This window comes from Gossypium hirsutum, chromosome A10 (genome assembly GCF_007990345.1).
Source record: "Gossypium hirsutum isolate 1008001.06 chromosome A10, Gossypium_hirsutum_v2.1, whole genome shotgun sequence".
Classification (NCBI taxonomy): domain Eukaryota; kingdom Viridiplantae; phylum Streptophyta; class Magnoliopsida; order Malvales; family Malvaceae; genus Gossypium; species Gossypium hirsutum.
In genome coordinates, this window is record NC_053433.1 from 21469355 (window position 1) to 21541443 (window position 72089).

Sequence of the window (72089 nt, forward strand, 5' to 3'; positions counted from 1 at the left end):
CCTTCCAACAAATATATAATGAACATAAGTGGCTTGATTTAGCTACATACAAATAAGAGCTGTGAAGCTCATATTTTAAACCAAGTCCGACTTAAATAACCATAAATAATATCAATATTATACATAAGCCTGACCCAATCTATAATACCTTATCTCTCGCGCATATAACATCCACAATAATAAACAGACCAAAAGTAGGACAGCTTACACGGCATAAAGATACAAAATTTTCACCATCCATGTAAAAAGGAGACCCATGTTATCCGGGTTCTTTATTATTATTATTTTAGATATACTTATTTGACATAAGTGAGGACATCAAATATAAAATCCCTTTTTAAAGGAAAAATGAAGATGCATTGATGCATGTTTATATCCTACAGCCACCCCCGACTCTAGCTAACATATAGCTGGAGACTACAAAATGTACCAGTTTCATAAAAATGTACATCCAATTGATTCCAAAGTGCTTCTGGCATTTGAAAAATAGGTTCAACATTCAGTTTGTGGTTTATGCCTTGTCATGCGCCATAAAAAATGTCTTCAAATGTTGGAAATTACCTGAGCAACTTAATGTAAGTGTCTACTTGCACAAAGCTGGTTCCCGAAGCTTCAAGTCAAGATTTACTGCAACAGCATCAATGAATTCTTCCGTGTTCAAGTAAAACTCTCTAGTTACCCTGAATTCATAAGTACCGAGTTAACTATAAGGTCATACGTTATTTTTGGGTCACTAAATGTTAACAGACATATAACCTTTTAAAGAAGACATATACATAAAGTGGCTGGTGCAGGTAAGGAAGAACCATCTGACGAAAGATCAGATTATGGGGGTGAAATTCACCTATATTATTCTAAATCTTCATTTTTCTTGGAGTACTCATGTTTGACACCCATGTCAGATGCATATTTGGACAAGGGTATGGGAGATGACCCCCCAAATATCATTCCAATACATGGAAAACTTATAACAAAATTGAAAAAGCCAGTGTTTGACACGTATCCGTATTCAACACTCAGTTACACCTGAGACTAAGTAACATAGAAGTTCAAAATAAGAAACATCAGCAATGGAAAACTCATACAACGAGAGTAACATACTTGGGTCCATGGGTTAAAATGGCAAGATCCTTCGTCATTTTTCCTGCCTCAACTGTCTCGATGCAAGCAGCTTCTAACTTCTGAACAAAGTCCAGCAACCTTTCATTTTTATCTAGTTTAGCTCTGCATGGGAATTACATGGAAGTTAAAAAAAAATAAAAAAACTAATTCCAATAATGATAATAATACTTAGACAAAAACTAGGATAAATCAATTGAAGGCACTCATATGTTTCTTTCCCAAAACCTTTATGTAAAATAAAGGAAAAGAAACAAGGAGTTCAGTTGGAACAAATACAGATAAAAGAATTCCAAGAGGAAGCTGAATCACTTTCCTTGAAAGCATAAGAAATATAAAATACCTGTGCTCCAACCCTCTTGTCCATGCAAATATGGAAGCAATGCTGTTTGTACTGGTTTCTTGTCCCTTTTGATGTAGCCTGAAATGTCGTGTTACAGTCCCATGAGCTGCCTCAGCTTCTAGTGTCTTCCCATCAGACGACAGCTGTGGAATTAGTGATTACAAAGATTTGCAACATTCAATGGCCAAAATGGAGAAGCTAATACAGAAAGATGAGAAACGAAGTCAATTGATACAAACCAACACAGAAGTCATCAGGCCCAAAGAACCAAATCCTGCATATAGCAAAAATGCGTTTAGACTCCAGAAAAAAAAAGATTGTTTCAAACTCGAGCGCTGATTTGTAAATGATTAAGCTCATTAACACAAAGACTATATCCATTTTTATCGGAAGGCATTTCAAAAACAGAAAAAGAAAATATGATTTATTATATTAATGGACAATCCATAGAAGTAAATTATTACTATCCCTTTTAATTTTTTTGTGTGTGCGTGTGTGCGCATGCTTGTCATATATGATAAAAAGCTTTCAACATAAATAGCACCTTGAGCAAGTAGATCACTTTGGACATCTCCATCATAATTTTTACATGCCCAAACATATCCCCCTTCACTTTTTACGGCATACGCCACCATGTCATCAATCAGTCGATGTTCATACCTAGACAAAAAATCCATCAAATATTTCACATATCTAACCAGAAAACTTAAGCATACATTCCCTAGAATGCAAGAACCAAACCATATAGAATTTTCTTCAAACTTGTCCTTCCAGTTTCGTTCATACACCTCTTGGAATATGTCCTTAAACCTGTAATAAACTTCCTAAGATAAGAATTCAGCAGTTCTTCTGCAAATAAAAAATCAGAGTAACCTTGAATAAAGAGTCCAATATTGTAGGACATTCAGGGGAAACGGAAAATGAGTAATGAAAACATCACCTGCCATCATACTTCTTCAGAATAGTGTTTTTTGTGCTCAGGTAAAGAGGCCACTTCTTTGAAAAAGCCAATGACATAGAGGACTGAGCAAAAGCACGAATTGACTGAAGAATCACAAAATGACAATTAAATTAATTAATCAATCAAAAGGCTGCAAACTTATACATGTAAATATATATCTACACATGCACTACTTTCATATTGGAAAAATGAACACAAATTTTACAAACCTCGTCCACATTATACATAGCAAGTGCTACACCAGGTCCTTTAAAGTTATAGACATCAAGCTCCACTGGCTTGTCTCCACCTTCTGGGACTAAAGATGGAAAGAAGGCAATACAGTTACAATCTTAAGAAATAAAATTTTTCTAGACTAAGTCAATGGCACCATGCCAAGCATGTAGGTTAATCAACTCACCAAAAACCATCTTGAGCTTTCCTGGTCCAGTAATCACTGTATCAGTGGCACGATACTGATCACCAAAGGCATGTCTGCCAATGCATATGGGTTTCTTCCAACCTATATAACAGGGAGAAAAAGTTCACAGAAGCTTTCCAAAATAATTCAGATTATTGTCAATCTGAAGAAATCCTTACCAGGAACAATTCTTGGTATATTCCTGCATAGGATAGGTTCACGAAAGACAGTACCTACAAAAAGAAGCAACACCTCAATTAAAAGGACTGAATATACAAGGAAAAGACACCAGTAAAATGAGGAAGAATTACAGCTAAGCATCATAATTCATCTGTTCTAAATACAGTGGATAGATGATTTAAAATCTTATTTCAGCACACATCCACCAATGACTGGTTATGGAAGACAAACCTTTCAAACTTCAGGATACTATTTAAACAACTAAAGGAAATCAAATCAATTCATGCAAGATGCCAACTATTCAACATTTATCCCGGAAATGAGAATACAATGAGATTATTTTGAAAGACAAACCGTTTAAGATGTTTCTAATTGTTCCATTAGGACTTCTCCTCATAGATTTCAGCCCAAATTCTTTTACTCTTGTCTCATCTGCATGATAAACATAACCTAACTTTAGTGTGATAAAAAGCTGAAGAATTAAAAAAAATAATCACCTTAGATGCTTTATATACAAGGAAACACATCAATCTGCAAGACTCTTAAATCATAAAAAAGCAAAAGAATGACTAACCAGGAGTGATTGTGGCACATTTGATGGCAACATTATACCTGAAAGAAAACAAGACATTCTTTACAGCTGCAGGTTTCAAGCCGTGAATAAAGAAAATATAACATTCTTGAAAACTTCAATCTTCATTTTCCTAAAACCATTGCAAAAACATTTTGCGTCCATTTGATAGGAAGGAAAGAAAGGGTTAAGGAAAGTAAAGGTTTTTGATCTAATGATTGAGAGACATAACATGTACTATTTTGCAACTCAACCATGATACTAGAAAATTTCCTTCCATTGCTCCCTCTTTCCAAAGATAGATAATCTTATTCTTCCCGACCTAAAAGTTAAATAAATATTCCATCAAATACTAAAATAAGAACCCACTGAACCTATGTTGTTTCAACTCTTCATTTTTCTTTAATATATGTATTTGACACCTGTATTTGACGCTCTGAATCCTCTAAATACATGGGAAAACTTGAAAAAAATGAAAATACCTAAGTCTAACACATATCCAATTTGAGACCGACATCCAAGCCCTAATAACATAGCTATGAAGAACTCTCTCTTAGATCACCTCACCCCAGGCGAAGCTCCTTCCATCATCCAGACTCAATCCGATAAGTATAACTCAGCAAAATGCAAAACCACAATCATTAGTATTACCATATTTTACAGTAAATTCTCTTTCACTTGACATGATAATGCTATCTTAATGCAGACCCAGTCTCAACAAAAACATATTATACCATTTATCAGTCATGTTAAAAATGCAATTCTAGCATTCTACATACCCAATATATTGTCATACATTACCTCAAAATATCTAAATACCAATCTTGTCTTCTTTTTTCTTGAAATATCCGTGATTGACAACAGTATTTGACTATTTGTCCCATATTGTAATATAGTATGAGGATATGAACCTACAAGGTCTCTCATAATACAATAATTTTTTTAAAAGAAAAAATTGAACATACCCGACATTCACACTAAATTACTACTATAACAACATAAAAAACCATCGGTTATTATTCTAACAACATGGCAAAGCTCATGTCTAAAAAGCCTGGTAAAAAAGACACTCACTTTAGAGCTGCTTCAGCACTTTCAACTGTAACTTTGTCATCAGTCGCATCACGATTCAATATCCCTAAATCAAAGTATTTCACGTCCAAATTCAAATAAGGGAATATAAGCTGCAATTAAACAAACAAGCATTGATTAACCACTAGCTATTAATAATTCTGGAAATGTGAAAAGAAATTCATATTCATACTTTGTCTTTTATCAAACTCCAAATAATCCTCGTCATTTCATCACCTAATTATTAAAAAGAAAAAAAAATCAAGCAAAAATAATAGTAAAAAGGATCAAGAAGAAAATGTAATCCATAAAGTCCTCATTAGGCGGCTTTTTAATAAGATTGTTGTACCGTCCATTTCGACGATCGGATTTAGAACTTGAACTTTATCGAATCCACTGGAAGAAGCGAAACACCGAAGGGAAATGGAGCGTTGGAAGTGAGGCGAGAAAACGAGTTGGTTGTTGAGAACTCCATTGCTGAAGAATCTAGAAGGAAGAAGAGAGGCAGGGTTGTTGCTTCTGAGGGCGAGAATCGAAGAAGAAGAAGACAACATGGTAGAGGAGGCAGGTGAAGAGGAGATAGCACCGAGTCGGACTCGGAGAGCCTGCTTTAGCATTTCTTCTTTTACTGTGCGTTTAAACGCCGCTCTCTTTTTACAGAGAGCGTTTTGCCCTGTTCTACTGGCTTTCACAAAACAAGCAGCTACTATTTTGTGTAAATTACACCATTACTTAATTAATAAAGATTAATTTTAATCAAATAAATAATTTGACCATCAATTGAACCTGTTGACATGATTTTGTTTTTGTTTAAACATTAAATTCAATTTTAAAAACCTCATAAATCATAAATCTAAAATAATAAAAAAAAATAGCTATACTTGTACGTGCTTATTGAAAAACAATTACGTATATAGCACTAATTAATGACTAGGATGATTACTATATCAATTCATATCATCAAAGATAGAGATGGATATAACAAATCACTAGGTGTGATAGTTTTTGTTAAAAGAAATGACAATGCAATTGGAATATTGGGTCAATGAATGGTTATGGAAAAAGTAGATCATATGGATGTAGAATGTAATGAAATTTGCTAAGTTAAATCATGCAAAAAAAAAGGAACAGAAGAGGATACAACAATACGAGTCATGGTTAAGAATGTCTTTAATCAAATTAGTTGGTGAAAAAGTGATTGACAAATCGATTTTAAGGTGTTAATTTGGACAAGGGATTCATGTTGAATGTGACAACCATACCAAGAGACCTGCAAGTAAAGAACAATGACATAGTTGTAAAGAAGCTTCGGAATCTATGAATAGGATTACATAACAAGTTCCCAACATTGTGTTCCTTTGCGAGACAAAGCTTAAAAACGCCATCGCTGATTCGCTTGGAAAGAAATGGGGGATGCAAAGTTGTTTTATAGTGGAGTGTAATGGCCAAAAGAGTGGACTAATGATTGTGTAGATAGTTGATGTGGCTTTACAACTATGCTTGTATTCATCTAATCACATAAACATGGATATATTAGAAGGTGGTAATAAAATATTTCACATAATGGGCTTTTATGGAGAATGTGATGCAGCAATGATAGATTCCTCATGGCAAGTACTCAATAGTCTTGTACGGTAAATTACTAGTTTGTGGCTATGATTCAAGGACTTCAATGAAATTATAAGGGACTAAGAAAAAATTGAAGGGAGTATGTTGTGTTTGTGGAAAATGTCAATTTTCATGTTACACTCTAGACTAGATTCAGGTGGTGGATTTGGATATAAAAATCATATTGATTATCGAAGTAACCTAAACAAAACAAATTTAAAACGAAATATTTATTATGCATGATTAAAAATTTATATTTAACATGAATAAAACATAAATTCAAAGATGTCATGCATCATTGATGATGATCAAGCAATAACTCGACGAAAATGATCTTAAGAACAAAAAAAAGGATAGTAAGTCTCTAGACTTGGGGTACAAGTCTCAATATTGATAACCCCTGAAACATAAAATTTAAAATTGTTTGTCCACTCTTGAAACTTGGTGCACAAGTCTTGATACTTTGGGTCAAGTCTTGAAAGTTGGTAATCAAGTATCAATACTTGTTCATCCAATATGTAAAAAAGACTTAACTTTCTTGGTCTCAAGATTTGAGCCCAAAAGCAGAAAATACCATTTCAAGTCATTCTAACTTGCTTCAAAATGAACCTAAACATGTTTGAACATGCCTCAAGAGTACATGTTAGTTCCAAAATCGATAATTGCAAGCAGAAACTGAGCTATATCAGAAGCAGTGCTATGAGCAATGACAATTGCTACAGACACTAGTGAAGAACAGAGTAGAAAAATAATAAATACTCGATATGTTTACATAGTTTAGTTTCCTTATGTCTGCAAGGCTTTGCCTAGAAAGATAATAACTATTTTAACACCTCATACCACAAGTTATTACAAGCACTAACACCAGATTAACGACCTCACTTTTGCACCTAAGATCATGATCACTCTCCTCTAAGTTTTCTTCCTGAAAACTTCGGATAAAAACCTACTGATTTACTTGGTTACTTACAAAATGCACTCTAAAAAACAAGTTCTAAATAACAAAATGAATGTTAAAATTCTCCACACCTTTTTACCTCTACAAGCCTTTCAATATATAATAAAAATTAATTACACTCAATCTTCTCATCAAAATAGCAAGATAACCAGCTTGAATAATATCTTCAATATGATTTACGAAGTTACTTGATCCAAGTCAATCTGCTTAAACTAGGAAGTCAATTTACTTGATCCAATTCAAACCAGTCTTCGAAATATATTTTCATGACAGGTTTGGATATCATAGAAGAGTTTGCACACGTCCAAAATATTAGCAAATATCTTAACCCAACAATTTTGTTGCAAAAAATTGTCAATTCCATATATGACAAGTTATAAGGCTGAACACTGCAAGAACCAGTGGGCATTGCTCTAGGCACTTCTCAAAACCACCTCAACAATATATGCACACAATAAATATATCAATCTATGTCTAAACCACAAAAAATTCCATCCAAAAAATGCTTAATCAAAATCTCACTACTAAAATAAAATATTATGCATAAAATTATATTACCCAATATCAAATTTGATTTTTAAGTTCAAATAAACGCAAACCATAATACCAAATATGTATTTATACACTAAGACTAGCATAGGCATTCACTTATTAACCAACACATATTATCAATCTTTTAAAAGTCCCAGTACATGCTCGTACATTAAGAAAACCAAACTGACATTTAAAATTTCAAAAATCGAGATGAGACTTGAGTCTAGGATGTCAAGGATTGTAATGATTCAAAATTCACAGGCATCAGAAAAGTACATTATCGGACCTCTGTCTTAGTGAAACGGGTTCGTAAATAATTATTAGGAATAATTATAAGTCTAGTAGTGTGTTTAATTAGATCTTAATTAGGTGAATTTGGTTTAATTTAGAGTAATTAAAAAAAAGGGATTAGATTGAATAAAGGGTAAAAGTTGAATTATAAATTGATAGAAAATAAAAAGGACCAAAAGGACAATTAAGCCACATTTGGAATTTGAGGCGGCATAAAGGAAATAAAATCTAAGATTTTTGTTTTAATTATATATATATATATTATATTATGTTAATTTATAGTATTATTAATTTATAACTTAAATAAGTAAATAAACTAAAACATGCCAATTGTATGGTTATAATTAAATACATGTGTAAAATAAAAAAAATACACTTGTAAAAAATTTGTATATTTTTTAAATAAAAAGTAAAAGATATTTATTGATTATTATTATTTAATTGATATTATATTAGTGAATAAATTAATAAGTTGACAAATGTAAGATAATGAGATGATACATGTATAATAATATGTATAATACAATTGTGATACAAGTATTATTTATTAAGTAGATATTTATTATTTATTATTAACAAGTAAAAGATATTTATTAGATAAATAATTAAAATTATAATATTTTTGGTATGAAAAACAAATTAGATAATGACATTTGTAATAATATGAATATATACATTTGTATTATAATTATGTATTTACTTAAATTTTAAGTTAAAGATATTTATTAATTAAATATTGATATTATAAGATTTTTATTTGTTAAATAAATAAAAGAAAGACAAATGGATGGTAATGATAGTGTACAAATGTACAAAGATACATGTAAACAAATATATTAATTATATTGTTATTAAATAGAATTTTATAATTATTAAATTAACTTAAATATAAAATAAAGTAAACAAAATAAAAAGGGATGAAAGCATAAAATAAATAAAGAAACAAAACAAAAGAAACAAAGAGTAATTCGAATAGGGAGAAAGAAAGAAGGAAAGAAAAATAAAAGGAAAAATTTAGGTTTCGGAGCTTTAAGCTTTAATAGGTAAGTTAATCAAGCCATTTTCTTTTAATTTTGATATTTTAGAAGTCTTAAAACAAGATTTTGATAGAATTAAGTTAATAGTTTGGAAGTTCATAAGTTTTTAAGTATAGTTTATGTTGAACAAAAAGATAAATTAGGGATTTAATTGAATGAATTCTAAGTTAGAATTAGTAAAAGGATTAAATTGTAAAGTAAGCTATAAGTTTTGTGTTAGAAGGACTAAATTGAAAGAAATTTTAAATTAGGGTTCTGTTATGAATATTAGATAACTAAGTTGAATATGGAAGGAATTTGAATAGAAACAAAGTATGAATTGAGTTAAGAAAATAAGTAAGTTTAGTTAGAATTAAATTGAAAATAGGATATAAATTGAATAGAATTTAATTATTTAATTTAAACTACTGTTGTAATTAATAGTGTAAATTATTTTAATTTTTGGTAGCTAATAAAGAATCCGAGACGTCAACGCAAAAGGGAAAAGAAAAGATAGTCGAGGAGTAGCTTGAGAAAATTTACGATTTGTATTACTATAACTCAAACTATTATTTATTAAATGTTATATTTAAATTTATATATAAGGTAAGTACATTATAAGGTAAGTATTAATATTTGAAATGAAGTATGAATAAGTATGAGTATTGAATTATATGTGGATTGAGATTGGAAGTATATTGAATTGATTGTATATTGAAATGGAATTGAAATTGATATGGAAATGAAATTGAAAAAAAAAAGAAGTGAAAGAATACCCTATTAACTAGTCGGACTATGTCCTATTAACTAGTTGGACTATGTCAAATATAATTGGCATGTCATATGATTTTGAGAAGGGATTTGGAGATGTGATTTGGAGATGCTGATGTTTATATCCTTCGGATTTATCCGAAGAGGCACTCTATACTATTCTGGTGTGTTTTGGATGGATTATATTATTCTGATGTGTTTGGGAGGATTATATGATACTGGTGTGTTTTGGAGTATTATACTGATGTGTTTTGGTTGGACATTTCTGGTGTGTTTGGATGAAATCTGTGTATCTGTCAAAGTCTGATTTATTTGAAATGAGTAAATTGAATGAATTTGATTATTTGAATGATTGAAAATATAAGAAGGAGGTATAAGTTGATTTATGAATCATTGTGATATATGTGATATGATAATACGTAATTAAAACTTATGAATTGATGGAAGAACAGATTGTAAAAAAATATAATATTGTTGATGAAATGATATAATTGTTGTCGAAACCATTTTTTTTGAAAGAGAAAAGAAAATAATTCAATTCCAATAGAAATAGGAAAAGAGAGAATAATCAAATTCCGAATTGAAGTAGGAATCCCAAAGTAATTCATCTAAATCCTCCCCCTTCAAAGAACAAAATACCCCTATTTATATACATGGGGTTTATTAAAAATAGCCTAACTAATTTTAAAATAAAATAAAATAAAATAAAAAAATCAAATCTTCTTATTTTTAGCCTTTTACTAAGTCAACAAATTTTGATAACTCCTTGGCTTTCTCCATCTTTTTTATTTGGCCACAATTTAATGATTGTCTTTCAATTTGGTCCTTTTTTGCTTGTTATCGACCAATTGTATCCTTTGGCTTCGTTATTATTTTTTTGGGGCCCAGGCCAAAATTAGCCTATTATAGTTGCCCCTCTTTGCTCATTGTCGTGTAACGAGAATGGAACAAAGACTATAAAATGGCCAATTTTGCTTGGGCCTGCTAAGTCTCGGCGCTTCTTTTCTTTAAGTAGCCTCGCTTTAACCCATTGCATCTACAGGGGTATAGGGGCTTTCGTTTCAATTTGCTCCGCTATTGTTTAGGGAGATATGATTTGTAATCTTCAGCCTGCTCCGCTGCTGCTCAAGGACATAAGGCTTACTGTTCTCGATCTACTCCGTTACTGCTTAGGGAGATAAGATCTGTAATCTTCAGCCTGTTACCCTACTGCTTAGGGGGATAAGGCTCACCGTCTCCGATCCGTTCCACTACTGCTTAGGGAGATAAGATTTGTAATTTTCAGCCTGTTACTCTACTGCATAGGGGGTTAAGGCTTACCGTTTTCGATCTGCTCCACTACTGCTTAGGGAGATAAGATCTGTAATTTTCAGCCTGTTACCCTACTGCTTAGGGGGTTAAGGCTCACCGTCTTCGATCTGTTCCACTACTGCTTAGGGAGATAAGATCTGTAATCTTCAGCCTGTTACCCTACTGCTTAAGGGGTTAAGGCTCACCGTCTTCGATCTGCTCCACTACTGCTCAGGGAGATAAGATCTGTGAATTCAGCCTGTTACCCTACTGCTTAGGGGGTTAAGGCTCACCGTATTTGATCTGCTTCACTACTGCTTAGGGAGATAAGATCTATAATCTTCAGCTTGTTACCCTACTGCTTAGGGGGTTAAGGCTCACCGTCTTCGACCTGCTCTACTACTGTTTAGGGAGCTAAGATCTGTAATCTTTAGCATGCTACCCTACTGCTTAGGGGGTTAAGGCTCACCGTCTTCGATCTGCTCCACTTCTGCTTAGGGAGCTAAGATCTATAATCTTCAGCTTAGGGGGTTAAGGCTCACCGTCTTCGATCTGCTCCACTACTGCTTAGGGAGCTAAGATCTGTAATCTTCAGCCTGTTACCCTACTGCTTAGGGGGCTAAGGCTCACCGTCTTCGATCTGCTCCACTACTACTTAGGGAGCTAAGATCTGTAATCTTCAGCTTGTTACCCTACTGCTTAGGGGGTTAAGGCTCACCATCTTCGATCTACTCCACTACTATTTAGGGAGATAAGATCTGAAATTTTCAGTCTGCTTCCTTACTACCTCAGGAAGATAAGACTTGTATCTTTGACCTGCTCTCTTGCTACCTCAAAGAGATAAGGCCGGTGGCTAAAATCTGCTCCATAGCCGATACATGGAGATAAGACTCGCCATTTTCGATCTGCTCTATAGCCGATACATGGAGATAAGATCTGTAATTTTCAGTCTACTTCATTGCTACCTCAGAAAGATAAGACTTGTATCTTCAACCTGCACTCTTGCTACCTCAGAGAGATAAGGCCGGTGGCTAAAATCTGCTCCATAGCCGATACATAGAGATAAGATCTGTAATTTTCAGTCTGCTTACTTGCTACTTCAGGAAGATAAGACTTGTATCTTCAACATGCTCTCTTGCTACCTCAGAGAGACAAAGCTAGTGGTTAAAACTTGCTTCATAGCCGATACATGGAGATAAAACTCGCCATTTCAGATCTGCCCCATAACCGATAAATGGAGATAAGATTTGTAATTTTTAGTCTGCTTCCTTGCTACCTCAAGAAGATAAGACGTGTATCTTCAACCTGCTCTCTTGCTACGTTAGAGAGATAAGGCTGGTGGTTAAAACCTGCTCCATAGCCGATACATGGAGATAAGACTCACTATTTTCGATCTGCTCCATAGCCGATACATGAAGATAAGATCTGTAATTTTTAGTCTGCTTCCTTGCTACCTCAGGAAGATAAGACTTGTGAATTCACTGATGTCGCTACATTATCCTCTGGAGAACACGCCCTGTAGACTCGGTTTCATATGCTTATGTTTATGCCAAATGATTAAGATGCTATGATCAAAATGAATCAGATGACCCTAATCAAATGCGCTATAAATGTATGAATGTAAAAATGCCATGAGAATGATTCCTTTTTTAAAAGCTTAAAATATCATCACTCATTATTCATCAAAGTTTTATCACTGTTGCATTATGCTACCTACTTGCCCGGCTAGCATTTTCCAACAGAAAACCTGTAGAAACAATCCGTTTGTTCAATTGGTTTACCCCATTGTAACATTGGGATCCATTTCACTGTACTTCTAGGACCCAAGACTTGTACCATTTTCAAACCCTCCCTTACAACCCAGAAGTATAGGATCTGAATCTTTCCATTAATTTGGTCTATTACACTATCCCTCAGGTGTCATGATCAGATGTGTACACCTGATATTAGCATGAATAAGGAATATCATTTCTTTTCTCGAGAATGATCCCCTTTTATGCTTGGGTTAATCATTATTTGTCAAGGTTGTATCACCGACGCAATGTCTTGTCTCTTCGTTCAACTGGTATCTTTGATCAAAAAGTTGAAGAGATAGTCATAATTTAGACTCCTCTTTCTCAAACATTCCCAACCCTTAGGCTTGGTAAGTTCTAAACAATAATCCAGTTTCAGGTTCTTGTACCATTTAGAAACTTCCAGAGTAATACGCAGAACCTCTTTTGTGAAGGTATTATTAGTCCATTAATTATTATTCCAATGCAAAATGCTTGAAAAAGATCATAACAATGGATAAGAGAGAAAATAACTGGGAGCATAGCTCAAAAGATTGCAAACGTAATAAGAAGGAAATTTATTGAGGCGTATCAAAGATAACAAATTTAAAATGGGCAAAATGGAAAACTAGATGCCCTAGATATTGCAGCTTGAGCTTTTTTGTACCAACTTCTTGAGGATCATTTTGAGCTCAATTTATGTTTAGGGAATCCGGAGTACTTTGTCGATGCCCCAAGACGTAGCATACTTCTTCATTGTTAATTTAGACATAGTAAGACTATTGTATGCCCCACTTTGATCCAAATTTGAGCCACCATTTTTGGGTTTTCAACTCAAATCCCCTTTGGCTTCAATGCGCCATTTGCGGGTTTTCTCTTTGGCCTCTCTTGTTTCTTTTTCTTTTCTTTTGTGTTTTTTTTGAAACTGTTAACTGTGACTGAATCTGAGTTCATCGAATTGGGCAGGTTCTTGTCATCCATCTTTGACAATATCAATGCTCCTCCAGAACATGCTTTCTTTACTACATAAGGTCCTTTCTAGTTTGGCATTCACTTTCATCTAAAGTCTTTTTGTATAGAAATGATCTTCTTCAACGCCAGGTCCCCAATTCTCTAGGATGAACCCCCTTTTTGTCGCAAACCTGCATCATCTGACTGTGACAGATATCCTTCAAATTCGACTGATCATATCGGGATTGGATCTATTCTATCTCATCCAACCTTTAGTTCTGGCAAGACTTGGAGGAAAAAAACAATGGACAAAATGTTTCCAAAACTAATGAGAAAGGCATTGCCCCAATGAAGGTCTTATCCAACGTTTGATAAGAATAGAGGGTAAACGGTAACTTCTTTATGTCAATCTTTACAAGTCACAGTCACTTTCCACAATCTTTTTTGTTGTTTTTGTTTTTGTTTTTTCTTTCTTTTTTGTTTCTTTCTTTTTGGCTGCCTTTGCTGCATTGTGATATGGTGTCTGATCTTTGAAGACTGTAATCTTTTGACATTGTGTAGTTGTATTAGACATGATCTTTTCTGATATTACCTGTCGGTACCCCCTTTTTATGACTATCGACCTTGTAACATTGACATATAAAACAACCTTCACCTTTTTCGTGAAGACATCAATGAATACTAAGATGGGTCGGTGTATATTAGACGAGAATGTCCTGATAACATCCATGCCCCACATATGGAAAATCTGTGAAGAAATGGAGATGACACATAAGTATTGTCTTCCTCCATTTGGCATTTACGGCATAACTGATACAATCCCCTTCCATAGTGGATCAGCAGTACCTGAACCTCATGATTAACCTGGCTAACGTAAAACCCTTAGCATTTGTCTTTCGAGCACTCTATAGCATCTTTAAGCACTCTATAGCATCTTTACATTTTAGTAGCCTAGGCATATCTTGATGTGATTATGTGAAAACCTCTTTGAATTGGGAATAACCTAATGATGTATCGCTTTATCTTTGTGGTGAGCTAGGCTTCGACCTTCATCTCTTTCCTAGGCTCGCAATGTCCACTGACTCTTTGTAGTATAGAATCTGTTTTTCATCCTGTTCTACCATTCTTAACAAATCAGGATATAGGCTACAATCTCTGCCATCTTTAAAGTCTTGAGATCCGCTTAAACACATATCTCACCCCAAAAGGGAGTCAATTATAACGTTGCTCATGTCGTTGATATCTAGAGACCTATTGTAGGTACAAAGCCATATTTCCAAAGAATAAATGATTTTAAGGATGATTATTTATATGATATGATCATGAATGAAGAATAAAAGAATATTTAAAAGACAGTCCAAAGAACAAAAGAATATATATTATGAAATGGAAAAAATGAAAGAATATTTGCTCGACAAGATGCATTTTATTGATATAAAAATTCTGGACACAAGCCTATGTCACAAAAGGATTCTTATTGCCTCTAGGCTTAAAGCAACAAGCGTGTTTTGAATATTACCCTAGATTAGCTCTAAAAATACAGGGATCTTTTCCACAGTCCCCTTGTTCAAAACACTCCCAAGTATGCAAGGATTTGGAAACTTTTATTCCCTGATTCTCTCTTTGGATATGTCATTCAAATTCCCCTATATTCCTTTCTTATATTCTCGACTATTGTGTTTACCCCATTATCAGTATGATTAGGTAACGAATTTCCTACGCCAGGTGCATAATCGAATTTCACAATACCCCTTTTGATGAGCCTTTCGACTACCCTTTTGAAAGAAGTGTAGTTCTCTATTGAGTGTCCTATGACTCCCGCCTGATATTCACATTGGGCACTTGTATTGTACCACTTGGGGTATGGGGCTTGCAACGGTTTTAAGTAGAACGGGGATACAACATGTGCATCGAATAGACTTTTGTACAGCTCCCGATACATTATTGGAATGAGAGTAAATTGAAGCTTCTCTGTGTTTTGCTTTGTATTGGGCTCTTGTCTTGATGAAGCTTGCTGGCCCGTGACCATCATTCTCAGTTGATTTACCGTGGTTGGTTTCGCATAACCCACGCTCACATTGCTAACCTCGTTTTTTCTTTTTTTTGAGCTGACCTCCTGATGCTTTCCCCAGCCTCTATCTTTCCACACCTTATTGCATTCTCTATCATTTCACCAGACATCACTATGTCCGCGAAACTCTTAGTTGTGCTGCCCAGCATGTGATTAATGAAGGGTGCTGTCAAAGTATTAATGAAGAGCATGGTTATTTCTTTTTCTAGTAATGGTGGTTGGACTTGTGTAGCAACTTCCCTCCACATCTGGCATATTGCCTGAAACTTTCACTCGACCTTTTCTCCATATTCTGTAACGTGATTCTGTCAGGCGCTATGTCCGTCACATGGCCGTACTGCTTCATGAAGGCCTGTGCTAAGTCTTTTCATGATTTAACTTAAGTGTGATTCAACTGATTGTACCATTTGGCCGCAGCCCCAAAATAAACTGTCTTGGAAACAGTGAATCAATAACTGATCATTATTAAAATGACCAGTCATCCTCCAACAAAACATCGTGATGTAGGCATCGGGGCAGTTGGTTCTATTGTATTTCTTAAACTCCGGCATTTTGAACTTCGGAGGGAGCACTAGATCTAGAACCAAACTTAACTCCTTAGCATCTATTCTGCAATGATAATCAACGCTTTCCAACGCCTTGAATTTCTCTACCAACCATTTATATCGGTCCTCCAGTTACTTGGGGAAATTCTACTCTTGCTTTTTCTACCTCCGCTACCTCATCGAAGTCAGGGACTGTAAGATTTGCCCGATTATCTTCGGGGTTAGAACACGAGCCCGTTGAGAAATTTATCAGTGCCGAAGTACTAGTCTAATGTTGGGGTTTGATATTGACAGACACCCCTTGTGGTGGTACTAGGGTATTTGTTGGAGTGAAACCTGGAGGGTAAGCAATGATCTCACTGTCATCCTCAGTATTAACCATGGGACTCTTCTATTTTTCTGGCTTTCCCATTAGTAGCTGAGACAATTGGTTCATCATATTCTTTTGAGATTCTAGCATATGATCCTTCATATCCTGCTGAATCTTGGCCAACTGTTCTTGCATATGTAATTGCAGCCGATCCTGCATTTCTTTCTACATTTGTTCCAGTTTTTCCAGCTTTTGATACATAACTCTAGTTTTTCTCCGTGTGTAGTAGTGATGTTCCAGGGTAACTATAAGACGATTTCTAATTAATTAGAGTTCTTTTTTGAAGTTTAATGCACGTGATGCAATGCAATGCAATGCAATACAAATGTATGGAATGAATGCAAAAGAAAGTAAGGCGTTGATTCTGAATTCAATTCTATTAGAACAACTTTTCTAGAAAACAAATTCCCTTACATAAAACGGATTACATATGCGGCTTTGCCCTCATATTCCAAGAGATCCCTTTTTCTGTAAAAGTCAAACCACGCAAACTTCTAATAGATGCCTCCACTAGCTCCTTTTTGCTTAATCCGGGCCACGACTTATTACCCACTTATCCTCGCGATGCTTGTTAGCTCTTTTAAGAAAGTCGGGACATGATGGCTCTCGAATAATCTTTATCGACTTGAATCATCAGGTAAATTCTTATTTTCCTCCGCGAACTATCAGCCTTCTTTGGTTGTGTTTACTTGGACCATATTTAGACAACCGTATTATAATCCACTTTATCAAGAAATTCGTTTTCTTATGACAAGCTGTTCTATTTAGTAATCAAATATGAATCAACACCTCCTTTCTATGATGATGTAATGTAATGCAGTTATAAACAAAACAAAACACGTTAGCACAGGAGGAAAAAAATAATATAGGACACCTACTTGGGTAACCGCTAGGGTTTGGAGTGGCTCTACCTAGGGTTGGGCTCTTAAGGCTCGCTATATGCGGTTTGGTTCTAAAGTAGAGGTACCCGAACCAGCAGATTCCTCGATCCTCACCCATTATAGGCTCATGTGAACCGAGTTCAGTTCAGGGGAATACATTTCCCTATGGCCATGCGGAGATGAAAATCTCACGAAGACATAGGTACGGATGTATCCCAGAAGTAATCCACTAGCCCTTGCAGAGGTGAAAACCTCACAAAGATGTAGTTTCTCACTTCTACTTAAAATGTGTGGCCACAACGGTCATGCAATGCAATGCAATAGTCTACAAGACTCAAACCATAACAGTCATACAAACAAATGCAACAAAGAATCATGATTTTCAAATCAAATTTTTAATCTTGAACAAAAGGACAAAAAATAATCAATTTCACGACTTGACTCTCTTATTGGTTCCCAGTGGAGTCGCCAAGCTATCGAAACTATTTTTTTATTTTTATTTTTGAAAGAGAAACGAAAATAATTCAATTCCAATAGAAATAAGAAAATAGAGAATAATCTAATTTCGAATTGAAGTAGGAATCCAAAGTAATTCATCCAAATCCTCCCCCTTCAAAGAAAAAAATACCCCTATTTATATACATGGGGTTTACTAAAAATAGCCTAACTAATTTAAAAATAAAATAAAATAAAATAAAATAAATAAAAATCAAATCTTCCTATTTTTAGCCTTTTACCAAGTCAACAAATTTTGATAACTCCTTGACTTTCTCTATTTTTTATTTGGCCACAATTTAATGATTGTCTTTCAATTTAGTCCTTTTTGGCTTGCTTTCGACCAATTGCATCCCTTGTCTTTGGTTATTGTTTTTTTGGGGCCCAGGCCAAAATTAGCCTATTACAATTGTTATATAATATTAAATGGAAATTAATCTTTATGATTTATAATGTTTATGATAAATACAATTTAAACTATTTGAATTATATAGTTTGAGTTATTGTAATACCACTAAGTATAAAATACTCAGCGTATGGTTGTTTCCGTCCGCAAGTCAATAGAAGTCTAGAGTTTCAATTCAGCATCCAAACGGACCCGACTTCAACGTAAAATTTTTGGTGATGTTTTCTTCCTTAAATGAAAGTAGCATGTACATAGGTATTATAATGGTTATTTTGTTATGTTATATAATTATGTTGTAAATAAAAGCATTTGGTGTTTTGATGTTTTAAACTAGTGAAATGGTAGAAAATTGTTTATGGTATTAGTATGAATTAAAATGGTTTGAATGATTTTATGAATTAATTAGAAATGGTAATTAAGTTATCAAGCCAATATGTTAAGTATAATTTAGGTATATTTGAGTATATAAGTGCATTGGTTGAACTACTGGAATTAGTATTAGTTGCTGTTTGAAAATTTACAGGGAAGGTTAGAGATTCATAAAGGGGATATACCGAGCTTTTTTTTTTAAATTACAGAAAAATTTACTATGCAATTTGGGCCTCGAGGGTCCATTAAAGGGGCTTTATAATTTAATTTTAATATGTTTGTTATTTATTTATGAATTGTACATAAATTGATCGATATGTTCAGTAATACCTTGTAACCCTGTTCCAGCGACGATTTGAAGTTAAGGGGTGTTACAAGAATAGTCCAATCATAACTTAAAAGTACTTTCAAAGCCTATGCATGGAACAAATAATTTGTACGCTGAGCATTGAAAAGTTCAATGATGCCAATAAATCCAAATTAAGCAATAAATCATACTAGAGATCAACGTAAACAACAAGCGACTAGATCTTAAAAAGTCAAATGTCATCATATAACAACAATTTCCATAGTGTCCATATTACATACCAATGGATCAATTCAACATCATGATTAGTAGGCAACACCTCAATGCTTAATAGCATGTATTCAAGTATTAAAGTCGTCATTGTTTCAATGAAATTCTAGCAATACAACATTGTTTATTAACTAATTATGGAACCAAATACGGATACATAAATTAATCATTAACACTCCACAGTAGTGCGCACACGTTTCAAATATTCAATAAGCATAAACTTGACATAGTAAAAATCATTTACCAATAAGCATTTAACCAAACATACCATTGTCAACCAATCCTAAGCTAGATTACTTAATCTAATCTATACTATAAAATTGAATTAAGCTAACACAAATAAAAACCATCAAGCCTCGGGGAACTTCTCATTCCTTTTGGCCTTTAAGGACTTACCACCTTTCTCGCTACAATCATCAACCAAAACAATGAACATGATTAGAAAAAAAATAATTAAACAAAAAAACCACCTAAAACTAATCATGTGATGCAATTTGATAAAGCAAGAACTTTACTGCATCTATTTAAAACTCAATAGAACTCTAATCTAACCTATCCACACCTGAAATCTAACCTTAGAATCAAAATTGGGAAATCTTAAACACTAAATATCCACCAGCACTCTTATCTCTAGAACACCTTAAGTACTCAACAATAGCATCTTAAGATAGATCAAAATGAATTTTTTGTTTAATTATTTTTTTTCTAATCATGTTCATTGTTTTGGTTGATGATTGTAGCGGAGGTTGGAGCTACTACGAAGGTTCGGAAGAAACAATATGTTCCTTGGCTAGTTGGAGGTGATTTTAACGATATACTTTTTGCTAATGAAAAGCAAGGGGTAATTTTGATAGAAGAGGCTAGAATGGAGGCATTTCGTCAAAATTTAGTCTTGCCAGTTGATGGATATCGGGTACTTGGGACCTTGGTTTACTTGGGAAAGGGGGCGGCTTTTGGATAATAACATACGTGAACGAATTGACAGGGGTGTTGCTAACGATGCATGGATTCAACTTTTTCCTTCTTTTTCGCTGAGACACCTTCTGCACTCGTTCTCTGATCACTGTCCTTTGCTTATAGAGACAGAGGTCAGAGGAAGGAAGAGCAGAATTGATTGTTTTCGCTTTGAGGCATGGTGGGCCTTAGAAGATTCATGCGAGGTAGAGGTTAAAAAGCTGTGGGAAAGTAGTTTGGATTCATTCCCAACTCATATGTTAGCTTTTGCAAAGGGATTGCAAAAAAGGGCAAAACTGATTAAGTCTAAAAGAGGCCGTCATGTCAAATAATTAGCTAGGAGGTTGGAGGTCTTGAATGGCGTTGAGCGTTCAGAGGAGTCCTTGGCTGAACTGGTTGATGTTAAAATATAGATAAATTTGGAAATGGACAAGGAAGAGTGATATTGGGAGCAACGAGCAAGAGTCAACTGGTTAAAGATGGGTGATAGGAACACTTCGTTCTTTCACAAAATTGCTTCTCAAAGGAGACGTACAAATCAAATCCATGGCTTACAAAGGGAGAATGGCTTTGTGGCTACTGATAGCATCGAATTTGGGAATATTGCTCGGGACTATTTTGTTAATCTTTTTGACTCTCATGGGACAGGTAATTTGTATCACATCCTTTCAGGGGTACCTTGCAGCATTTCAGAAAGTATGAATCAGTGTTAACTCGTTCCATATACCGAGGAGAAAATTGTTGAGGTGTTAAATAGAATGGGCCCTACAAAAGCTCGGGACCAGATGGTTTTCCGGTAATCTTTTATCAGAAATATTGGAGCATTGTTGGAAAAGAATTTTAGACCTATCAATCTTTGTACTGTTCTCTACAAAATTATCGCCAAACCTATGGCCAATCGCCTTCAAAAAGTCTTGGATGGTAGTATTGAAGACTCTCAAAGTGCTTTTGTACCGGGTAGACTCATAACTGATAATGTGTTACTGGTATACGAGGTCCTTCATTATTTTAAGAACAAGAGGTCAGGAAGAAAGGGTTTTATGTCTCTAAAGCTGGACATGAGCAAGGCTTACGATTGTGTGGAGTAGCCTTTTATCAAAGGTATGATGTCAAAGCTGGGTTTTGCAAATTCTTTCATTGATTTCATAATCAAATGTATTAGTTCGGTTCAGTACTCAATTTTGCTTAATGGTGAAGAAGGGCAAAAATTTAACCCACCACGAGGGCTTCATCAAGGAGATCCGTTAAGCCCATACTTATTTTTGTTTTGTGGAGAGGGTTTGTCTGCGCTGATAAGACTAGCCAGGCAGGATAGGAAAATTTTTGGGGCTAAGGTTTGTAGATCTGCTCCACCAATCACATATCTCATGTTTGCCGACGATTGCATCCTTTTTGGCGAGGTTACTGATAAGGGGATTCAGGTGATTAAGGACATTTTAAGAGTATGAATCGTGTTCGGGCCAATGTGTTAATTTCAAAAAGTCAATGGTCTTCTTTAGTTCGAATGTGGCTGATTATGATAAGAATCTGGCTTTGCAGTCTCTAAATGTCCGGTGTTCGACAGAGGCTGAAAGATACTTGAGACTTCCGAATATGGTGGGTCGAAAGAAGAAAATGGCTTTTCAATCTCTGAAAGATAGACTGAAACGGAAGATTGATAGTTGGAGCACTCGGCATCTATCTCAGGGGGAAAAGAAGTATTTATAAAATCAGTGTTACAGGCCATTCCTACTTATACAATGTCTTGTTTCTTTTTACCAAAATCCTTGTGCGTAGATTTGGAGAACATATTAGGGGTTTTTTGGTGGTAGAAAAGTTATGGGAAGCGAGGAATTCACGTGCAATTGGAAGTCTTTTTGTGTCCCAAAGGAGGAAAGGGGGATGGGGTTTCACAATTTGAATTCTTTTAATATTGCATTACTGGCCAAACAGGGTTGGCGTTTGTTACGTAATCCTAATTAATTATTAGCGCGTACACTGAAAGCCAAATACTTTAAAGAGTCAGATTTTTTAAACTCCAGGTTAGGAAATTTACCTTCTCTTACCTGGCAAAGCATATGGGCGGCAAAAGGTCTCCTTTTGAATGGGATGGGATGGAAGATCGGTGATGGCATGAACGTCTCTATTTGGGGTGATGCTTGGGTTCCTGGAAGCAGTGAGTATAGAGTTCAAAATTTGAATGTCAATTCTTATTTGTTACTAGTGGCAGATTTGATCGATGCTAGTACAAAGAAGTGGAAAACTGAACTGATCTTTAATACCTTTTCGGTCAGTGATGCGGAACGGATTTTATGTATTCCTCTGTCCATGAATAAGCAGGCAGATCATATAATCTAGTGTAGAGAGCCGAACGGGGAGTACACGGTTTGCAACAGACACAGATTGATTTTACAAGAGGGACAGAACAATACACACTCTAATTACAGGCATTTTTACAAAAGAATTTGGAGTTTAGATCTACTTCCTAAGATTAAAATTACAAATTTGAGGCTTTTTCGCAACTTCTTGCCTATTTTTTGTAATCTTCACTATAGGATACTGATGGGATCTGCTATTTGCCGGAGGTGTCATAATGGACCGGAATCCAGTGAGCATGTATTCAAGGAGTGCCCTATAGCAAAGGAAACATGGTCTATGTTAGGATTTAACTGGCCTTCTCAAGAGGATAACTCAGATTTTAGTGATTGGCTTAATAACATTTTTGAGTTATTTTCTTTTAATCAGTGCAGGACGATTGCCTGTGCTTTATGGGTGCTTTGGAATACAAGGAACATATTTATACATGAAGGTGAACTAAAGTCTGGATCTCAAACGACAGCTTTTATTAAGAACTACATCAGAGAACTGGATAGGTTGAGTTTGAGCTTACCAACGATGCGGGTTCTTATTAGTCGATGGGATGCCCCAACGGATCCTTGGGTAAAGATCAACTTTGATGCTGCTTTCAAAAAGGAATTAAAGGAGTCTTGTTCGGGTTTAGTAGCAAGGAACGCAAGGTCAGAAGTCATTTTTGCTAAAACAATATTTCATATGAATATACCGTCTGCTTTTGCTGCTGAAGCGATGGCGTGCCTCCAGGCGATCCGTGTTGGGCTACTTCAAGGGCTGCGAAAGGTAAAAGTTGAAGGCGACTCCCGAACGGTTATTCGGAAACTGCAAGAGAAAGTCGATGATAGATCAGAAATCGAAGTTTTTATACAAGATTCAAAATATCTGAGTTTCGATTTTGAGTCCTGTGTTTTTCGATTTGTATCAAGAGAGGCAAACAAAGTGGCTCATCTTTTTGCTAATGAGGGTTTACAGAAGAATGAGACAACTTATCTGCAGAATACACTCACTTCTAGTGTGGAAGAAGCTCTGAATGAAGAGCGACGAAGGGTGAAGTCCTAGCGAGATTGATTTTAGTGGATTGCATCAGGAGAGTCTTTTGGGAGGTGAATAATGGGAGGTGAGAAAGAGAGAAACTCTTTTTTGAATTATCTAGGGAAATGATGGGCACTATTCAGCAATTAATGGAGGTGATCATTAAAGTAACGTTTTCCCAGATGCATTTTGATAGTTTTGAGAGATGGGTTGAATGGGAAACAGCTGGCTTGTAGAAGCCTCTAGAGCTTCCCATCTTTGCCAAGCTGGATCTTTTTTCATTTATCTTGTTTTCTGTTTTGGATTGGACTCTTAGGTCCGTGTTTAGTTGTTTCTGTTTTGTTTGGGTTTGGGTTTGGGTTTTTAGCCCGTTTGAATTGTTTTTCTGTTTCTTTTTGTACTAGGCTTGTTAGGCTTGGTCTTGTTATTTTGTTTTAATAAAATCCAGACATTTTGCTTCAAAAAAAAAAGTTGAATTTTTATCTTTCCATTCTACTCTAAAACTAAAAACTAACAAAAATCTAACTCAAGAACATCATAGAAACACTATATTAAAACTTTTTCTCACTACTCTTAAAAATGTCAAAAATAAAAAAATAATGAAGATAAAATAAAAAAATTACTTTTCAATGGTTAAAAATCATAGATTAAAGTTAGAAAACAACTCACCTTATTGGAAATATAAAAATTAAATCAAGAAATCAAAAGTTGAACAACTCCTCCACTCCACCAAAGCTAGCCTAAAATGTAAAGAAAAGAGAAAGAAATTTATTGAGTTTCTATCTTGAGAAATCTTATTTAAAAGGAAGAACATTTTGAAAAATAATCTTACCTTATAATTTGATTCAATAGAAATCAAAGTGTTGATTTGAAAATGTCAAAATAAATATAGAGTACTTAGAGAGAATTTTGGGAAAAATAATATTTTGCAAAATAAGGTGGGAAAACCATTCCCTTCATTAACTAACTCAAACATGGAATTTTGCTAATAAGGACTTGGATAAATACCAGTTAAGGACCTCTTCTTATCTAAGTGTTATTTTCTAGTTTCTCACATTAACCACACTAATTTTTTCAACCTTACAATCTAGTCCATAGGCTTTAAATACTAATCAAGTACTGATTCTAATTAATAACAATTAACCAATTAATAATCCTATAACTCACTATAGTGCCCATTCCCAAAAACGTCTCAATTTGATTTCATAGAATGACTCGATTTAAGAAAATATTCCTAAAATTAAATTTTTCGACACCAACAAAAATTGGATTGTTACAATTCAAGGATACCTAAGAATAATGTAATTTAATAGATTTGGGTTTTAATAGCAATTGTTACACTTGGACCAATAAGCGAAGGGTAGGGAGTTAATATGAAAATAAATTGATAGATTTGTAGATTAGTTAACTAGTGTGTAAAACTTCCAAAGGCCATAGTTAAACTCTTAACCTGCATTGCATCTAATCATGCACCTATATAGGTGGACTTATATAGGGGCATTGCATCTAATCTTGCACCTATATAGGTGTACTTATATAGAGGTTAGGTTAACACTGGTGACAGAGGTAAGGGGAAATGAAAATAGTTTGAAGCTCTATAGACATGTGAAACGAGAAGCGAGAAATTATTCAAAAATCATGAACCAAGCTTGAAATCAATGATATTCAAAGAAAACTGGAAACTATTCGGCATGACCATTTAAGAATTTGGTATAATGTCAATATCAAGGATATAAAACTATGAAATAGTAAGATGTATGAAGTGTTATACTCCTCGTCTTGATTCACCTCACTTTATTGGAGATCTTGCCAAGTGTTCATCCTACTTAAACTCAAAGCTCCGTCATGTCTCATTCGCCACTTGTAAGGCCTATCAACTTGTTACCATGTAATTTTAAAGGCTTACCGAAGTGACACATAACTCAAAAGATCTACCTAAGCAGACATGTTAATAAGACCACATGACTTACCGTATAAACATCAATAAGAAGAAACTTATTTAGCATCAGGTATATATAATCTCCTACTCACTAGAAGAAGGGAGGGCTCTCTTACTAAGCAAGGCTTTCAAACCCCAGAGTGAAAACTTCCTATCATTCATCTAGTCATATCCCCTTCATTCTTTGCATTTCTCCCTTCCCACTTAAGTTACATTAACACAGAAATTAACAAATTTCAAACGATGCCATTATTTAATCTATATTTATAAATGCTTTAACAAAACTTGCAATTAACCCTACAAAACACCTTGCTTACGCAAAAATTACAAGTAGATCATAAACCCCCCAAAACTAGACATTATCAAATGATGAAAAAGCAATTCTTCCCAGCTTGGTCATTACTAAGAATGCCTTATATTTAACCTTCAAACCTTACCACAAACAACCTTCAAACCCAGGTAGAAGGCATCAAACAAAAATTACAATCATTACAACATGTTAAAATAAATGATGTAAAGTGGGCACTCTCTTCAAATAATTCTCTAGCCCTAAACATTGCAATTGAATGCTTGTCACTCACCTTCAGACCTCTTAAAGAGAAATACAATTGAATAGGAGCTCTTTAAAAACATCTCTTACGATACAATAATTATATGGATATGATGGATACCAATGTAGAGATTTCTTGATGACTCTCACAGATCGTACGAGAACTTAGTACTAATCTTTACCGAGCATATCTATAGATACCTTCAAACAACTAGCTTGCCAAACTTCTTGACTAATCATTCAATTTTTAAAAATCTTGCTAATATTCTTATTAGTAAGCAAAACAAAGGCAATCAATTACCGACCCAATAGCCTATTTAGTATCTAGAACATCCAAAATAATATCATTCGAAGGATCCTAACAGTAAAGATCAACAAGCTTATTTTGCAACTAGTGTTTATCTACCCTCCTAATGGGTGTATGGGAGCTACTTCATGCTAGTAAACATTCACTTAGCTCAGAGAGACATAAATGGACCGAAGATGTAGTAGACAACCTTAATCTTCAGATCTCTGCCTCATAAGACTTCTCAAACACCTATGTATCATCAAACCGAAAAGATTGTTGAGTACCAGTAATAGAGCGTTGGCTGTCAACCATCCTTGTATCAAGAACAAAGGGCAATGATCGGATTTTATGAAAGGGAGATGATGTACGAAACTCAAGAAACATGGACTAACATTCTTCGATTGCTACACTTTGTGAAGTCATTCTTGAATAGAAGCATACAAAATGCATCCATACCTTCAACTAAACCAAGAAACCATGAATCCAATATCACTTAGTCCATTATTGTTTGAAGCTTGACTAACATCCTCAATAGGGGTTGAATTATGCAAACTACTGCCCTTTTTCTCATGGGACCACATTAATTCATTAAAATCACCAAGGTCCCCAGGGCAAAAAAAGACGATGACTTAATTAAGATAATAACTCCCACGATTCCTTTTTGTGCCTCTCCTCAGGGTTGCTGTAAAAGCTAGTAAAGCGCCACTTACCATAGCTACAAGAATAAACAATCTCAACATCAACATACAGGTCATAACTCAAAAGGGATAGAAACGCACTCATTTTTTTTAATATCATACATATTTCATATGTTATTATTAATTTAAATTTTAAATACGTGACTTTTACAAACACGAACAATAGAATTTTTAGTATATATTTTACCAAACATATACTTTTATTAAATATTTACTTTGAGAAAATAAACTTTATTAAATATTAAAATATTTTAAATACAATAAATTTATCCCATCAATTTAACCTTTTTTTTAATTAAGCAAATCCCAAAACGACACATATCCTAAATTGAGGAATCCTACCAAAAAAACCAAGAACTGGAAAATGAAACCAAAAACTAATATTTATTTGGGTGTATGTATATCCCACATCAAACCGTTTCAGTAACACCATCTTTCTTTTTTTCTAAATATAAACCTAACAATATATAAAGTCTAAATATAAGAAAATAATTAAAACGAATGAAAAACTAAACTAACAAAACCAAGAGTCTAAAAAATTTCTCAACTAATTAAAAATGAAAATACAAAAGAATCCCATCTTCATTGATCCTCTACTTCCTCCTTCCATGGCAGGCGCAGCTCTCTTGATCATCTTCTCTTTAATCGTCATCTCCGTACGTTCTTATGCAGACACTCGACTCGATCTTGTTGCCCGTTCATGCGAGACGACCACGGTGCAGAACAAGGATGATTACTTGAAGAATTACGAGTCCATCCTTCAAAAGATGGAACCGGAGATGTATCGTAACAAGTTTGCGTTTAATGAAGCCGGAAAGCCGCCTGATAAAATTTACGTGTTATCGCAGTGCATGAATGATCTCTCGAGCGTTGAATGCGCCCAATGCTTTGCGAGGATCAGTAATATTTTACCGGCTTGTTTCCCGACCACCGGTGGTCGTGTTTATCTTGATGGTTGCTTTATAAGGGCTAACAATTATAGTTTCTATAGGGAAGTCACTGCAGATGGTGATATCAATGTGAGTTTCTTTACATATATATTTTTCTCTCTTTTTTTGCCATAACCTTGAAAAATAATGCTTAATAACTTGCTATAATGTGTTCTCAGTTCATATATTTGTTAATTGTGGTTCGTTTGATTTATAACATGTTATTAAATTTCCTGTTTGGGGATTGAATGGAAGGTAGAGATGCAGCGATGATGTCGACACCAACGAAGATTTCAAGATGGTATTGAGAGACATGTTGCCCAGGATGGTTCACAAGGCTCCCGACAAAAAAGGGTTTGCCTTGTTCCAAGAGTCGAGGAATGGGACCACGGTTCATGGGATGGCTCAGTGCTGGAAAATCTTGGATAAGGAAATGTGCTCCTCTTGTCTCGCCGATGCCGTCGACCTCGTCTTCCGGTGCGTGCCCTCTAAAGAAGGTCGTGCGCTCAATGCTGGCTGCTTTTTGCGTTATTCCACTTATGATTTCGGTCATGACACCAATGCTGGTGCAGTCCGATGTTAGTTTCATTTGCCTTTTGCCTTTTGATCTTCTTTTTCTCTTTTAAATACGCACAGGCCTTTTAATTAGGTTCATTTGTGTTTTGTAGATGCCATAATATCGTTCATAATTTACATCTTTTTAACGGCTGTGGTCTGCACATTGGCCGTTGCCATTGGACTGCGTTTGGGGAAAATGGCTTACAAACAGATGAATCCTCGACGTGAATGGAAAGGTAAGGTTACCTACAAATATTGCCATCCCTCATTTGAGAAGGGATTGTATTTAATTTCTCCTTAAATTTGGCTTTTAGACGCAGGGAAAGAGGTGGACCTGGCCGCACTAGATCAGGCCATGAAATTCTTGCAGTTCAAATTTTCAACACTAGAGAAAGCAACTGATTGCTTCAATGAAGCTAACAAGCTTGGCTCTGGAGGATATGGTGAAGTATTTAAGGTATACGCTATGATTTTTGTTTCAGTTTTACAAAAAGAAAATTGATTCCTAAGTTGATCAATGTATTGAGGTGTGAAATCTGAAAATTTGTACTGTAGGGAACATTACCAGATGGAAGAGAAATTGCAGTAAAACGATTATATGTAAATGGAAGGAATCGAAGTAGAGAAATATACAATGAGATGGATGTTATCAGTAAAGCCCAACATAAAAACTTGGTTCGTTGCCTTGGCGGTTGCTTTACCATTATTGAGAATTTCCTCGTCTATGAATACCTTGCTAACAAAAGCCTCGACGGCATCTTATTTGGTAAGCTACAAATGTGAGTGTTGTCTAATATGGATTGAAAAGAATATCCAAATTCAACACTCACGTGCCTGAATCCCAATTACTACAATTAATTCATTCAATTAGCTCAATACTAAAACAAAATGGTGACTGTTTTGATGGCCCCTGGAAGAAAGATCCTGAGAAGAAGAAAGAGTTGGATTGGGGAAAAAGGCAGAAAATAATTATGGGAACAGCCGAAGGTTTGGAATTTCTACACAAAGGCTGCGAAGTTCGGATCATTCATCGAGACATCAAGGCCAGTAACATCTTGTTGGACATCAAATTTCGACCCAAAATCGCGGATTTTGGCCTCGCCAGGCTCTGTTCCCGCGATTCCGATAGGATATCCCTCGTCAACAACACTGTGGCCGGTACTTTGTAAGTCGTCTTTCTCATCACATTCGAAGCTTATTCGCAATAAGGTGTAACTAATGCAACTTTTTGATTGAATTTTTGTAGCGGATACATGGCTCCCGAATACATAGCCAAAGGAAGATTAACTGAAAAAGTGGATGTTTATAGTTTTGGAGTTCTAATGCTTGAAATCATCAGTGGAGTTAAAAACACCAAAATCGAATCCGACAATTATTTCGAAACCTTGGTGACTGATGTAATCATAATATCGCATCTTTCTTACATTCTTTCTCCTTTCTTTTCATCTAAATATTTTTTGGTTGTTAAAAATATGAAATTCTTCGACCCAAATCTTTTTTAGGGAACTTTCCCATCCGTTGTAAAATTTCTATCAGAAATATTAGAAAAATTGCCGATGACAACCAATCCTATAAAAATTGCTGATGACAACCAGTCCTATCTCTTGTAGTGAATATAATATTTAATATTGATTTTCAGGCATGGAGGCATTTTCAATCAAACACAACAACAAAAATCATCGATGAAAGCTTGAATTCGGAGGATCAAATTGAAGAAATAAAGAGACAAATCCAACTGGGTTTGCTGTGCACACAAGCGGAGCCAACTTTAAGACCAAATATGTCCAAAGTTCTTCAGATTTTAAGACATAAAGACATGGATTTGCCTTCCCCGACTAAACCTCCATTTTTGGATGAATCTCTTATTTTATCTGCTTCTAGCTTCAATACTCTTCCATCAAAATCCCAGACCAATATTAATTTTCCAGAAAAATCCCAAACCAATGATAATTTACATAGACATGATCAACAAGATTATTCTAATTTGTAATTACGGCCATTTCCTTGTTAATTAGTTTTTTTTTTCTTTTTTTTTTGGTTTTGGTTTTGGTTTATAGCTTTGAAGTTTTGAGTGGATGTATATAGTTTGTTTGTTTAGGATTTTGAAGTTTTCGTTTAAATGAAATGAAAAATGTTTAATGAATAGATAATTTTTATATATTAAATAATTATTCCAACTCATTATTTTGTAATTTTTTTGTTTGAACAATCGTATTCTTTTTCATAGGAAGCATATTTTACATTCATAATTACGCACAAAATAATAATAATTTGATGAATTTAAAAAATGCTTATTATTATTATTAAATAAATAATAAAAAAGAGTAAAAGAACAAATAAATTAGGAGAGAAAAAGAACTATGATAATATAGGAATGTTTACAATGTTTTTCCTAAATTTATATTTATAGAAATAAGAAGTATAGATGAAATAAAATTTTACTTCTAATGAATATTAAACTCCAAAAATACATTAAATATATAGTTATCTTAATAGACATCCACTCAATAATAAATCATTCATAACACTTTCCATTGGATATTTATTGGTAGATAATATGCCTCTTAAAATTGTAACGACCCGATTTCTAGGTTCCAAAATGTTTCGTGTTCATAAATATTAAATAGTATAGAAATATATTAAAATTTAGTCTAGTAATTTTTGTTTAATTGATAGTTAATTAAGGTACAGGTATAATAATTTTAAAATCAATGGTATCGAAAAATGTGGTTTCGGAATCCCATTTCTAATGTTTGAGACCATAAATATTAAATAATAATATTTATGAGGTTAGTATAAAGTTTAACTAAAGTTTGGTCCCTTAATTTTGTCAATCTGATAATTAATTAAGATACAAGGATTAAATTATAAAAGTTGTAAAAGTTAATTGCTATAGATTTTAATTGCTAAAGGATTAAGATGTTAATTAAACTAAAGTCTAACATGGTAAATACACCATTTTAGACTAAAGTGGACGGGTAGGTGTGGTTTATGTTTATAAATTATGTTAAATTTTTCTTAAAATACTAAAAAGTATAAAATATATATTAAACAAATAAGAAAGTGGAGAAAAGAAACATCTTCTACTTCACCTTCACCAAGCAATAAGCGAAAGAAAATAGATTTTTAAGATTGAAACATTCGGCCTTGCATGATGAGTGATTCTAAGTCTATTTTTCATAAATATTATGTTTTTGAGATCGTTATAATTTGATTTAGCTAACTTGAATGTTATTTTTTAAAATTGTTAAAATTTTTAAAAGTTGTCATTAATAAATGTTTGAAGTTTTTGTGTTAAATTATTAAAATTTAAGCTTAGAAATGGAAAATGACTAGTTTTTTAAGTTTAATTGCTAGTTTTTGAACATAGGGACTAAAGTATGTAAAATTCAAAATTGATGTTAAATTTCTATAATTATAGATAACAGAGGGCTGTAGGAGAATGTAATTAAAATCGGATTGTAAATCAAAACTCAAATTTGAAAGATATAACTATTTCAGCTTTAGAGACTAAATTGAATAAAATGCAAAATTGTAGGAAGATTTCGAAAAATAAAACATAATTAATATATGATTACAATAGGCTATTATAAGATGCTTCGAATTGATAAATTGAAATGAATTATTATAGATTGGGATTTGAATCAACCGAAAGATAATTGAAAAAAAGCAAAAATTTTGCAATAGTCCTTGACATTTTGTTGGTTGTTGTTTTCCCAGGTAAGTTCATATGGAACTTATTATATAAGTTTTCTGATATGTTTGATTATATTTAATGTTTGTTAGTTTAGATTAATTAGAATTTTGATGAACTTACTTAAAAGGGACTAAATCGTAAGCTATAAATTGTATGGTAAATACGAATATGTACTTGGAAGTTGGTATAATTTGATTATATGATTTATTGTTGATAGATTATATGCAAGAATTATATAAGTTGAAATGGCAATGTGGCATAAATGTTTAGTGGTTTGTTGGTATAGGTATGTTTTAACCATGTTTAAAATACTTATGTAGATGAATTGGTAAATTTGAAAAGTGAAATGGTATGGTAAATGCTAAATTATGCCTTATTGAGTTGGTTGTTTTGTAATGATTATACAAATGAGAATCTTACAAGTTAAAAATGGTATGTATATAGGACTAATATACTTGTAATTTTGGATGGATAACATTTATATGAAAGTATGAACTTGATGGTGAATTGTTAGATGATACAAGTATTATTGGTATGGCAAATTAGTGATCTTAAGATATGACTTAAATGTTGTGTCATCTTGTTATAACTTTTATCTACATGATTTATAAACTATGATGATGGTGTACGTATTTGGTTAAGTATAAGTAAATTATAAATAGGCTTGAATATGGTATGATGTGTTATAATGGTAATTGAATTTAGTAGTCTTGTAACGCTCCAAGTTTTAAATTTATGTTCTGATAAAATATTACAACTGTGTATTTGCTTCAATAGTTAAGTGTTCTGGGTGTGTGTGTGAGGTCCCAAGTTCAAGTCACAACTTGGGTGAATTTTGGTATTTTTATGAATAAAGCCTCACTCTTGTTTAGTAGGCTTATGACTATATGTGGGTAAAATTATATTAGAATAGGCCTGCTGGTTTGGTGGTTAAAAGGTATGTTGTTATGCTAGAAGTCTGAAGTTCACATCCCTGCGAGAGTAAAGGAAATATATTTTGCTGCTTGTGCCGGGTAAGAATTTGAGTTTCAATAAAGTACACTACTGAGCAGTGGAGAGGTTGAGGGAGAAAATTAAGGAATAGGATGTAGTAGGAGGTTATCGGAATCTTTTTTATTATTTTCCTCCAAAATTTTGGTTCCCTCTTCCCGTTTCTGACGCCATTTCTTTTTCTGTTCCTTTCAGGTTTTTGTCGTTTTTTTTTGGCCTCCTGGTTGTTCCTGCTGTGAAACTCTGTTATATTGTTGTTCGTTTTGATTTTTCATTATTTTTCTTTATTTTGCTAGTTGGTAAGTTCCTCTCTTCCTTTCGATCATGGTTTCCATCAATCGTAATGTGTTCTTCTGTTCTTGCTGGCGTTTTAGGAGAAAGTGGTGAGGCTGGAAACCACGATTTGTTGATTTAATCCAGAGTAGTGTTCGTTCTGTAGTGGTAAGCCGACTTTTTTTAATTGCAATTAATCGATTTAAACTCATTTTTGGGTTTCTAAAAGGATGAAATATACTGATTTTGGGTCTCGAGAGGCTCGGAAGTGTTTTGCAACAAATCGAAACCAGGTGTGTACACGAAAACGCAGAAAACGAGAAATGACGAAAGCCAAAAAATGTTCCTGTCGACGCTACACGGACGTGTAGTCACCTGTGTGGTAGGCCGTGTGACAGCACACGGGCGTGTGATCAACGATCCTGGCCGTGCGCGTAAGGCACCGGCCCATGACACGGTCGTGTGATGGCCGGTGAGGTCGTGTGTGACACAGGGCTCGACCTATTGGGCCGTGTGAGATTCTGGGTCAGGCCGTGTAATCCACACAGCCAAGGCCAATTTGGGCCATATGGGCCATTCGGGCGTGTGGGCCCATATGGGCAGGTCACATGGGCTTGTGAGCCTATTTTTCTGAATTGATATGTAAGGTTGCACGGATCGCCCAAGTCAACTATGGACCTACCTTAGGGTCGGTAAGTGCTACTTAGACCCCTCATTGAGTATTTTGACTGTCAGATTTCTATATCGAGCATGAACTGAGATATCTGAGCTGAATGTATGATCTGATATATTGCATGTTAGCATGTCATTTTCGTATGTTGCATTGCATCGGGGTTGGGATGATATTATTTGGAAGAAGTGTCTGAAAGGTTATTAAGCCTATTATCTAGTAGCTCTGCTGCAATTATCTGATTATGTGATTTTGGTACAGCATGGTGTGTAGGGATAGGTGGGTCGATTTTATCCCCACATGGTGTGTAGGGTTGGACGAAGATGGTGTGTAGAGGTTGGTGGGTAGGATTCTGATATTCTATCTGCATACTGTATCTGACATAGGCTAAGGCCCTAAGTTGTATCTGATTCTGTATCTGATGGGCTAAGGCCCTAACTGATTCTATAAAGGGCTTCGGCCCCAGACTATTTATTTATGACACTTGATTCGTATTTTGTATGTGTGATTTCTATGGGGATTACACACTGAGTTGCGAAAACTTACCCTTTTCTGTTTAATTTGTGTAGGTAATCCTCGGACTTGACGGATCGGTGCAGTAGAGGACTCAACGGTGGCCACACGTATTTAAACTATTTCTCTCTCGTTTATAGATTTATTGACTGTGGGAAATGTTTATGTAATTGGACTTTATGGACCGGTTGCTTAAGCTTTGTAAAAATTTAAATGTTTTTACGGATTTTTAACTTCAAACTTAACAAATACGAAATTTTCCTAACAATCAAGGTTTTCAATAAAGTGAACTATTTTTGGTCAAAATAAATAATTGCTAAAGCTTCCGCAATGAAATTATGTTTTAAAGTAATCGATTAATTAGGTAAATGATTTGGAGATAACAAAAGTCAACAAATGAAAATGGTTTTATCGCAACAATTTAGTTTTCAAAACGCTATCATGTGACATCGCCCGATTCAGCCATAACGTCTAGGCCGAGTCTGGGGTGTTACAAGGCTTTTTATTGTTTTGGACTCGGTTACATGACATATATTTTGGGGATGTAGTGCATATATAATTATTTTGAAAGTTTACAAGTTGAACTACATGTGATGCCTAATTTTTGAAACTTGCATATAATGCTTATAAGTATGTATAAGTGGCAAATGTTGAATGTGGCTTGTTTGAGCTAATGTGGTGTGAATGGCAATAAGGAATTGGCATGAAAACATGATGGCAATGTGGTAGGTTAAGCTTGAATGATTTAAGTAGTTGAGTAGATTGTATTGATACATTGATTTGTATTGGTGCCAATGTGGCATATTGGTTAAATGTTTAGGAGAATGATATATGGCATGTTTTAGCTTTGTTTTGAGATGATTTGTGTAAATGTATGTTTTGAGGTTTTGGAATAGTTGGCTTGAACAGGGATCAAAGTGGTACATTTTTGTACCACACGGGTTGGTACATTGCGGTGTGACACACACGGGCCGGTGACATGGCCATGTGATCACTGGAATGTAAGATATTTCAAAACCATAAAGCTCTCGTTTGTTTGACAATTTGACCACATGGGTTGGTGACACGACTTTGTGACTATTGGAAGAATTGATCAATTTTGGTCTACACAGCCACAGTGAGTTGCACGGCTTAGGCACACTATCGTGTGACCTTTGTTTTGCAAAATTTCCATTATTTTTGAAAAGGTTTCCAGTTTAATTATTATTTGTTCTTGGGTCAACTTAAGAGCTTTCGTAAACTCGTTTGAGACTCGATTTTGATTATATTTCACATTATTCATGGAATTATGACATGATTTGATGTTTAAATGAAATTAATTACTATAAATGGTAAATGTTTTATTCTGATATATGTGGTACTATTCCGTAGCTTGGGACCAATGATTAAACTTGACGATTGAGTTGAATTACGAGGTGTCAGAGATTAGTTTTAAATTATTATTATGAGTATAATGATTTGTATTTGTGAATTGTATTGAAGCAAAAAGAAGAATTGTTGGTTTTGTTCACATAACAAGTTTATGATCGAGAATGATAAGCTTGGTAACTTCAAGTTATAAGTATATGATAGATATATGCATATAGATATACACGTTTATTTAGGTAGAATTGCTAATATTAATATTATCTACTTAAATTATAAAAAAAAAACACTGAATGTTTTACTCAGCATACATATTGCTTTCTCCATTCACAAGTTAGATCTAATTCAGGATTTTCGTGCATCGACCACAACATCCGATCCATAATCCCAGCCTCAGCCATATTTGTTAGTTTTCAACATTACTTATATTTGGCATGTACCTAATAGGTTAGGTTTTGTGGTAATTGAATGATGTTATAATCAAATGTTATATCTTATACTCTAGTAGTAATATATATATGGTGGATTTGTTATATGTGATTAGGTGCATATATAAATGAAATGTAGATCTACTTTAGTATGAATAAGGAATGTATCTTTGTTGATGATTATCATATCAATTATATAAATTTAATTTTGAATTGATTATAGTTGCTTTGGCAACAAATGTGACACACTGTAGCTCAGACTTAGGGATCGTGTCAAGTATAAGGTGTTACAAAAACTTTATTAAGATGAAAACCCTGTGAGAAAAAAATTCTAGTAAAGGAAAAAGAGTGCACTTATTTCTAATACATGTAACATATTGTCTTATTAAAAACATTATCAAGGAAACCTAATGAGACAAAACCTCAATTAAGGAAAAAAGAGTACAACATTTTTTTACTCTCCCTCATAACAACATCACATGATATCTCAAATTCTACGTATTCATTTTTTAATACTAGCTTTTCAAATGATCACTTGAAGAAGTTTGATAAGCATTTATATCATCATTCTTTTGAAAGTCATGAGTGAGGGGAAAAAATGGGGAAATATATTTTGATATCTTTAGGAGTTTCAATAATAATCATAGCAAACTTTGATCATAATTCTTCTATAAGAAGGCATATGTTTAAATCAAATAAATAAATATTTATGCAAACATATTGAACAATTTCCTCGGAATTTCTATATGTTTCTAGCATTCTAAATTCTTCTATGATTTTAATATAAACTTTAACTATATAGTTATTCATACGAAAGTCTATAACAACAATGATTGGACACATGTCAAATCTTTTGTAAATTGTCAGGCTAATAAGATATCTAAAGGTTATTGTATCCTCCACAAAGAATATCTTTTCAATATTAGGACTTAATGAAAAACTTCATTTATTTTGTTTTTTCAAAATTATTCATTTGTACCTCACTAGCTTTATACCATTAGACATCTTGACTACTGATCCAAAAACTTCACGAATTTAATTCTACTTAAATTGTCTTTCGATTTTGGTCAATCTATTCCATGTCTATATTTCTCAACAAATTCAAGATCCTCGTCATTTCATTATTTCAATAATACTATTGCATTCAAAATCGTTGTCGACAACCTTTATTTCCTGGTTCTACATTTTCTCGTATTAACATAACTTATTGAGATATCTCTATTTTCATTATTTTCATCTTCAGGTACCTAAATCTCTTCTAGAGTTTAAATAATTAGTTATGTCTTGGATCTCTTCAGGAGCACCCGCCTCCACTATATGATCATTCATAGTTATTTTTCTTTTACGAGAATTTTCATCTTTGAAAGTAGTCAAACTAGCAAGCTTCAGGCATGTATTAATTTCATTTATTCTAACATATTTTCCTACTAGGACTTCGATTCAAATCAAAACATTAGTTGTCATAAAACGCTTGGTTATTCTCATCAGGTCAATAAATGCATTTGGCAGTTAACTTGCAATAAGATAAATTATCATTTTTGAACTTCTAGTTCAACTTACTTTTTATATATAGATAATGATAGTTCATCCTAAGTAATTTATTTCATCCATCTATTATTTCTCTCCCTCTAATGTTGGGAGAACTATCAAATTAAAATAGTAATCGCAAAATCATGTCATAATTGAATCTCTAATTTGCTCAAGATATTTATTAATAAAAAGAGACTCAAAATTACTATATATTTCTAAATTTCTCTCAATATCAATTTTGTACATTGTGGTGTAGTTTGAACATATTTTGCAAATTCAAAAATTCAAAAATGGGTTGTATTTGGCTCCTAACCAAAAACCAATTGTAATAAAGGGTATTTTTCATAATTTATGACATGATACGTACAAATGTCAATTCATATAAAATATCATATCCTTATACAAAAGTTTTGTTCTCAAAAGATATAGTTTGGCTACTAATTGGAGGCATTAAATCACTAATTATGCTAAATCATTTTATACGTATAAGCAACAGGCTTTGTGATAGTTATTTGCACCAATAATCTAACATACAATAATCATTAAAAACCTGAGAAATAAGTTCACAAACATTAGCAAAAATTGTCTCAATTGCATAATCTAAAAATTTTATTCTTAATCAAATCATTGAACAAGAAATCTCGCAAATGACAGGTTTCAAGTTGATAACTCACATGTGGTTAACTTGTAGATTGTAACACCCCTAACCCACATCCGTCGCCGGAATAGGGTTACAGAGTATTACCGATCAAACAGACATAATTTCAAGCATTTCATATCATATAATATTAAAGACAAAACTAATCAAACTCATACATATTGTCCCTTATTCGAGCCCTCGAGACCCAAATTACGTATTAGAAACAAATAAGGACTAATTTGAAACTTAGAGAATTTTTCGAAAAATAATAAAAATTTTCAAAGCTACAGGGTTCACACAGCCGTGTCGACTCAAAATATACCTTAAACAACAAGTTTACCATTCGCTGCAAGCTTGGAAATAAGCAACTCAAAAATAATTCATTTAACCAATTCAAAACACAACCAAACACCTCCAAATCATATCAAACAAACTTCCTAGGTGCCTAACCAATGTAGCTTCATTGGTACCACAATTATATCATCAATACATATCATCAAAGTACCATTCAAATCCAATTTTGTAAACATACCTAATTCCATCTATTTTGCCTAATTTATGAACACTTAAACACCAATTAAACATGTCATATTATAGCTTTAACGCAAGCACATATTTAAATGTTTATAACCAACCAATATTAAACTTATAATCTCATTACAATTAATTCACAAAATATCTAATAGTTAGACACCATAGGTACATGCCGACACAAAAGAATAAACATCACCACGTTTGAGATCGGGACCGTTGTTTGATGCTGAGTCAACGATCAAAATTAAGTACCTAAACTGCGTACGGAAAAAAAAATCGTATGTTGAGTAAAAACTAAGTGATATTTCTATAATCCGAACATTTAAGAATAAGAAATTTACAAATATACAATTAAAATATAAACACATATTAAATTTTAAATATTACAATAACCATATCATATTTCATTTGTTTCACAAATATCTCAATTTTCATAATTGTTATATAAATAGCTGATGTTGTCATTGAGAGCACCAAATATATCATATTTCCTACAAAATAATGAAAAAGAATAGTAAAGGGGAAGTAGGGTCGAATCCTCAGGGACCGGATTGCACGAATGCTTGTTTCTTGAAATCCTAGGTAGAATCGTGCCCAAGAAAACCTGTGTTTCTGGAAAAAATAAAAAAAATAGAATTAAATGTTTTGATGTGGAAAAATAAAATAAAAACAGAATTAGAAGTCGAATTGAAATTGCGAAATTAAATAAATTAAGAAAATTAAAATGGAGAATATAAAAATAAACAGAGTTTGGGAAAAGAGAGAGTTTCTTATGTGGCGAGATTCTAGCCTCTGGTTGTCTCGATTCGCCTTGGGTCCAATCCTTGGCTTTTAAGTAATCCTTCTCAAGAAGAATAAGCCAGTTATAGTGGAAAAGGACGCCTACGACCACCAGCTCCAAGAATTTAGACTTAAGATTTGGCAGAACCTGACTCTAGCCAATAATCGCTTTTGTGAGACTATCTTCTGCTAGATCATCACTTCCCAACAGTGAATACCACATCATTTTGTCTCTTGGACTCGTCAACCTCTGACGCAGAAAGCCAACGAACTGACTGTGCTACCTTCCCAAAACGTACAAAGCGACTGTTCCTTGCACAAGTTGAAATGATCACCTATTAAGGGACATGGACGGAAGCGTCAGCCCCGTAATGCGGAGAAGCAATGAATACCCCGTTGAGAAGGCTAAGCACCGATTCTAAGCCTCATGAACCTTTTTTGGGGAATTTCGACAACCTTCGGCTAGATTAGATTTAGTGGCTCATGATTTTTTGGGGGAAAAACAAATAAAAATAATGGAAAAGAAATTTTTTTATTGAAATATGAAAAGAACAAAAAGACTAAATTTATGGGGGAGAGAGTGTTACAGCAAAAAGATGGACAAAATTTGTGTCACTTCATCCTCTATTTATAGTACTAAGAAATCTAGCATATTCCTAATTAAATTCTAAAAGATAAATACAAATAAATAAAGATAATTAAAGATAAATAAAATTAAATCCTAAAATTAAATCTAAATAATTATCCTTAATAATTACCCTAATATAATTAAACATTAGATATAGTCTTGTGCTATAAAATATCTTCTTTTGCACTTTTGCCCTTATGTCTTCCATACTTGCATTTTTGGCACCACTTCTCTCCTACTTCGCATGTTGGCCCTCTTTATTTCCAATTTTCACGCTTTTTGCCCCTAAATTTCCTTTTTCCTTCAATTTAGTCCCTAAAAGATAAAAAACTATAAATAGCCCAAATTAGTAGGATCATACTCAAAATAAACATGCCATTATCACCTAAAAATATGACGTTCTAGAGTATTATTAATAGCTCTTCACATTTCTTTATACAATTTCATTATCAATTCCATAATCATTTCATGAGTATATCACTCATATATTCCGTATATTTACAATATATTTCACATTTTGTCTTCAATTCACTATTTCACTTCCATTTCTCATATCATTTCATTTCAATATCAATTGTAAGACTTTATTATTCATTTACCCCTATTAACACAACTCGGACTCGGACGGATACACGGATCCAACCAAAACACACCAGTTTGGCACCTAGTGCCTCATCGGATAATTCGAAGTAATAAATTGACACCCCATGTCTCATCGGCTAAACCGAAGTAAATTAGCACCTAGTGCCTCATCGAATTAATCTGAAGTAGTAAATTGACACCTAGTGTCTCATCGGCTCGAAGTCAAAGATATCCCTGAACTCTTCCAATTCTTTGGCATGCCATCTATATCCAACTCAGCCCGATACAGTTAATAGGGTTCCAATTCACTTTTCAAATATAATCAATATTCATTTCAATTCAAATAATCAATATATTTAATATATATATAACCAATTCAATCAATTTCCATCAACTTTAATTCAATTCAATACCAAAATGTCAAATACTCACCTCAACCACTTACCATAAGCATTAAATGAAAATACAACAATTAATAACTAGATTCGGATTATAGAAATACAAATCAGAAATTCAGAGTTATTCCTAGTCGACTTTATCTTTTCCCTTTTTAGTCAAGGGTTCCGATACGATGTTACCTACAGAATTAAAACAATTAAAAATATCAATACAACATAATTCAATTCCATATTTCATATTTTAATTTTTTAATCAATATTTGCCTAAATTCCAATTTAGTCCCTAAACCGAGACTAACTTTTATTCTTTACATTTAATCTTATATTCTCACACAAAATTCACTTTAAACGAAATTTAACTCCCTAATTTCACTTAAATCCCTAAATTTTAAAATTTTCACAATTTAGTCCCTATTACTCAAAATTTACAATTTATTCTATAATTCAATCCTTTTTCATTTCTAACTTAAAAATCTATCAATTTAATCCCTAATACTAAAATTATTCAACAAAGACAACACTTAAAAACTCAATAATTTCTAAATTTTGACATGGGTCGAGTAGTATTTAATACCGGGATTCCAAAAACATAAAAATTACAAAAAATGGACTAAATTGACTAACCAGTTAAACTTGGAACAATTGAAAACCCTAAGCCTTGCTTTCTCCTTTCTTTCTTTCTCTTTTTGTTTTTGGTTTTGCTTCTCTGTTTCTTTCTTTCTTTTCTATTTTCTTTTTCTTTTATTTTATCATTATAATATAATAATATATATACCCTTGACTTTTAAGTTTTAATATTATAATATTATAATATATATTTTAACTTTAAATATTTATAATATATACACTTATGCGGCCTCAATTATGACCATTGACATAATTGCTCCTTTGATCCCTTTAATTTTTCTTTAATCTATAATTCAACTTTCACCTTTTATACAATTTAGTCATTTTTCCTAATTACTCTTAATTCAAGCAAATTCACCTAATTAAAGCCTAATTAACTACACAACTAACTTCATAAATATTTTTAATATATATTTACGAATTTGATTTACGGGAATGGAATCTCGAAAATGCACTTTCTAACACCCGTGACTATCGAGTTGTTACATAGATTCATCTACCAAAATATCAAAACATTCACTTTCTAGATAAATGAGCTCATTTTTCTTTTAAAAATTCAAGATATTCAATCTTGACTTTTGTTAGTAAGGTTCTAAGAAATCACCTTTTTTAAGAATAATTAGCACATGATAATTCCTTCAAATGAAGAATCATCAAGTTCTTTAATAAATATTCATGTAAATTCTAAATTTATTGCATCATTATTGTTTGGGATGATCTAACTAATCATATCAACTAATTAGTATACTGGGACTAGTAAATTTCAAGTTTATTGTGCATGAGATTCAACAATACTAATATAAACTTCTGGGTTACCATCTCATGCGATTTAACCATACTAATATATGCATTGTACAAACTAGAGAAAAGACGATAATTTTTCAATACAAAATTCCTACCCAATATAATAGATGTAATATATAAAAATTAATCGTCTCATCATCCACAATGATATTTGTTACAACATATATCCTTTTAGAATACAATTTCTTTGAGATTGCCTAGAACATAATGTATTAATTATAATTTTGTTTCTTCGAATAACAATGTATTAACTCTTCTGGAGCCTTAAATTAATTTTGTACTATTAACATGTTTCATTATCACATTGAACATAAGTAGACAATATTTTAACTCTTCTGGAGCCTTAAACTAATTTTGTCACCGAATATTGGTTTATTTCATTATCAAACAAGAAAAATGCTATCCCTAAGGATGGTATGCACTATTATATTATCTACTGGATATATGTTTCCTTCCTTTTAAGAAATAATAATTAAATAAATAAGATATTCATGTGTACGACAAGTACATAACAACAAATTTTCATAAGTTGTCTCTATTCTGTTGTTCTATTATTTTTCTTTATATCTCCACCTTTAGTGGTGAGAAGAATTATTATTAGTAAGAAATCTAATAATTAATTAGTGTCATAATCCACAAAAAGGATGAAATTCATACTTAATATTTAGGCATACAACAAGTATGCAACCAATAGCTTTTCTACCACATCAGTAATATAAGTTATCTTCACTCCTTAAGAGGGTTCTCTTGAGAATTCTTGTTCTTCTCTTATTTATTTTCAATTTTCCACTTCTAGTGGTAAGAAGAATTAATATGATAATCTCTTTTACGATTATTATATAGCCACTTATTACATTCACATCAAAATTTATGTCTTTATATATTACTACATTCTCTTTAGGGAGTATCGCATATCTAATAGGACGAGTTGTATGGTTTTTTCATTTAATAGCTTGTTATTTAATAACAATCAAATATTTTGCTTTAAACCCTTCATGGGGATGATGAGAAAGAAAGATCACAGAGACAATCACAATTAATTTAATAGCTAATCAAATCTTTAAGCATAATTATCTTTCATTCAATAACCAAATATTTCTTTATCCTTTTTAAAAATCAAAACAGGTCAATATTCATAGCAAGAGTGATTCATACCAAATATTATTTTTTCATTCACAATCTTAATATGAGATCCATTACAGTGAATGTCTCCATAAGATTATGCATTAACCATCACTAATTTTGTTCCTTCAGATACTAATATATTAGCTCTTCTGGAGCTTTCATCTAATTTTGTAGTACCAAATATTGATTTATTAGCTAGCTCTTTTGGAGCTTTTATCTAATTTTATAGTATCAAATATTGATATATTAGCTCTTTTGTAGCTTTCAACTATTTTGCATATCACATTGATAACATATGTTATTTCTACCATTTGTAGGGTTATCTTAAGAATTCTTATTGTTAACTTATTTATCTCAGTGTTTCACTTTTAACGGTTATTATTATCTCACTTATCACGTCCAAGATTATATCCTTAAATTTTTATGTTTGCATTCACTTTGGAGAATGCAAGAAATCTAGAAGGATGGATTTCTAAACGTCTCAATAGATTCTTTATTTAAAAAGAACCAATATCACAAAAGCTTATCTTTGAGTCGGCAATTAATATATATTTAAAGAATCAAAGAATTTTTTAGATACAATTTATCAATATATATTTAAAACAATCAATATTTTTTTAGATAATCCAAAAAAAAATTATCATATGTACTAACATGATATTAATATATTTCTACTAAAACCCGTGCTTTTAAATTATTATTAAAAGAATTTTATTATACAACATTATTCTCTCTTTTTTTAAAATATTATAAGACATTAGAAAATCATTTGAAAATAATATATTATAAAGGTTCATATGAACCTATCAGTATTTAATAATCTATAAACCTTATTAACCTATCAGTATTTAATAATCTAACTTAATAATTTGATTAGATTTAGAACAAACAAAATAATAATAATCACAGTCTAAAAAGAATATGTTGAAACTCCTTACCAATTTAAATTTTGTTCAATAATTCGAACCAAATACAATGCTGAGATAAAATCTTTAACCACCCTCGAGAAGATAGAAATAAATTAATCAAATCAGTTACTGATACAAAAAGAATCTCAATATGAATCGTTAAATAAAAGAAATTTCCTATAAATCTCTGCACAACTTCAAGTCTTTTTTTGACAATTTTGGCTTTCTTTTCTTCTATGTGGCAAGAAACAGATAAATATATTTGTTTCTATATATATATTGGCATTAAAGCTTCAAAATTGTTTATGTTCCTATGTAACGGTCCAAAATTATCGAGTCAACGCTCGAGTGTTGACCTAAGTTGGCGATGGATAAATTTATTTTGGGATTGGGTTTTGTTAGAATTAATTTGGGTGAATTTTGGACCTTTTTATAAGAAATTAAAGATGTTGGGAAGCTTGTGTGAAGTAAGGGGAAGATGGATGGCTAATATGGTGATTTTACCATTTTTAAATAAAAGTCTTCTCCCAATTAAAAAGTAATTAAAATATTGATTGTCCATCTATTTTTCCTTAGGGAGAGAGAATTTTTTGATCACCCTATTGTTTTTTTTTCTTTTTACATTTCTTTATTTTTTTCTTCTTTTCTCCATCTATTTTTCCTTACGGAGAGAGAATTTTTTTCATACTCCAAATCTCAAAGAAGGTAAGGGTCTTGATCTATTTTTTTTTTTAAAGTTCCATGGAAGGAAAAAATATCTATGTTCATCAAGCATGAAGGTGGAGTTTTTTGGGTGTTTGGAAGGGTTTGAGTTTGAGGAAGTCTTTACCCATCTTCTCATATTTTATTTATTTATTTATTTAAAATATGTATTTTTACATCCTATCAACTGTTATTTTTTGTGGGAAATCTTGTGTGTTACATGGTTATTAGTTAAAAAGAGTGGTGAATCTTCTAAAGCTAAGGGTAAAGGCAAAGTGGTGGAGAGCTAGGCAAAAAACTTTGTTTGTAACACCCCTTACCCGTATCCAACGTTAGAATAGGGTTTAAGGCATTACTGGACTTACACCAAAACATTCATACAAATCCAGGCCATTAAATTTCATCCAAATTAAAACTTTTCATACACATGCATAACATCCCTTATACGGGCCTACGAGGCCCAAAACATACATCAGGGGTGGACTAAACCGAGAACTTTGGAAAGTTTTGGAAAACTTAGAAAATTTCATCATGAAACAGGGTCACACGCCAGTGTGGCTCGGGAAACGCCCGTGTTCTCAGCCCATGTAACTCTCTGTTTATGACGTCATCACAAAAATAAGGGCACACGGCCAAGGCACATGCCCGCACCTCTAGGCCGTGTCCCTCACACAGCTGAGAAACATGGCTGTGTCACAGCCCGTTGACCAATTTGAAACTAAAGTACATGATGTAGGGGACACACAACCCGTGTGGACAATTTTTAGGCTATTTTCCAAGCCAATTGCCACCCTCAATAACAAACTCACATGCTTACTTTTATTGACCATTAACATGGCACATTTGAACATTCAATCATCCACAAACAATACAAGATCATGGTAACCTCATATCATATTTTACATACTTAAAACATCATGCTTAGTCAAGCTCAAATTTACTAATTCTCATGCATCAAAGTTTATACGATTACTCCCATATCACACATTTAAGCCTTAGTTATCAACACATCATCTCATATCAATTAAACCATCAAGCATTCACCACCAACAATATAACTCATTAGGTACACACAATCACAAGCCTCATCTCCATGACATAGGCACATGCATAATCATATAATCAACATAAGCCACAATTCATGGCTTTACACAAATTGAACTATAACCATTATAGGCCAACACATTTGGCCACATTAGTAATGACATAATTACAAAAGATAAAGCCCTTATACATGCCATAGACTTAAGTATTTGAATACTTATACCCAAAATGGTAGCTTGATAGTATGATTGAATCTCTGGCGATCTCCAACCCGAGCTAGCTAAATAAACCTATAAGAGATGAAAAGGAAGGGGAGTAAGCTATAAAGCTTAGTAAGTTCATATGAAAATAATAAGCAATTTATTAACTTGCTTCTCAAGATAATACAACCATATTTGCATTTTTACTTATGTTCAGGTCAAGCTGTTTTCTCAAGTCACAGTCAGTAATTTATTTATATCTGAAGCTACGGAACTCCAAATTAAGTTCTACTAATTTTCCTTGAAACTAGACTCACATATATTCTTACCATAAAATTTTCAGAATTTTTGGTTTAGCCAATAAGTACAGTTTATTCTTTAAAATCACCCCTATTTTGCTACCCAACAGCTTCAACCTTTCTTCACTAAAAATTATTTATCTCATAGTACGGGACTTGGATTATTTTCCCGTCTATTTTTATTGAAAATAGACTTAAGAATTATAGGCATATAAATTATAACCCATAAATATTTTTGTACAATTTTTAATGATTTTCTCAAATCAGAGCAGGGGATTTCGAAATCGTTCTGACTGTGTCTCACACAACTTCAAATATCTCATAATATGAAATTCTTTTACTTATATCGTTTCTTTTAAAAGAAACTAGACTCAATAAGCTTCAATTTCATATTTTATTCAATCTCTAACTCACTTTCTAATTTTTTTGTGTATTTTCAAATTCGGACTGCTGCTGCTATCCAAAACTGTTTTAGTAAGAATATGATAATAACTAAATTTACCACACCTTCCTTTCTTTCAATTAAAAATCCATACATTTATAAACATATATCGTTATTCACCAAATTAACACAACATCATTTCAAAATGCTCATGGACTTACCATTCATGGATTTCATATTAAGTTGAGTTTCTGTACATACCTATACCGATCCTTACCATTTTACACATATACATAATGCCGTTGCATCTTCGGTGTCTCGCACACTATGTACCATACTCGATACCTCGCACGTTAAGTGCTATTCTGGATGTTTCGTACACTAAGTGCCATCCTTGATACTTTGAACACTAAGTGCCATTTATATATATAGCCAAAGCTATCTCAAATTGCACACCAAGTGCCACTTTTAGCCAAAGCTATTTCGAACCACACACTAAGTGCCATTTTAGCCGATAAGTCGTTAATCATAACAATAATCACGTATAGACAATTTATAAAATATCAAGCATTAAAAGCATAAATTTAACAATGCTTAATACATACGAACTTACCTCGATCGTCAAAACATTGAAATGGATCGACTAGTCCGAAACTCTGTTTTTCCCTCGATATAGACTCGTACGAGTCTTAACTTGATCTAATCAATCAAATTCAACTATTTCAATTCATATTCTATTCATTTTAACTCAATTTCATATTTTGGTAAAATTACTATTTTACTCCTACACTTTTGACCTTTTTACAAATTAGTCCCTAAACTCGTAAAATGCAAATTTAGTTAATTTCATCATAGCCGAAGCTATCCGAATTTCACACATGATCATATCAGCCCATATTTTTCATTTATTCACACTTTTACCACACAATTTATTATATTTCACAATTTAGTCCAAAATTGACATTTTTGCTAAAATTCACTTAACAAAACTCAATAATCTACCATCAAAGATTTATTTTCTATCATTAAACATCAAGATACTAAAATATTCAATAATGGCATCATCCAAATACTTTAACAATTTTGAAATCGGAGGTACGGGCTAGCTAGAACACAAAGCAACGATCTCAAAAATGTAAAAATTATTAAAAACCAAGACGAAATGGACTTACATGCTTGAACAACCATGGCCGAACCATCAAATCTTTGAGAACATTACTTTATTTATCACATTCGGCTATTGATGAAGATCATAGCATGTAATTTGGCTTTTGTTTTATTTTATTTTATTATAATTACCAAATACCATATTTAACCTTAATATACATTAATAATTTCCATTATACCAAGCCATGGAATTTCACTATCAACAATTATGGAATAATTACCACTTAAGGACTCCCACTATTTAATTCCATAGCCATTTAATATCTTTAACTTATAGAACACAACTTTTACGCTTTGCGCGATTTAGTCCTTTTTGCTTAATTAACTATCAAAATGATAAAATTTTTCAACGAAAATTTAATACCATCTTATTGCCACTCCGTAAATATTTATAAAAATATTTATAACACGGTTTATAGAAACAAGGTCTCGATACCTCATTTTCTAAACTCACTTGACCTTAGGGTCGTACCACTTGAACTTAATAAATCGCTTATAAAACAAAAATCACAATATCAAAAACCTTTTTTAAACTCACAATTAACTCGTAAATATTAAATATAATATTTACAAACTTACTCGTCAGATTTGGTGGCCCCAAAACCACTGTTTCGATTAACCTTAAAAACTGGCTGTTACATTGTTGGTGTTCTTCCATCAGGGTGGTGCCCTCTAACTCTCCTATCTTTCTTGATAAGTCATAAATATGATGCTTGTGTGATAATGCATGCATGTTATATGTCTTTGGGTGGAAATCATGTTTGGATGATTTAAAATGTAGTTGTGAAATCTGCCAGAAACAAATTATTACATGAACAGTAAGTTTAAAAAATTTGCCCTAAATTCTGTAAAAATAATTAAAAAGTGATATATACATCATTGTAACCATGAGCCAGTCTAGTTTTGTTTAAAATAAATAGAGATTGATTTCAATTTTTATTTTAAAAGATATGAATTTTGGAGTGTTGAAAGGTCATAAAAATCTGGTAGCATAATTTTTATAAAACAGATTTAGTAGTGACTTTGAAAAATCATCAAAAATTTCACAAGATAAAATAGGAAGTGATCCTTATACCTCTATAACTGTACAAAAGTATAGTTTTGTTTAAAAAAAACGGTGCTTGATTTAGAATTATACATTAAGAGTTATTAATTTTTTAATGAGAAAAGGTCAGAGTGTCAAGGTAGTAGACAGTCACATCTCATTTGTTAATATTTTAGCTAGAATGATAAGCAAGTTGAAACGAGTATGAGACTCGAATGTCATATTTGTATTTTTGTGATTATATGTTTGATGCTTTTTTTGCGCTCAACCTTTGGGCTCTAACCTAACTAGCGGCCATGAGTGGCGCTCAGGATAACCCTACAGACACCCGGGATTATTTGACTAGCGGTCATGAGTGGCGCGGGACTATCCGGATACCCGATTATTTGAGCAGTATGTGCAATCTAACAAGTTTGACAAGTTTGATATGCAAGTGATTTGGTTACGTAGATTTAATGACTCATGAATTAATTATTCGATACTCATGTCATGTTTCTATGTATACATTTGATTTGTATGCTTATATTTATGAATTGCTTGAAGTATGGTAGATTTGTTGTGTACCATTGAGCCTGTAAAGCTCAGCCTTCAAATTGTCTTAATGTTCAGATTTGTAGACTTTTGTTCGTGTCCGAGGAACTTCATCGACGAGAGACTCCTAGCATTATGTATTCAGTGTACAGTACCTTATCTATTAGTGGACATTGTATTCCTAAGGCCTTACTTGTATTTTTTGTAGGTATGTAAGTCATTTATCATTTTTTTTATTTTGACTATTTTGATATACGATGATATTACAGATCCACATATTTTGTATAACTACTTTTATTACTATTTTCAGTATAACTATGTATGGTATTTTCTCTTATATAATATGTATTTCAATGTTAAAATTATTTGAAAATTTTGCCAGGTTACTCCAGTGACCTGATGTAGCGCATTAGTATTTGAGTACTCCATATTCGGGATTAGGGTGTTACATCCTAAGTGGTTAAAGGCACTTTTGTAATTTCTAGAGGGTGTAGGTCTTTTGGTGGTTTTCTCAGTTTTTTTTCTTCTTACCGTCGTTATTGGTTTTATAAAATACTTGACATGAAATAATAGAGATAATTGAGTGGCTGGATAGTTAAAGAAGAAGAATTTAACCTTTAAGGCCTGGGTTTGATCCTGGTTGGATTTGGGAATATTTTATTTTATTTTTTAAATTTTTTGTTTAAGAAAAAGAAGGCTAGAAAATTTTGGAAGTGAATCGAGTATTGTGCTGATAATTTGTTATGAAATAAATAATAAAAAGAGTAAAAGAATAAAGAAATTGGGAGAGCAAAAGAACTACGATATTTTATTGACCAATAGGGATGTTACAATGCTTCTCCAAAGTTTATATTTATATACATAAGAAGTATAAATAAAATAAAACTCTACTTCTAATGAATATTAAAATCCTAAAGCACATAAAACTTATCTTGATCTTGATAAACATCTACTTAATAATAAAATATTCACAACATATTATTACTAACCTAAAATAATTGTTCCATCTTATATATATGTAGAATTTTGCTATAAGTCCATGTACTTTAAATAAGTTGTGGATTTAGTCTTTATACTTTAAGTTGGTCAATTTTAATCCTTGTGCTTTTTTAATTGGTTAATTTTAGTCTTAACAAACCGTAGTAGCAGTTAAATATGTTTGGTTAAATTTTGCTATTAATTTTGTACTATGCATAAGGTTGTAAGTTTAGTCCATCTATTATTTCTCTCCCTCCAGTGTTGGGAAAACTATCAAATCAAAATAGTAATTGCAAAATCATGTCATAATTGAATCATCAATTCGTTCAAGATATTTATTAATAAAATGAGACTCATAATTACTATATATTCCAAATTTTCTCTCAATATCAATTTTGTACATTGTGGTGGAGTAGCTTGGACATATTTTGCATATTCAAAAAATTTCTAAAATGGGTTGTATTTGCCTCCTGGCCAAAAACCAATTGTAATAAGGAGTATTTATCATAACTTATCGCATAATACATACAAATGTTGATTCATATAAAATATCATATCCTTATACAAAAGTTTTTTTCTTAGAATATATAGTTTAGCTACTAATTGGAGGCATTAAATCACTAATTATGCTAAACCATTTTATACGTATAAGCAACAGGCTTTGTGATAGTTATTCGCATCAATAATCTAACATACAATAATCATTAAAAACATGAGAAATAAGCTCACAAACATTAGCAAAAATTGTTCCAATTGCATACAATAATCATATCAACTAATTAATATACTTGGACTAGTAAATTTCAAGTTTACTATGCATGAGATTCAACAATACTAATATAAACTTTTGGGTTACCATCTCATGCGATTTAACCATACTAATATATGCATAGTACAAACTACAGAAAAGACGATAATTTTTCAACACAAAATTCCTACCCAACATAATAGATGTAATATATAGAAATCAATCATCTCCTCATCCACAATCTCAATATGATATTTGTTACAACATATATCCTTTTAAAACACAATTTCTTTGAGTCTGTCTAAAACATAATGCATTAATTATCATTTTGTTTCTTCTAATAACAATGTATTAACTCTTCCAGAGCATTGAATTAATTTTGTAGTATTAACATGTTTCATTATCACATTGAACATAAGTAAACAATATTTTAGCTCTTCTGGAGCCTTAAATTAATTTTTTCACCAAATATTGGTTTATTTCATTATAAAAAATACTATCCATAAGGATGGCAAGTACTATTGTCTTATCTACTGGACATATGTTTCCTTCCTTTTAAGGAATAATAATTGAATAACTAAGATATTCATGTGTACGACATAACAACGACTTTTCATAAGTTGTCTCTCTTCTGTTGTTCTATTATTTTTCTTTATATCTTCACCTCTACTGGTGAGAAGAATTATTATTATTATTATTATTAAGAAATCTAATAATTAATTAGTGTCACAATCCACAAAAATAATGCAATTCATACTTAATGTTTAGGCGTACAACAAGTATGCAACCAATAGCTTTTATACCACATCAATAACATAAGTTATCTTCACTCCTTAAAGGGTTCTCTTGAGAATTCTTGTTCTTCTCTTATTTATCTTCAATTTTCTACTTCTAGTGGTGAGAAGAATTAATATGATCACATTTTTTATGATTATTATATAGTCACTTACTACATTCACATCAAAATTTATGTCTTTATATATTGCTACATTCTCTTTAGAGAATAGAGCAAATCTATACTACAGCAAAACATGTTTTTAATGGCGTTTTTAGTGGCGTTTGGACCAAAATAGTCGCAAAAGGTATACATTAGTGGCGCTAATAGGAAAACGCAGCAAAAGGTCAAGCAGTAGCAATGTTTATGAGAAAAACGCCGTAAAAGGTCTAGCAGTAGCGGTGTTTTTGATAACACAGTAAAAATTATTTTATTTTTGGGTTTAGGATTTAAAGGTTTAAGGTTTATGGTTTAGGGTTTATTGTTTATGGTTTAATATTTTGTATTTTGGGTTTATAGTTTAGTGTTTTAAGGTTTAGGGTTTGGTGTTTGGTGTTTGGTGTTTAGTGTTTTATAGTTATGGTATTAGTGTTTAGGGTTTTAGGTGTTAGGGTTTAAGGGTTTAAAGGTTATGGATTTTGATAAAAATGACAAAAAATTAATTTATTTTAGGGTTTAAGTAAGCAATAAGGTTTTTTTAATTCCTTTTGTACCTTGTAATATATATATATTTAGAGTTTCGGGTTTAGGGTTTAGGGATAAAATTTGAGAAGTTAAATTTTATCAAAATCAATTTGGATAAATTCTATCAGCTACACAAAAAATTAAACTCGTGGATAGAAACTCTTCGTAAGGAAGTTTGGTTTCATATTTTAAAATTATTTTCGTACACAATTATAAAATTTTATAAATTAAATATATTGTTTGAAACAAAAACAAACTTAATTTAAAGGAATTTAAGAAATAATTAAACTATAAAAATTTATTAGTGGCGTTTTTTACTAAAACGCCGCAAAAAAAACATTTTGCTTTAAACAAAACGGTGCCGTTTTTAGTGGCGTCTTTAGTGGCATTAGCGGCGCTAGGTGAAAAACGCCACAATAGATCGAGCATCAGCGGCGCTACGGAAAAAAAGTCGTAAAAAACATTTTACTTTAAATCAAACGGGACCGCTTTAAGTTGCGCCTTTAATGGCATTAGCGGCGCTAGGCAAAAAACTCTGCAATAGATCGAGCATTAGAAGCGCTATGTAAAAAACGCAGCAAAAAATATTTTACTTTAAATAAAACAAGTGGCGTCTTTAATGGCATTAGTGGCACTAGGTGATAAACGCTACAAAAAAACATTTTACTTAAACAAAACAGTGCCGTTTGAAGTGGCGTCTTCAGTGGCATTAGCAGCGTTAGGTGAAAAACATCGCAATAGATTGAGCATTAGCGACACTTTGTGAAAAACGCAGCAAAAAAAATTTACTTTAAGCAAAACATCGTCGTATTAAGTGGCGCCTTTAGTGGCATTAGCGGCGCTAGCTTGCAAACGCCGCAATAGATCAAGCATTAGCGATGCTTGGTAAAAAACAACGCAAATGGTCATTTTGTTTTATACCAAAACTGCATCGTTTTACTGTCCTCCATTTTATCCAAAGTACTATACCCGAAACACCTTACTTTTCCCCCAACAAAATTTGCCCAAATCCCTAAATTTTCCCCAAATCAAAATTCCAACCTATCTGCTGCTGATGACGCCGACCCAACCACCTGCTGCATCACCGTCGCCGTTGCTCTCCATTGCCGCAACCAATCAGTAAATTTCATTCTTCTGCCATCACTTTTCCGAGATTTAGCATGCCTAGATTTAACGTTTGGGTTTTGATAAATGTTGATTTTACAGTAACTTTTTATAATGGAAAATGTTAGGTATATGCTTGAAGCTAGGGAAGAGAATAAGGGTGAAATGAGTATCAAAGGTGAAGAGAAGTTAGTGGATTGAAGCTTGGCGTTGAACCTACTGTTTTGGGAAGCTTATTAAGGTTAGTGTTCTTTTGAATTTTAGCATGCTTGTGCAAAATAAAATTTAAATATTTATCGGGCATGGTTGTAAATGTAAATAATATGGAAAAGAATTAAAAGAATGGCTTGCTGATATTACATCTCCATTACTGCCAAATATGAACATAAATCCAATTGAATTCCTATGTATTTTGGTTCCATGAATGTTTTGTCGTTATTACCTGTTGCTGTTAAGGATTTTCTCTTTTTGAAAATATGTTAAACTTCATACATAATAGGATGAGCTTTATGGTTTTTTCATTTAATAACTTGTTATTTAATAGTATATTTGAAGTATGAAAAGTTGAAAAAGTTTTCTTTAACAAGGTGTCATTAGTAATATTCTCGGGCATAATTTTAATTGAGAACCTATCCTAAACATTGTAGAGTTAGTATACTAACTCACAATTTTAAAGTCTTGCAACTTCAAGTGCACTCAATAATCACAAGCTTTAGATAGGAGATCTTGCAACTTCAAGTGTATCAAATTATAAAATTATAATATTCTGATGGTCATGTATTTCTCGTAAATTAATCCACAATTCAAGTGGACCTTTCACAATCAAATATTTTACTTTCAACTCTTCATGGGGATGATGAGAAAGGAAGATCACAGAGACAATCACAATTAATTTAATAGCTAATCAAATCTTTAAGCATAAGTATCTTGCATTCAATAACCAAATATTTCTCTATCCTTTTCAAAATCAAAACAGGTCAATATTCATAGCAAAAGTGATTCATACCAAATATTATTTTTTTCATTCACAATCTTAATATGAGATCCACTACAGTGAATGTCTCTATAGGATTATGCATTAACCATCACTAATTTTGTTCCTTCAGATACTTATATATTAGGTCTTCTGGAGCTTTCATCTAATTTTGTAGTATCAAATATTGATATATTAGCTAGCTCTTTTGGAGCTTTTATCTCATTTCTATTGATATATTAGCTCTTTTGTAGCTTTCAACTATTTTTCATATCACATTGATAACATAAGTTCTCTCTACCTTTTGTAGGGTTATCTTAAGAATCACATTGTTTACTTATTTATCTCAATGTTTTCACTTTTAACGGTTATTATTGTTACTTATCATGTCCATGATTATATCCTAAATTTGTATGTCGCATTCAGTTTGGATAATGGAAGAAATCTAGTAGGATGAATTTCTAAACGTCTCAATAGATTCTTTATTTCAAAAGAACCAATATCACAAAAGCTTATCTTTGAGCCAGTAATTAATACATATTTAAAGAACCAAAGAATTTTTTAGATACAATTTATCAATATATATTTAAAACAATCAATAACATTTTTAGATAATCCAAAAAAAATTATCATATGTACTAACATGATATTAATATATTTATACTAAAACTCATGCTTTTAAAATATTATTAAAAGAATCTTAATATACGAAATTATTCTCTTTTCTTTTTAAATATTATAAGACATTAGAAAATCATTTGAAAATAATATATTACAAAGGTTGATGTGAAAAAATAAAATAAAATAAAGAACACACAAATTTTACGTGAAAACCCTTTCGGGAAAAAATCAGAGGCAGAGGAGAAGAAAATTCACTATGTCGAATTTGAATGATTACAAGAGGAATAGACTATGTCTATTTATAGGCTTGTAAAGCCATATTCTAGTAAGACTGAAACACCTTATTCTAATCAATATAAAATAGATGGAGTTTAATAAGGTTTAAAAAACTTTATTTTAAAATAAAATAAAAGAAGTGTAGTTCTATATGGATTTTACTTTTATTTTATTTTACCACTGTATTTTATTTAAACAAGGATTCAGGTCATTTAATTCTAACAGTTGATTAGTAAACCTTACGAACCTATCTGTATTTAATAATCTAACTTAATAATTTGATTAGATTTAGAACAAATAAAATAATAATAATCACAGTCACATCTAACAAAATATGTTGAAACTTCTTACCAATCTAAATTTTGTTTGATAATCAAAGATCAAGAACCAAATACAATGCTGAGATCGAATCTGTCACCACCCTCGAAAAGATAAGCAATAAATTAATCAAATCAATCATTGATATAAAAGGAATCACAATTTGAAACATTAAATAAAACAAACTTCCTATAAATCTCTGTACAACTTCAAGTTTTTTTTTGACAATTTTAGCTATCTTTTCTTCTGCAAGAAACAGATAAATATATTTGTTTATATATATATATTGGCATTAAAGCTTCAAAATTGTTTATGTTCCTAAGTGGTTAAAGGTCCTCTTGTAATTTCTAGAGGATTTGGGTATTTTGGTGGTTTTCTCAGTTTTTTTCTTCTCACCGTCGTTATTGGTTTTATAAAATACTTGACATGAAATAATAGTGGTAATTGCGCGGCTGGATAGTTAAAGAAGAAGAATTTAACCTTTAAGGCTTGGGTTTGATCCTGATTGGATTTAGGAATATTTTATTTTATTTTTCAAAATTTTTGTTTAAGAAAAACAAGGTTAGAAGATTTTGGAAGCGGATCAAGTATTGTGTTGATAATGTGTTATGAAATAAATAATAAAGAGAGTAAAAGAATAAAGAAATTGGGAGACCAAAAGAACTACGATATTTTATTGATTAATAGGGATGTTACAATGCTTTTCCAAAGTTTATATTTATAGACATAAGAAGTATAAATAAAAAAAACTCTACTTCTAATGAATATTAAAATCCTAAAGTACATAAAACTTATCTTAATTTTGATAGAGATCCACGTAATAATAAATATTCACAACAAATTATTATTAACCTAAAATAATTGTTTCATCTTATATATATGTCAAATTTTGCTATAAGTGTATGTACTTTAAATAAGTTGTGGATTTAGTCTTTGTACTTTAATTTAGTCAATTCTAGTCCTTGTACTTTTTTAATTGGTTAATTTTAGTCTTAACAAACTGTAGTAACAGTTAAATATGTTTGGTTAAATTTTGCTATTAATTTTGTACTATACATAAAGTTGTAAGTTTAGTCCATGTTCTCTAATTAGATAATTTGTTACTCCCTCTATTTGTGAATTTCAAAATTTTAGTCTTTACGTAAGCGACATTCTTTAAATCCATAACTAACTTTTTTATAAGTAACAAGTGAAAAGAGCAAATTGACATGACATTATATATATGATAAATATGTTTGTCAAATCAAATTTTGAAAATAAAAAAAATTAATAAATTTAATAATTATTGTTCAGTTAAGACTAAAAACATAAAATTTATAAAATATAGGGACTAAAAAAGACCATATTAAAGTGCAAAGCATAAATCTACAACTTAATAAAATATAGGGTTTAATGACAAAATTTTAACCATATATGCACGCACATAATTTTATGTCTTCTTTTAAACTTTTAAAACAAGTCCTCAAAGAAAGATATTTGCGCTGATGTAAATTTTTTTTGTAAAAAAAAATCTAATGTATTAATAAAAAGAATAATATTATGTGTTGATAAGTGTCTATAAAGATATATTAAAATATAAAGAAATAAATTTTATTTTTTTGTTAAAATTTGTCCTTAATAATATTTTTAATTTTTAATTAACTTAAATCTTATGTAAGGATTAGCACAAACGTAATTCAATTTTCTTTTTAAATATAAGAATATAAAAAGTTTAACTTTATAACTCCAAACATTTTTTATACAATAATTTCTAAGTGTTTTAATTTTAAAATGTACCAATTTAAATAAAATATTTTAAGAAAGAAACATTTTTAAAAAATATTTAAAAATGATATTTGAATAATTTTTAAAATATTTATGTTATTATAATTTGGGAAATATTTGTTGCACTGTTAATGGAGTTTTTAAACTCCAGAAGCAGGGTTGAAGAGAGAGAAACATTTTAGAGGTCTGAAATTAAATTGTATATTTTTACGATAGTAAAAATATAATTTTATCATTTTTACGATAGTAAAAATTAAATTATTATAAACTTTAAAGGGATTTAAATGGAAATTTTTCATTTTAGGGGGTCGGGGCCCTTGTCAGCCCCTTTGGCTATGCCCCTAGGTCAAAAAGTTGACAAATATCTTATGGGGGTGTAATAAAATATTAAAAATAAATATTAGAAAAGAGACATTTGACAATTTTTTAAGACAGTTTGTAGAATAAAAAAAAGTGCATTGTGAAAGGATATAATATAGCAAAAATTAAAGTATTAGTAAATGTTACTTTTTTTAACAATATAAGCCTATTGTAAGATGTTTGGGACTAAGGGATATTTGATGTTTTGGTGCTACAAAGAATGGCATGTTTGATAAAACATCAATTGATTTTTAGTCCAGACTCTTTAATTCTTCACTTGAATCACTTGATGAAGTTATGAATCTATGAAATCAGGATTGAGGAGATTTGTATATCTCTTGATGAAGTTATGAGTCTATCATATAAGAATTTAGGAGACATAGGTTATGCATTGAATTGAGAAGCACTTGATCTTGTTCATTGTGGAACTTTTACTTGAGCGCATTGAGAGAAATAATCAAATGTGTGATTTGATTAGTGTCTTAAATTTTCAAGGGAAAAATTGAGAGGGGAGATATCTATATCCCAAATACAAAGGTGAAAAGTCTAAATTAATGAGTGCTAGAATTTAAAAACACTTATTGTACAATATGCTAAAATAGTGAATGTTATCCCGCAACCAAGTGCATTGATGCTGAATAATAATTTCATATTTTTAATGCTTTGTTTTTTGTGTTGTCATTTCTCTTACTTAGTATTAATATTTACTTTATTTGTTGATTTTTTATTATATTATCTTAGTTAATTAGTGAATTGAGTAAATAGCTGAAATAGTCCCTAATATTTTTATTTTTATGCAGGCCCTATCTTAAAAATATTTCCTAACCAATTTATATCCTGGTAATTATTATTTGACAATACTTGCAATTATCAAGTGAATAATGAACACTAACTAATTTGTGGCCTAATGAAATAATTATTTTCATTTAAGTCCCAAAATACAATTAAATCACTGATACTAACTCTATTAAATAGTTATAATTAAAAAGTTCAGCATGTATATATGAATCATTATAATATCTCAAAAACATAAGTCAGGTGTGCACATTGAGGTAAACTTTAAATTAAAATTATTCAATGAAATTAACTTAAGTGACCAGATTTGTTTCCTTAAGGAGGTTACGTAACAAATTAAATTATCATAAATTATTCTTCACTGAATTAATTTTAGAAATTAATTATTTGAAATCATCTAACTTTTAAAACAAAAATTATATATTAAAAGGATTATATATTTTTCATTTTATTCTAAAAAAATTATTATTCAAATTTGGATGCATAAAATTTTAAAATCTCAATATTCACAATCCAACTATACTTCATTGTGGGTTGGCCCGAGTCCCACTCAACAAGTGAGAGGATTTGAGTAAAAATGGGTTTAGTTAAAAAAATGAGGCCTTTTTTCTAAACAAGTCGGGTATTGATAAGTTTTTTTTGGTTCGGGCCCAACCCAGTCCGAAATTGAAAAAAAAAAAGAAGAACCTGTTGCATTTTGCTGCTGTTTTTACTAATGTTTTGTCATTGTTTTAATGTTGTTTTATTATTATATTACTGCTATTTTGTTGTTACTGTTAGATATTGTATAACTCTTGTTTTATTGTTAATTTTGTTACTATTTTAGAAGTATTTACTTGTTAAGTTACACCTATCTTAGTGTTATTTAAATATAAATAATTTTTTTAAATTTTTTAATATTTTTAGTATATTTGATGCATTATATTTTTTAAAATTTTTTATATAAAAATAATAATATAAAAAAAGACAGACCAAACCTAATTCAAGTTTTAGTATTTTGATCCGGATCAAGATTAAAAAAAATTTTAGACAAATTCAAACTTAAAAAATAAGCTTAAAATACTATTGAGACCCGACCCTACTTATTATTACCTCTAAACACAATCAAATCTAATTAATAAAATTAATTTTACGAGACCAAGTGTTATTTATTTATCTTACTGATGCCATTTTCAAGAATTGTTTGAAAAGATGTTAGTGGTGGTAGTTCTGTAGGTTGTAGCTTCCGATTTGGAAATATCCCTAAAAGACAAAATAAATTCAAAAGTATCTTTTGTTTTTTTAAGAGGCAGGTTCTTTTACAGGTTGCATTTAATTTTTATCTCGTTAAAATATATTATCAGCCTATGAACTTTTAGAGAATTTGATATTTAATCCTTATGTTTTAAAAGTTAAAAGTTCAATCTTTTTTCTTTTTTAATTTAAAAATTGTAATTCGATTCAATTATCATTGTTGTTGAGAGTTTTGGGCAAGATTTGTTAACTTAACATACTTATTTTTTATCAATCATATGCTACATTATATTGAGGCAACTTAATCAAGTGCTAAATTGATAAATTTTAATGGAAAATACTAATAATGTTAATGATTGAACTGGAATTTTTGAATAAAAAAAATAAGATTTAATTTTTAACTTTTTAAAGAGAAAGAACTAAATATCACTTTTTTGTTAACGTACAATGACTACTAATATATTTTAACCTTTTTATCTCTCGTATTTTAATTTTATTTCTATAAAAATCTATTAATAATATGTATAGTATAAATTTTAATATATTATATAACTATCAACATTAATATTTCTTTTCTTTTTAATAATTGAGATAAAGGAATAAAATTGCTTCTAATGAAACTGAAAACTTTTATGCCTCACAATTTAATAATTTAATGTGTAAATTATAAAAATAGTCACTTTTGTTTGTCTTAGATTACATTTTAGTCACTTACATTATCTTTTTGTTACAAAGTGGTCACTCAGCTCGTTACCTCCCTAACGGAGGTCCTACATGGCAGTCCAAACGAGTTTTAAATGCCAGCTTGGATGTCCTATGTGGCAATCCAAATTAAATTTATTTAATTAAAAACCTATTTTTATCCCAGCAACTGGACATCCAAATTGGCATTTAAAACCCATTTGGACTGCCACGTAGGGTTGCCGTTAGGGAGATAATAGAATTTAACGGTAAAATGACTATTTTATAACGAAATAATAACGTAAGTGACTAAAATATAACATTTTAAATATAAATGATTAAAATATAATTTGAGGCACCTAACAGTGTTACTTTTATATTTTATTCCTAAATTATGGGGTTGTTAGTAATAATTAATTTTATGAAATAATTATTATGAGGAAGAAAAAATGTGAGACTGTTGTGGATTAGAGGTTGGGCGTTAGAAGGTCAAAAATAAAAGGAATAAAAAAAGAATAAAAAAGAATAAGGAAAGGCGAAGATGGTGGTTATTGGTTTGAATAGGTTGGATGTGAAACAAAATTGACATTCATTTTCTATGGTGGGCTAAGCAAAGTCAAATTTCTCGCCCCTCCATTTGGACCGTCAAATCAGGAGCCTTCTTCCTTTTTCTAAGACAACATTTATTATTGCTTTCCAGATTTTTCTAAACATCACATTACTTACAACAAGACTTGTACTTTATTGGATTTTGATTTATTATTGACTTAAATTTGAGAATTTTGAATTAAAAAAAATTGTGTATTTTTAATGATAAAAAAATTAATTAGATCATTTCGTTAATGAAAAATATTAGTTGATCGGTTTAACCGTTAAAAGCGTTGACGTAGCTACACAAAGAGATGACACGTGGCAGGATATTGATATATCATTCAAAGAGAGATAATTAATGAAAAAGTCATTCTGACGTACACTTCGAAATTTTATTATTCAATTAATATTTTTTAAAATAAAGGGAACATATGTCTCGTAGACAATACAACAATGCGTACTATCCTTAGGGATAAGAAGCATTTTTCTTGTATGGTAATAAACGAACTAATTTTTGGTGGTACAAAATTAATTAAAGGCTCTGGAAAAGCATATATATTGTTACCCTATGTTCAATGTGGTAATGGAACATATTAATCTTTCATAGTACAAAATTGGTTCTAAGCTTCAAAAGAGCTAATATATTGTTATTTGAAGAAACAAAGCAATAATTAATGAATGGAGTCTAAAGAGCAAGAGGAAACTAGAAAAGGGAGGAGCGATAATCGATCAACACAAACTGGACCAGTCAGTATTCAAGAAGGTAATGCAGATGTGGCCATGGAAATTTTTTCGGCCCTAGATAGGCCTAGGTCCTAGAAAGATCACCTCATGGAAAAAGGCTTATGAGTCGACGACAAAGTAAAAATACCAACTAAAGAAGAAGACGGTGATGACTTAGATCTACTTGATGAAGATATTGTGAGATCTTAGGTAAATGGCATACCAGCAATCGACTTTTCTGACAGGATTAATCAACTACTCATAAAAGATATGAAACATACAGTGATTATAAAACTATTAGGAATGAACATTGGATACAGAACTCTACAAAATAAGATTCATTCTCTATGGTGCTCGAATCAACTGTTCCAACTAATGGATATCGAAAACGGTTATTATTTGGCCAAATTCCATAACCCAGTAGATTTTGAAAGGGTGTTAAGCCAGGGGCCATGGATAGCCTATGGTCAGTACTTAACCGTTCAACCCTGGAGCATTGAATTCAACCCCTCACAGCCTTACCCAAATATGGTTATGGCTTGGATACTGCTACCAAGATTTCCTGGGCATATGTACAAAAAGAAAATACTCTGGGAAATAAGAGGAATAATAAGAAGGGTTGCAAAATTGGATTTCAATACCAATAATGGAGTTCGGGGAAAATTTGCAAGAATGGCGGTTTATGTCAATCTTGGAAAGGCCTTTACATCTCAAGTATTTGTCAATGGAGTATTGTAAAGAATTGAGTATGAATACCTTCCTACAGTATGCTTTTCTTGCAATCATTATGGACATACACAAGATATTTTCCCAAAATCGACGATTGAACATCAAGAGAAGGGGGAAAGCAGAATTGAGTGTGAAAGAATCCAGGAAACAAGACTTCAATCAGGGGAACGCAACCCCACAACCAGCTCCAACGCTTATGGTCCATGGATGATTTTGGAAAAGTGAAATCGGTGGTGGGCAAAAAAAAAAATACCATCAACGGCGCAGCCAAAGAGAAGATACAAAGAAGCATTCAGCTTCAGCCACTTGAAAACCTAAATGATAAGTTGGGCTCACATGAAAATAGGACCACTAAAGAAACCCATACGACCCAAAAGGAATCAGGGCCTACAGCCGAATATACAACTACACCAACTGGATCTCCACCCACAAGCCAATTTCAGCAAAGACCTGGTAAGAAAATTACAAATACTATAGACTTGAGCAATCAAAATCAATTCAGAAACAAAGGGCCTAACGCACCCCCTGAAAAAGATTAGAAAAAGCTCAACCTAGAGGAACATAGCTAATCAGGCCAAAAGCAATGTGAATCTAGAACAAAAAAAAAAGAAAAAGGAGTAGTTGTCGGTGCATAAACAGACACAATAAACACGAAAGCTCTACAGACTTGACCTTCAGAAAACAATTCATGGATAGGTACAATGGAGGTCCAAACGAACGATACGAAACAGATTGCAGGGGAAATCTATGGTACACAATCAGGAGCAAATTTGGTCTCACACCCTAGTCACTGTTTCACTACCGACAGTCTACTAGAAGTTGCGGTAATCCCGTCTAATGGAGTATTAGACCCAACTAAGCACTCAGCAGTAAGGTTTAAAGAAGCTGGTACTCTCAGGGAAAAATAAGAGGAGTTTTCAACAAATAAAATAGGACGACAGAATAATGCACCTTCAGTGCGCATCAGTGGGGGGCACACCAATGGAGGGAAAATAAGCAGCAATTCGAATGGGCAAAAACTTAAAAGAATTATTCGAGATAAAGGAAGCTTTTTCTAAGCTACATCTCCCAAAGCTCCTTTGATAAATTCAATAACTAATATGTTAGAACTGTTACAAGAACAAGTTAAGCAAGGATTTTTCAGCAAAGCAAATGAGGAAGGAACTGAATGTGAAGAAAGTAAGAGTGCTGCAAGGCAACAAAACTAATTTGGGTATGACTTTTTTAAATGGTTTATAATGAATCCTAATTTTAATATATCATCTTTTGTTTAGAACTGTCAAGGATGCGCAGGTGCTAAATTTTCAAGCATCTTTAGAGAATATAATGTGGACTTTAGACCAGACATTGTCGGCCTTTTAGAACCAAATATGAGTAGTGGCAAGGCAGGTGACATAATTACTAAATTAGGCTTTCACCACTCTCATTGAATTGAAGCAAAAGGCTTTTCCGGTGGAATTTGGGTTGGTTGGAAGGATACAATTCAACTTGAAATAATCCAAAATCACCCTCAATTTATTCTTGTAAAAATTCATAACGGAAGGATAATATAACCCATCCTAATTGCTATTGTCTACAGAAATCCCAATCCATTAAGAGGAAGAGTTTATGGGAAGCTCTAAAAGCAATTATACCATCTGATAATACCTCTTAGATGGCATTAGGGGATTTTAATGCGTTGTCCTCTGAATAAGACAAAAAAGGTTGCAGCATCATAAGGAAAAGGTGTCCACACTTCAAAAAATTCCTTGAATCCAAGAACCTCCAAGACTTGGGTTTTTAAGGACCCTCTTTTACTTAGCAACGAGAAGGAGTCTTCGAAAGATTGGATCGAGCGATAGCAAATGAAGCTTGGTGTCAATCGTTTCCTCAGTGTTTAATAACACATCTCACTTGAATTAAATCTGATCATAAGCCATTGTTAGTTAATATTAATCCTAACTTTAAACTCTTTATATGAAGACCTTTCTGGTTTCTCACTGGATGGGCACAACACCAAGACTTCTCAAACATAGTCAATAACTCATAGAACTACAGTAGAGACATGTACAGTTCCTTAAATTAGCTCACTGCAAATCTTAAAGTCTTAAACAAAAATGTATATGGGCATATTGGAATTCGCAAGCAGAAACTAATGAAATCTTTAAGTTCAATACAAATGAAATTGGAAATAACATATTCGTATTCACTAGCCCAGAAAGAAGTGAGAATTAGGGCAGAACTCGAGAATGTACTTAGTCATGAGGAATTATTGTGGAAGTAGAAATCCAGGTACGACAGGCTCAAAATAGGGGATAGGAATACGAAATTCTTCCATAGCCGAACAATGCACAAAAAAAATTAATCTCATTACTGCACTCCGCAACACAAGCAGAGATTGGCTGTATAACGGGATGACATACAAGTAGAAGTAGTTAATTTTTTTCAAAAATTATATGGTGAGAAACCGGACAGATCAGGAGAGATACCCCCAAGTCACATCCCTTCATTAGAAGATAGTGACATCGAATTTTTACAAAAAGAAGTTATGAATGAGGAAATCAAAGCAAAACTTTTTGATATAGCTCCTCTAAAAGCTCTTGGAAGCGATGGATACCATGTTTTTTTTCTTCCAAAATCAATGGGATAACATAGAAGGTGCAATATGTGCTTGGGTCAAAGAAGTATTCAATAGACGACACATTGACCCAGAACTCAACAACACACTAATCGTCCTTATCCCAAAGGTTGCTCAACCAGAAGAAATATCTCAATTTAGACCAATAAGCCTTTGCAACGTCCTTTATAAACTGGTTATGAAAGTAATAACCAATAGATTCAAAATTATTTTCCCTAAAATTATCTCATAGGAACAAGCTAGGTTCATCGCTGGAAGGAACATCACTGACAACATTATCATAGTACAAAAAGTCATTCACTCAATGAGTGGAAAAAATAAGAAATGGATTACGATCAAAATCGACTTGGAAAAAGCCTATGATAGAGTCTGATGGGACTTCATTGATAAATCTTTCCAAGCTGCCAGAATTCTAGACTATTTACGAAAAGTTATCATGCTAGCTATCACAACGACTACTATGCAAGTATTATGTAATGGGGTGCCCACTGAAAAATTTAAACCTACAAGAGGAATAAGGAAAGATAGTATTTTATCACCCTATTTATTCATTCTATGCATGGAATGGCTAGGGCAGAGCTTCCAATCCTCCATCTCTTCAAGAGACTGAATACCGATTAAATTATCCAGAACTGGACCCAACTTGTCGCACTTATTTTTCGCAGATGATTTGGTGATTTTTTCAAAAGTAGATATTAAACATGGCTTACTTTTAAAGGAAACTCTTGATCAGTTTTGCAGTTTTTTAGGGCACTGTGTCAACACAAGGAAAACTAATATATTTTTTTCAAAAAGGGTAGTAGAGGACTTAAGCAATAGACTTAGTGGGATCTTAGGATACCAGAAAGTACAAGAATTAGGTAAATATTTAGGTATACCCTTATTCCACAAAAGAATCACTAAATCTACAATGCAATTCGTAGTCAATAAGGTCAGGTCAAAATTATGCAACTACAATGAAAAGTAATTATCCATAGCATGACGCTTTACCCTTGTGCAATCAGTCCTCTTAACTATTCCTAATTATTTCACGCAATCCATAAAAATTCCAAAAGGAATGTGTGATGAAATTGAACGCCTCGCAAGGCAGTTCATTTAGGGAGCTAGCACAGGAGGTAGGAAGCTGGCACTTGTTGATTGGGGAACAATATGCCAACCCAAAACATGTGGTGGATTAGGCTTAAGAAGTTTACAAGAGCAAAATAACTCATTCTTGCTAAAATTAGGAATTAATCTCATCTCTAATCAAAATACCTTGCAGACGCGTGTGTTACGTTCAAAATATAGAATGAAAGAGATAATTCCAGAGGACATAGAAAAAAGCAATAGCTCTGTATTATGGAAAGCAATTGAGAAGATTTGGCCAATATTAAAAGAAAATATATGTTGGTCGATTAAAGCAGAAACAGAAATTTGCTGCTGGAAGGATCACTGGATTCCTACAGTTAGACCACTGATCAACCATGTCCAAAATTCAAATAGACTAATAAATGACTGTCTACTCAAAGATATGATAACAACAGAAGGGGACTGGAACCTAGAAGTGTTCAAAGAAAATTTAACAGATGAAATAATACAAAAAATTATTGACTTACTTCCTCCACACCATCTAGCAGGGGCCGATGAAATTAAATGGATGCCTACCTCCATGGAAAAATTTTTGATCAAAAATGCATACCAAATGATAACAAAGAATTCATGGCACAATCAGGATCCAAAGTGGAAGGAAATATGGAAATATCCAGGTCCCCAACGTATTCAGTTTTTCCTATGGTTAGCTTGCAAAAACGATTGCTCACCAATTTAGAAAGAACACGAAGAAGGCTCAACTATAACACCTCTTGTCTTATCTGCCAACATAATACAGAAGATGTTTTACATGTCCCTCGAGATTGTCCGACAACTAAAGAAATTTGGTTAAACATTGTTCATCCAAATTGGCAAACCCAATTCTTTTCAAATAATAATACTTTTGATTGGGTGAAGGAAAATTTAAGACATCATGAGTGGCTCACATGGGCTAATACTTTCTAGCATACCCTTTTCGTGCTGGCGAATATGGAAAAATAGGAACTTATTTGTTTTCCAAGGTTTAACATGGAGTCTAGCAGAGACTATCAAAATTTCTGTCTACTGGGCGAGACAGTATACCAAGTGACATATGCAGGATCTATCTCAAGATACAAACAGGAAAATTGAGTAGAATTTAAGAACAATTGTAGAATAAAATATAGATTTAGGATTTGTTTTTCTTTAATTTAATTTGTTTTTACACCAAAAAAAGAAGAAGCAATAATTAATGCATTATGTTCTAATCAGTCTCAAATAAATTATTTTGTTTTAAAAAATATACATTATAACAAATATCATATTGCGACTGTGGATGAGGATACGATTAATTAAATCTAACATATTGGGTAAGAATTTTGTATTGAAAAACTATCACATTTTCCTCTAGTTGGTAATATGTATATATTAGTATGGTTAAAACATATGAGATGGTAAACCATAAATTTACATTAGTATCGTTGAATCAAGTGCATAGTAAACTAGAAGTTTACTAGTGCGACAAGATAAGAATTTACATGAATATTTATTAAAAAACCTGAAGATTCTTCAGTTATTAAGTGTTGTTTTTTCTCAAAGAAGATTTCTTAAATCTCTTGCATTTTTGAAAGAAATATGAATTCATTTATTTGAAAAATAAAATGTTTTAATATTATTTTAATATATGCATCTATAAGATAATCACGTGTGAGTTCTTAAATCGCAACCTGGAGTTTGCAAGATTATTTTGTTTAATGATTTGTTTAAGTACAAAACTTTTTAGATATTTGTAAAAATAATTGGCATTTGTGTTAGTCTAATAATTTTTAAAAAATAAATTAGTTATATTTTTATAAAATTTTAATTAATTAATTAATTAATTATTGTTGGTTTGGTTGGCAAATCAATCGAACTGGGAACAGGTGGTCTAACATGTTCAACCACTAGCTCAATTATTCAAACACTGAATATGGCATTTTAAGATTGTATCACATCATCACTGGAAATTTATATATGTATGTTTTAATTTTCAAGTGAGCCAATTATCAAACATTTATATTTTTAAAGTTTAGGGATTAAAATGGACTTAGTTGTCAAGTTTAAGTAGTAAATTAGAACAAAAAATATATAAATACCAAAATAAACCTAGTTACCAAATTGAAGGGCCAAAAATTATATTATTCCACGTATATTTTTTAAGTAAAAATAAAATATTTTATATGATAAAAAATGTGTAACTCATATTTTATAATTAAGCATTAATATGAAATTAACTTTTCAATTATTTTTAAAAATTTAAACTTGAACATTTAAAAATATATTAAAACCAAATTGCTAAATGTAGATTTTATATTTGAAAGAAAATGAGAAAAGAAAAAACAAATTTTTTTATCAATATAAATTTCGTATTAGAAATTAAATACGAGACAAAATCAACATAAATATTTAAAAAGAAAAAAAAAACACAGTAGATAAGAGGGTCCGTCACTTAGTAGAAAAAAGAATTGTAAGAATAAAGATGTCCTGAGATAGTGAAGTAAGATTAAACAAATTGACAAGGCAAATTGATTGAAGTGCAAAGGATCAAGTCAAATACACCCAAATGTCAAATTTTATGACCTGATTTTCTAGAAGGAAATGATTAAAATGAAAAAAAATTTTAAAAAAAAAGTTGTAAAATTAAAAATATTATTTTATTTTGGACCAAAACGTTTCCAACAAGAAATGAGAACATGATATTGAATTTTGTTGTGAAAATGTTTTTCCATTAAAATATATAAATTTATTCATTTCTTGGATGGTAAGATTGGTCTTATACGTATAATAAAATTTAAATTAATCCTAAAAAAGATAAATTTAAAGAAAAATGCGGATTAGGATTGTGAATTAATTTTTTAATAATCTATTAAAAAATATTATTTGCATATTTAGGTGAAAATCATGTATTTATAATATAAAAATATGTGTAAGCAAATGAAATGATTTTTAATAATTTCAGTTGAAACTCTGATTAATAAGATGATACTAACTGAATAAAAAATTTTAGGAGTAGTATATTCAATATGTGACAATATTTTAAGTTTTATGGTATTTTAATAATTATATTAATTTATGAAATGGTATAGGTAAGATATTCCTTTCACTTGCTGCAAATCGATTTGAATAGTCGTTCTTTCCTCCATTTCAACAAAATTCTAACATTACACCTTCCCGAGTGTTGTTTCAATTGGACTATCTTTTCTTCCGCTTCAAGAATACCACAAATGTGAACCCAAATTTCATTTGATTGGTGCACTTTATTTTCTTCCTTCATTTCCATTTTTTCATGCAATTACCGGTTATAATAATCTAACTAATGCTTTTTCAAGCCAAAAATGGTGAAATATAGCCTCCCTCAGGTTAACACCACAAGTCAAATCTCTCAGTTTTAAACACTAGGTTCAAAGCCCAGGAAAAAAAGACAGAGAGAGAGAGAGAGAGAGAGGGTAAACACGAAATCTATGGAGTTTTCAGCCTTCAAACAAACGTACTGGAGATGGGTTTTCTTGTTGATATCTTCTTTGTTAGTTTCCAGCACTTTGGGTGATCCAAGAATTACAAACGCGGGGCTGTTCTGCGGCGTCTCCCAGGCGCTGAACGGGACGAACTACGTTCCGGATTTCACTGAGTTGATGAAAGAGCTGTCAGATGGGATCAGCAATAATCACTTTGCTTCATATCGGCTCAACTCTTCTCTTCCAATGTATGGATTGACTCAGTGCTATGAAGATTTAAAGCAAACGGATTGCCTCCTTTGCTATGCGGAGGCAAGGACTCGAATCCCGCGTTGCCTTCCTCGCTCAGCTCGAATCTTCCTTGATGGCTGCTTCTTGCGTTACGATTATGATAACAACTTCTTTCAAGAAGCTGTTTCACCGGTGGATACCGTGAATTGCAGTACCAACAACGTAACAATGTATCGTGAAGTAAATAACAGGAGGGTGAATTTGTTTGAGACAAACGTTGAGTATGCAGTTGGGAATGTAACGAGTATTGCTTTGAGAAAAGGAAGATTCGGGACGGCGGGGGTGGATGGGATTTATGCATTGGCGCAGTGTTGGGAGAGTCTTACGCCGGAAGGGTGCCGGCAGTGCCTGCAGAACGCGTCAATGTCGGTCAGGAGATGCATGCCCGGAGATGAAGGCAGAGCTTTGAATGCTGGGTGTTATTTGAGGTACTCCACCAGGAAGTTCTATAATGAAGGGGGAGATTCTGCGGATGATCATGGTAAAGTCTCTTGTCCTTTTTTAAAAGAAAAAAATTTCTGAGCTCTATTTTAATGCAAACATGAATTGAATTGATGTTGAAATGATGATGCCTGAAGCATGTGTTAAACACGGA

The 72089-nt window shown here is 32.2% G+C and overlaps 5 protein-coding genes across 6 annotated transcripts in view; 4 read left to right on the forward strand and 1 right to left on the reverse strand.

The window, feature by feature from the left end:
- Positions 1 to 242: 242 nt before the first annotated feature.
- LOC107897570 (isocitrate dehydrogenase [NADP]) lies at positions 243 to 5353 on the reverse strand. 2 transcript variants are annotated; one of them, XM_016823063.2, is made up of 16 exons: positions 4995 to 5353; positions 4839 to 4882; positions 4649 to 4758; positions 3578 to 3615; positions 3358 to 3435; positions 3003 to 3056; positions 2824 to 2925; positions 2633 to 2721; positions 2403 to 2506; positions 2204 to 2272; positions 2007 to 2122; positions 1702 to 1736; positions 1463 to 1605; positions 1102 to 1224; positions 562 to 680; positions 243 to 472 (listed from the first exon to the last, which is right to left on the reverse strand). In XM_016823063.2, exons 1-15 carry the CDS (start codon positions 5260 to 5262, stop codon positions 584 to 586), a joined length of 1470 nt encoding a protein of 489 aa, XP_016678552.1. In that variant the 5' UTR covers positions 5263 to 5353; the 3' UTR covers positions 243 to 472; positions 562 to 583. The 2 variants fall into 2 exon arrangements, with proteins under 2 accessions (XP_016678552.1, XP_016678551.1); XM_016823062.2 differs by having other exon boundaries at positions 243 to 680.
- A 17692-nt stretch (positions 5354 to 23045) lies between these two features.
- On the forward strand, positions 23046 to 23894 carry LOC107895775 (uncharacterized). Its single transcript, XM_016821001.2, has one exon. It carries the CDS (start codon positions 23046 to 23048, stop codon positions 23892 to 23894), a length of 849 nt encoding a protein of 282 aa, XP_016676490.2.
- A 3992-nt stretch (positions 23895 to 27886) lies between these two features.
- Positions 27887 to 28520, forward strand: LOC121207958 (cysteine-rich receptor-like protein kinase 2). The gene is made up of 2 exons (XM_041078503.1): positions 27887 to 28362; positions 28452 to 28520. The coding sequence occupies exons 1-2, from the start codon at positions 27901 to 27903 to the stop codon at positions 28518 to 28520; spliced, it is 531 nt and encodes a 176-aa protein (XP_040934437.1). The 5' UTR covers positions 27887 to 27900.
- Positions 28521 to 28537: 17 nt separating this feature from the next.
- LOC107895774 (putative cysteine-rich receptor-like protein kinase 43) lies at positions 28538 to 30961 on the forward strand. The gene is made up of 7 exons (XM_041078504.1): positions 28538 to 28850; positions 28941 to 29066; positions 29151 to 29287; positions 29386 to 29609; positions 29702 to 29995; positions 30077 to 30227; positions 30470 to 30961. Exons 1-7 carry the CDS (start codon positions 28571 to 28573, stop codon positions 30818 to 30820), a joined length of 1563 nt encoding a protein of 520 aa, XP_040934438.1. The 5' UTR covers positions 28538 to 28570; the 3' UTR covers positions 30821 to 30961.
- Positions 30962 to 70837: 39876 nt separating this feature from the next.
- LOC107897568 (cysteine-rich receptor-like protein kinase 42) overlaps positions 70838 to 72089 on the forward strand; it is a 4223-nt gene continuing 2971 nt past the window's right edge. The window contains exon 1 of the mRNA XM_016823061.2: positions 70838 to 71975. Coding sequence (XP_016678550.2) covers positions 71210 to 71975 — 766 coding nt within the window. The 5' untranslated portion in view covers positions 70838 to 71209. The remainder of the gene's footprint in view (positions 71976 to 72089) is intronic.

Bases quoted from the DNA above. Each gene is read 5' to 3' on its own strand.
- LOC107897570 (XM_016823063.2), bottom strand. From the start codon at position 5,262: ATGCTAAAGCAGGCTCTCCGAGTCCGACTCGGTGCTATCTCCTCTTCA. The intron at 3,057-3,357 runs GTTTGTCTTTCA...TTCTTTTTGTAG, and splicing joins AATTAGAAACATCTTAAACG to GTACTGTCTTTCGTGAACCT. The intron at 1,737-2,006 runs GTGCTATTTATG...TGCTATATGCAG, and splicing joins AAGTGATCTACTTGCTCAAG to GATTTGGTTCTTTGGGCCTG.
- LOC107895775 (XM_016821001.2), top strand. From the start codon at position 23,046: ATGGGATCTGCTATTTGCCGGAGGTGTCATAATGGACCGGAATCCAGT.
- LOC121207958 (XM_041078503.1), top strand. From the start codon at position 27,901: ATGAAAATACAAAAGAATCCCATCTTCATTGATCCTCTACTTCCTCCT. The intron at 28,363-28,451 runs GTGAGTTTCTTT...ATGTGTTCTCAG, and splicing joins CTGCAGATGGTGATATCAAT to TTCATATATTTGTTAATTGT.
- LOC107895774 (XM_041078504.1), top strand. From the start codon at position 28,571: ATGGTATTGAGAGACATGTTGCCCAGGATGGTTCACAAGGCTCCCGAC. The intron at 29,067-29,150 runs GTAAGGTTACCT...TTTTAGACGCAG, and splicing joins TCCTCGACGTGAATGGAAAG to GGAAAGAGGTGGACCTGGCC. The intron at 29,996-30,076 runs GTAAGTCGTCTT...GAATTTTTGTAG, and splicing joins AACACTGTGGCCGGTACTTT to CGGATACATGGCTCCCGAAT.